Raw genomic sequence first — 72,089 nt, 5'->3', positions numbered from 1 at the left:
TTCTGTCGGGATCACACTCAGGTCATGAGCAGAGCTTTTGACTGCAGTACAGCAGCTTACCACTCTGCGCCACGGGGCAGAGTTACACCCTGCTAAACATATTGACTTCAGTGGATTTAGAGGGGTGCAACTCTGCTTAGGATTGCTCTGCATATGCTTTGGGTGTAGAAAGTCTGAGGGTCACTTAGAATGTTGAAGGAGACTCTATGACTGAGACCTCAGGGAGTCATTGGTACTCAGAGGCGACAATATTTAGGAATATGAACCAAGGCAGTACAAGGCAGCGTCGTATAATGTAGGTGGGGGAGAGAAGAAGGTGTCATGCTCTCATTCTTCTTCCCTGAAGTAGTCCTTTATTTTTATATATATATATATATATGATTGAGCCCAACTTTGTGCCAAGACTGATCCAAACAATGTCCTGCTCCACACATATAGACACAATGGCATGCAAAAAAGACTTGGTTTTCCTCCTCCAATGGTGAAGAGCTTGATATTGATTGGGTCAGTAATACTGATCAAGTGCCAGGAGAGGATTCATAGGAATGTTGGAGGAAACAGACAAAGCGTATAGTAGGCAAATTCAAACATCATCCTTGCGGTAGGTGAGGCTGAGGTAGGTAGGGCTGAGAGAGCTGTGACTAGCCCAAAGTCACCCAGCTGGATTCATATGTAGGAATGGGGAAACCAACCTGGTTCACCAGATTAGCATCCGCCGCTCTTGTGGAGGAGTGAGGAATCAAACCCGGTTCTCTAAATCAGAGTCCACTGCTCCAAACCACCACTCTTAACCACTACACCACGCTGCCTTCTACTAAGTGATACCCTTGGTCCATCAAGGTCAGTATTGTCTACTCAGACTGGGAGCAGCTCTCTGGGTTAAGGACTTGTACATCATCTACTGTCCAGACCTTTGAACTGGAGATGCCTGGGATTGAACCTGGGACCTTCTGCATGCAAAGCAGAGGCCGTTCCACTGAGCCACACTTGTGGTCAACACAGCAGTGCAAGTGATGTTCTAAAGCTTAGGGGAGAGAAAGCATTTTGGCGGCTCTTTAAAATTTGTGTCTGGATAACCCTTCGGTGATGTTTCACAGACTGCTCCCCACCAACAGCATCTGGCTCAGCCGATGCCTGTAAATTTCAAGATCCAAGCTCTTTCCTGGTCCACCCTAGAGGAGATAAAATGTTTCTCTGTATGCCAGGAGCAGCTGCCTCTAAAAGGAAGTGATTCCGTGGAAGCATTCTTCACACAGCCTTAGTCTTTTGCACAGTGGAAATCCAATCCTGCCTTTTGATCCAAAAGATAGAAAACAGTGAGCTACACATTAATCAAAAGCCATTCATACAATGTATATTTTAGTGCAATACTTTGAATGTCTGTCCCATAACAAAGACACCTTTAAAAGTGTCTTATTTGACATTCCATTTAGGTGGGAGCGAATAACTCGATTTCATTCTACATTTTTAACACGTTTATAATGCAGCCCAGTTTTAGATGTCCACCTGGGAGCTGATGAATTTCTGCACTTACATCTCTGCAGAAACAAGAAACATGAAATGCAGCTGTGTATTTGCAACTGCTTGGGGAGAAATCACACCTCTTGTAGCATAGAGAGTCTCCGAATGCACCAGAGCAGCAACCTACAACTTTTTCAGGCCCAGGTTTAATCACAAACACAAGACCCACTTTTAATTTTACATCACAGTCACTATTCTTCCCCCCCTCTTATTTTTCTCCTCCTATCTCTTTGGTGTGACAATAGGCTGAGCCATCTTAGGTTAGTTTGCGGACCACCGATTGAAGACCGATGCCATAGATGACATAGTTCCTGTATCCCTGAAGTTTTCAAACTTCATTTTGAGGAGCTCTGGCATTTTCAGAAGCCTATCTGAAAATCCTCAATGAGGAGGTTAGTAAGACCGAAGGACAGCTTTCCACCATTACTGATCACCCCCTGAAATCTGTAGCGGTAGAAGATACCATACACTTAAGGTCCAACTTGTGGCTGGTATAACATTTAGCTTGGCCATTTTAGAGTGCCCAATACTCTTAGTTCAATGGGAAGGCTGAAGGCAGGACAGAACAATGATCCTCATGTAGCACTGCCATCAGTCAATGAAGAAGTTGTGCTGCTGTGACTTCTTTGTGAGAGACCAGATAAATATTATTTATTTACTTAATTTATTATTTCAATTTAATAACCCGCTCTCCCCGGCCAAGACCAGGCTCGGTGCAGCTTACAAGGAATATAATATCCCATTTAATCAATAAAAACCATTAAAACAGCATTTAAAATAGCCCTGTAAAAAGTTATATACAACAAATATCCTAATTTATGGCACCTCTAGAGTATAAACATAAAATTACAACTAGGCGAGCAGATGGACTAAAGTCCCAGTTTGATATAAGGAAAGTATAACAGCAGTGAGGGTTAGGGAGGCCACCATTCATATACAGGGAACTGTAGTTGGCCTCAACCATAACATATCCCTCTTTCCTGTCTTGATGTGTATGTGTGGCTCCTCTACCAAAGAACAGAGGGAAGCAGCAGCAACACATTCCAGTTCTTCCTCCCTCCTTTGGCAGCAGGGTGCTCCTCCTCTTCCTCCTTTTGGAAGGAAACTGCAGGTACTGCCAGCTGGGATGCTGCTGCTGCCCAGGCATCAGGGCCTGAGAAAGCTGAGCGGGCAATCAGGGAGGTGAGTGGGTGGGCAGCTCTTCTTAGATGCCCTTACCACTCGCTCATCACCTGAAGGAGATGGAACGGCAGTGGCATCTGGGAGCTGTCTTGCCATTGCTCTCTCTCATCTGCTTGCTCCAGGCATTTGCAGGGAAGGGGCTGTGGCTCAGAGAGCATCTACTTTATATGCAGAGGATCCCAGGTTCAATCCCTGGCCCCTCCAGTTTCAATCCCTCTCGGCCATGGAAGACATTATTACTTCTGGCTTCCATTTCATAATAGACATTTATGCATGGAAGGTTTTGCATTGGATTTGCTGCTCTACAGATGTGCATTTTTCCCATCTGAATTCTCAAAACTCTACATGGGGGCTTATTTTTGAGTTTTAAGAATTTGGATGGGGAAAATGTGCATTTAGAGAGCAGCAAATCCAAGGCAAAACCTCCCATGCATAAATGGCCATGACTCTCAAGACCAAGATTGCTGTTGAGTGTTTGTTTGTATGTGAGAAACCTCAGGATATCTCAGCTGGACTGATATAAAAATAGCTTTCCACACCACACATGTGTTAGCCTATCACTTGGTTAATTATAAAACCTGTGAAGCACCAGAAGTGAAGCAGTGTGAACCATGGTGAGAATTCACTCAAATGAATGTTTAAAAATATAACTTCAAAGCATAAGGTATGCAAGACTCTCAGGAACCCCTTTTTCATTCCTCAACCTGAAACTTAAACTTACATATTTATTATCCTGCCTTAAGCAGGTTTGTTTCTTGAAACTAGCGTGATGGAGGGAGTTTTAATGGAAGGAAGGACTTGGAGTAGGGAGACCTCAGTCAGGGGTGTGTGTGTGAAGTGCTGTCAAGTTGCAGCTGACTTATGGCAACCCCTTGTGGGGTTTTCAAGGTGAGAGACTAAGAGGTAGTTTGCCAGTGCCTTCCTTTGCATAGCAACGCTGGTATTTCTTGGTGGTCTCCCATCCAAATACTAACTAGGGCTGACCCTGCTTAGCTTCTGAGATCTGATGAGATCAGGCTATACCATGCTGTCTTCCCTCCTACCTCAGTCATAAAATGTTGCCTCTCAGCCTAGCCAAACCCATGGGGTGTGTTGAAATGTGTGTGTGTGCGTGCTAAGTGCCGTCAAGTCACTTCCAACTCATGACGACCCTATGAATCAATGTTCTCCAAAACGTCCTATCTTTAACAGCCTTGCTCAGGTCCTGCAAATTGAGGGCTGTGGCTTCCTTTATAGAGTCAATCCATCTGTTGTTGGGTCTTCCTCTTTTACTGCTGCCTTCAACTTTTCCTAGCATGATTGTCTTTTCCAGTGACTCTTGTCTTCTCATAATGTGACCAAAATATGATAGCCTCAGTTTAGTCGTTTTAGCTTCTAGGGGCAGTTCAGGCTTGATTTGATCTATAACCCACTGATTTGTTTTTTTGGCAGTCCATGGTATCCATAACACTCTCCTCCAACACCACATTTCAAAGGAATCTACTTTCTATCAGCTTTCTTCATTATCCAGCTTTCACATCCATATATAGTAATAGGGAATATGATGGCATGAATTAACTTGATACCGCTATTATTATTATCATTATTATTATTATTGATTTCATTTCTACCCTGCCTTTCTCTGCAGTGGGGATCCAGAGTGGCTTATGTTGATCTCCTCTCCACTTCATCTTCACAACAGCTTTGTAAACCCTGTTAGGCTGGAATTGTGTGTGTTCGGTGACAGGACCCACCCCGGACTTGCAGGGGCCACTCAACTTGGCCGAGACAAGCCATACACAACTGGCAGCTGCTGCAGCCAGACCAAGATGTGCTGAGAACAGGCAAGGTAGGGCTTAGGGTTGCCAGCCTCCAGGTGGGACCTGGAGATCTCCTGGAATTACAACCAATCTCCATACTACAGAAATTAGTTCCAAGGGAGAAAATTGGAGGGTGGACTCCATGGCATTATACCCTGCTGAGGTCCCTCTCCAAATAACCGATAATCATTATTAGTAGGTGAGTTTAAATACAGTGGTATGTTCCCTACCACCCTGCTCACCCAAGTCTGAAGCCTCCCTCCAGCCCAAGGAGCTTTCCTCCAAGATAAGGGGCTCTTACTGCAGTGAAGGTAATTGAAGGAAAGGCTGGAGGAAGGTGTGAGCCAGTGTGGTATAGTGGTTAAGAGCAATGGCCTCTAATCTGGAGAACTGGGTTTGATTCCCCGCTCCTCCACATGAGCGGTGGACTCCTATCTGGAGAACCAGGTTTGATTCCCCACTTCTCCAAATGAAGCCTGCTGGATGACCTTGGGCTAGTCACAGTTCTCTCAGAACTCTCTCAGCCACACCTACCTCACAAGCTGCCTGTTGTAAGAGGGGAAGGGAAGGCCATTGTAAGCCAGTTTGAGACTCCTTAAGGTAGAGAAAAGCAGAGTATAAAAACCAACTCTTCTCCTCTTCTTCAGACTTTGTGGGGCAGGGTGACCGGATACTTGCCATTTTATTTTTTTGCTGGTCTTCACATTCTCACTATGTACTATTGCATTGAGTAGGAAGTCAATTGAGCATTCATGTTCAAAACAGCACCCCGATCTGACATTCCCTATCCTGGAGACTATGATTTTTAAATTCTGTTTTTGGGTTGGGGAAACAACTCCTGAGAGTAAACTGAATTCAGATCTGGGACATTTCACACATTAGATAATGGGCTGGATCCAAAGGTCATCCTTCACTGATGGAAGGCCTCTGATTCAGAAGCCCTGCCCCCTTAATCCCCAGTGATCTTAACTGCCACACATTGATTGGCAGGACATGCACATGTGTGCAAGTATTCCATTCACAAGTTCTATAGGCTCAGTTGGTTTGTGCACAGGGTGTTTATATACCACATCCCCAATTTTGTTGAACTTGTAGGGACCATCTGAAATTTGAGACCAGGCAGTGAGCCCCATAACAAATTGGCTGCCATGAGATGAGACCAATCACAAAACCGAGAGATTCCACAAAATATTAGGCGGTTCCAAGCCAAGCATCCTCTTTCATGATGTATGGCCCATGTTACAATCACCATCTCCTGCAGTGTGGACAGGTGGGAGGCACGTGGGAGATGTCGCTGCAGGTTGATGTGAACTGCAGCTGTTTCCAAATGGCTGTTCCTCACAGATGCAAAGGTGATACCTCCTGGGCTTTTTTGAAGCACCTCTGACTCCAGTGCAGAGGAGGATTGGCATTGGCTTTTTGCTTTTGGAAAAGAAGCTTTGGGGAAGAAGCATATGGTATGCTACAGGAAAACACACTGGCAAGTATCACTATGCCCTTGAGCACCATGCTGTGGATCACTGCTATCTATGTATAAATTATATGCGCATTACACTCTGCACACGCAGAGCAAATCAGCACATCGAGGTCAGAGAGGGGACAGTGGGCACAGTCCTGCTCCCTATTCCCCATGTATCAAATTCCCAGCATCTGAAAGGAGCTTCTGTAGTTACCGAACAGTAACCAACATTTTCATCTATTTTTTCTTTGTGTACTCTGGGGTTGAATCTGGGCACTGGAAAAACATACCAGGGATGAATGCATGCAAAGGACATCCGGATAATCTCTGCACACATTATGAAACAGGACACAGTGCAGCCATGCTCTTTGGTGGTTTAATGCTGGCAGCCACATCCGGCATCTTCTTTGCTCTTATAGTTCTCTCACTCCCCCCCCTTCCAGACAGAACCAAAATAGCTGAAATGTACCTGCCATAACAAGCCATTAAAGACCCACAGGGCCAAAACCACCAGGGCTGCTATCTCAGCATCAGGCTCACAAGTGGAACAAAGCAATTTTCTGGAAGCTTCATTCATAGTGAAGTGGAATATATATGCATTGTGCCTTTTCAGCTCTTTGCCGGAGGATGCTTTATTGTCAGGTGCTTTGGCAGGTTCTGTCCTGATTCTGTCATGCCGGCTAGTACACGTAGCCCTCGGCAGAAGTGTAGAAAGTTAATACCTCCATCTTGCAGTCTGATTCCAAGATAAATTAGAACATAAAGGTTAAGAGGCGAGGAACAGGCTGGGAGTTAAGTCACGAAACAATAAATTCCCATTCCCAGCTATTAGTGTGACTGCCCACGGGAATGCTCTACACCAGCGGTTCCCAAACTTTTCGGGCCACCGCCCACTTGGTTCCTCAAACTCAGCCCCAGCGCCCTCTACCCTATAAATAGCATTATTCAAAATAGGGGTTTCATCTGTCCCTCATCTCCGGAGGGTATTTATGTTAGCCCGTTTTAATGTTCTCCCTTCTGCTATTCTGTATGGGAGATATAAGAAAATTCCATACTCTGCCAGGGTGTGTAAATGTGCCCTGGGGGAGATTGAAAGTATTGACCATATGCTCTTGTATTGTCCATTTTATTGTGAAATTCGTGCGGTCCTTTTAGATCCCTTTCTCTCAAATCATGTAGATCAAGCTGATGATAGTAAGATCAAATTGTTGTTATCCTCCTGAGATTCTGAGACTATTGAATCTGTGGCTAAATTTTTTGATGAAATTGTTAAGAAGCGGAGGTTAAATAGTGTTTAGAGGGTTGGTTTTATTTGATCGACTGCTTGATGGTATGCCAATAAATGTATTGAAATTTGAAAATAGGGGTTTGCATGACTCACTAAATAAGATAATAACAAGAAAATTTCAAAACAGTAACAGTTAATTGCACATCTATTCAAAATCAAATTAAAACTTTGTAGTTGAAATTTATTCAACAGAACTGATGAACTTGATCCAGTGGTACCAGCTCTTCCAAGTCTGGGGAAAAAATCGGATAGTTTCCACCAAATTTGCCAGCATGGTGCCATAGCTTGATCTATTGTAAATTAGTGAACAACAGAGTTGAAGGGCCCCACCTCTAGTGCCCCCTGCTGCCCCCTTGCCTCTTAGTGCCCCCTAGGTAATCTCACCGCCCCCCAGGGGGTAACACTGCCCACTTTGGGAACCAGTGCTCTACACCGTATCCCTGCTGTCCACGAAGACCTGCAATGACATCTCCCACATGCTTCCCATCTGCCCACACTGCAGGAGATGGTGATTGTAACATGCACCATACTGTGTGGAAGACAGGGGCTATTCCTTGAGTTGACAACAACATTAAGGCAGCTTCTTCTAAAAGAATCTGCTCTCTCCCATGTTGCACACAAGCTGAGAATGCAGGCTGTTCAAGGTCTACATGCATAGGGCCATGGCATATTCAGCTATCCACCACACTGTGGAAGCCACCAAAGCCTTGAGGTGACCAGTAGAAAAGAGCAAGAGTCCAGTAGCACCTTGAAAACTAACAATGTTTCTGGTAGGGTATGAGCTCATACTATGCCAGAAATCTTGCTAGTCTTCAAGGTGCTACTGGCTCTTTTCTACTGCTATTGGCAGACTAACACGGCTACCCATCATGATCTACCTTTAGGTTACCATTATGTTCAGCGAAAAATTTGCTGAAACATTGGCTCAGTTCATACACTGCATGAAACTATAGTTTAATTAAACTAATTATGGTTAGTGTGACTGTCTGAATGCAGGCAATTTGCACTCAGACAATCACACTAACCAGAGCTAGGATCTGTCAAACCAGGAGCTGAAGTTGGTTTATTAAACAGAGCTAGACTTAACTAGAGTTGTGTATGATGTCTGAATGCAGGCTTAATACTGGTTTAACTGGGCTTGTTCTGTGGTGACAGGATCCCCTAAGCTACAATGAAAAGGAAATGAGCCCAATTTTTTTTGAGGCAAATCAGAATCTGAGTGATTTCTAGAAAATAAAGCAATTAGTATGGTTCTACCTGTGAAGTAGATGTTAGAGTTATCTACTGTTAGCATACCTTCACATCTGGAAAAAAATCAATATCTCATATTTCTTATTTGCAGCTGTATTGCTCAAATAGAATAGGTATTTTTCACAGCCCAATTATAAAACTGCCAACCAGGTTATGCAAATATATGTGACATTTATGGTTACTCGGAAGTATGCTGATACACAACAAGCTCATTTAGATGGTACATTATAATGGGGCCTGGAGGACAGAGAAAGAAAGCTGGGGGTGGTGGAAGTAGAAGTCCTCTCCCCCACCTAGCCTGTTTATGAATTATTAATATCTGTTCCTAGACCACTGTGAAAGGACAGTGCCCTATAAGCATCAAGAAAAGGGGAGATGGGATGCACCCTCCCTGCGAGCTTCTTGCGGGTTCCCACTTGTAGTTATTTAATTATCAGTTCAATTAATATAAATAAATACTGAACATTTTCAGAATGAGTAGTACAGGGTGAATCAGATTGTTTTGTATCCCTCAAAAATGGGTCCATTAGTTATCACCCTTGATGGTAATGAAATCTTTTCTGCAGACAAAGGAACAGACAAATGTTCGCTCATTGATAGACTACAAACCATCCAAAGCTGATAGGGTGAGGGATAAAAACTTATTCAATTAGTCTACTGAGTACTGTGCATTTAAAGGAGAATAACAAAGAGATCTATTTATCTTGACTGTGGCTTGCCAGAGGAAAAGGTACTTTCTTCTCCCGCTGTAGTCTTTTAATCAAGCTTATCTTTAGGCAACATGTTCCAATAAAACCTTACATCACAGTTCACGATAGATCTGGTTTTTATATAAGTGCCTTCCTTCATAAAATTCTGATAATTGTTGGATTAAAAAATATGTGTCTGGGAATTCAAACACCTTATCTTGTGGAATATTTATTTTCCTTCCTTCATAACATGTTTGTGAGGAGGAGGAAGAGGAAGAAGAGTTGGTTTTTATAAGCCAACTTTCTCGGCCACTTAAGGAAGAATCAAACTGGCTTACAATCACCTTCCCTTCCCCTTCCTACAACAGACACCCTGTGAGGTAGGTGGGGCTGAGAGAGTTCAAAGAGCTGTGACTAGCCTAAGGTCACCCAGCTGGCTTCGTGTATAGGAGTGGGGAAACAAATACAGTTAACCAGATTAGTATCCGCCGCTCACGTGGAGAAGTGGGGAATCAAACCTGGTTCTCCAAATCAGAGTCCACCGCTCCAAACCACTGCTTTTAACCACTACACCATGCTGGCTTTGTTCTGTGTTGCCCAGATGGAATTGCAGTAAAATGTCCACAAGTACCCAATGACGTCATGTCAAAGCAGTAGGGGTCATGGGCCCAGCCTAGTAATGGCACCTTATTGTGCCTTCAAATTAAATGAGGCAGTTAGGACAATTGAGGCCATTGTGCCATTCTCTCCATTCTTTCAATGATCCTCTCACCCACCCTACCTACTCCCATATCTACTGCAATAAAATGAGAATACTGTTGGCCCCAGCCTATATGATGGGGCCTTCCTGGGGGTGGTGGTAGAGAAACAGGTTTTGATTATTTACAGGTATAGACATTACCTCTAGGTCTGATCATGCTGCTCAGTGGAGACCAGAATTAAGATCAATTCTAAGTAGGGCTATTATTTGTTTGCTTTAAAAATGTATATGCCGGCTTGGTGGTGTGGTTAAGAATGATGGTTTGGAGTGGTGGACTCTAATCTGGAGAATCGGGTTTGATTCTCTACTCCTCCACATGAGCAGCGGATCCTAATGTGATGAACCGGGATTGGTTTCCCCACTCCCACACATGAAGCCAGCTGAGTGACCTTGAGCTAGTCACAGCTCTCTCAGAGCTCTCTCAGCCCGATCTACCTCACATGTTGTGGGGAAGGGAAGGTGATTGTAAGCTGGTTTGAGTCTCCCTTAAGCAGTAGAGAAATTCGGCATATAAAAACTAACCCTTCATTTTCTTCTTATCTCCAGAGACCTGCTCAAGGCTGCTCACAAAGAAAAACACACACCAATATCAACAAAACAGTATTTAAAAAGCCATTAAACAACATCAAGTAGCCTAAAATGATAACCATAAAATGGTCCTCATACCATAAAGACAGCTTTAAAAGTGGAACATTTCAGTTAAAATCCTGTTTAAAGGGAAATGTTTCTTTCCTAGCACCTAACAGACAGCTGTGTAAGTGCCAGGCAAATAGGTGCCAGGTGACTAGTTGCTATTCAGTTATTTTAATTGTTACTACGGTAATTCTTTTCTATTATTCAACGATTCTTTTGTTTGGTATTGATTTAATTGGGTTGTGAGCTACCTCAGGCAACTTTGTTCTGGAGAGATGGCATAGAAATGTGTTAAATCAATAAAATAGTCCAGATATTGTCATTGATAAATAACCTTGCTCTCCCTATATCTGAGAATTAGTGACTTTTGGACCTCATGAATTTGAGGACGGACCATAGCTGAATTTATATTTACAAGGCTCTATATTTAGTGGTTGATATCTCCATCTAAAGAATCTTAGGTAGTATGAGAGGAAAAGAGTTCTACCTGAAACCCTAGAGGATGTTCTATTAGGCACACCAGTCAATACTTGTTTCAATGGACCCATGGTATGACAGTATACAGCAGTTTGCATCGTTGCACAATTCAGCTCCTCAAGAAATTGATTCAATATATCATCTTTATATAATTTGTCTCATTTTACATCGGGGCTCAACCTGCCAACAAAAGTCTGTACAAAAACTATGAGTGAGCAACAGGACATGTATTGTGCTTTGTGCAAAGACAAGAAACTCAGCAGGGATGACATCATTTCTTTGTAGCTCAGTTACATCCTGAGATTATTTCACAGCTCTTGCAGAAGCAAACCTCTTTTGGAGGAGTTCTGAATTTAGTTCTTTGATTATTGCTCAACGCCCCTACTCAGTCACACCGTGCAATTACCAATTAAGGACTCATTAAAATTCTCATCCAGCTGAGAATAATGCAAGTGGAAATACCCCTCTGTCTTCACCATCAGTCAGGGTAATGAATCATGACACTGGGACCTAATTCGCCATCCTTACAGAGTCTAGCAAACTCCTCTGTGGATTTGCTTTGCAGATGTTAGCAAGCCTGCATTGATTGATGAGAGCAACTTATTTAGAGGCTGTGGGTACTGACTAAACAAACAGACATTAATTAAACAGTTTAGGGCATTTTTGTCAAAATATGACTTGAGCTATTTTCCAAGCGATAGTACTCTCTCTGAGACCATGTGGTGGGGTTTGGTTCACTGGGACCATTGTGTCTTGTCAAAGTGCATAGCTTTAATGTGCTTACACTACTTTTTGGGATCAGTTTTATGCTTGTTTAAAGTTCATGACTCATAAGCTAAAGGAAACCTGGAAACTATAGCAAAAAAGCTAGAGTGCTAATAAATGATTATCAGCACTTGATAATTTACATTTCCCAGTTTTATTTGAGAGAAGCCATGATAGCTAACATGATATTTGAACCAGTTTAAAATGCATAGCTATGTGGATATAGCCACAGACAGATCTATACTTTTTTTTTTTTGGTAACATCCAGTCTAATGAAGAGTTCTGGAGAACTCAGAGATTTGCACTGTTATGTGTCATTTGGTTGGTTCTAATAAAAGATATAATGTGAATTTTGTTGTAGGTTTTGTTTTTGGTTTTGGTTTTGGACCTGCATGGCTGTAGACTTTGGATTTTGTTTTCATAACTCTAAGCACAATGTTGGTTCTCAAAGCATCTTACAACTAAAACTAAAACACAATTAAAACAGTGAAAAATAATACTTAAAAAATGACAAAACCCTCTCAAATCCAAGTCTAAAAAACATTGCAAACTACAGTTCTACACATTCATACAAGCTGGTTTTATCTCCACCAGTATTTGAACCAGAAACCAATTTGCACTTGTATAGCTCCTGGAAAAAAATTCTATGCATGGTGTTTTAAAGGAGAGAAAATACTCTGAGACTACATTATTTACTCTGAAGCATCCAGAAGATCCATCAGCAGATAATGAATTATGAGATACATTGCCAAGATTGTTATTGTTCCCCAAACTGCTCCAGTCTCTTTGGGGGAAAAGACCAAATAAATGATTTCATTGCCGTGTGACCTTCTCATAGTCACTCATTAAAAAGTATTAAATAAGTCTGAGTATCACATTAAGACTTCAGCTATTGCCGTTTCACAGAAAGGGAGTCCAATAAAGCAGTCACTCCATGACACTTCAAGGAGTTAATGATTAGATTGATGGTCATCACTGACCACTGTGCACACAGAAGGACAAAATTAGTGGAGACTGGTACATGAAAGAAAATGACAGGCCTGACAAGGAATGGGACTGTTTGTTACCAAAGGTTTGCTTTCTAAGACAGGCGAAAAGTATGTGCCTTAAATGTCATATTATAGTGTAGCTGAAGTCTGTCATAAAACATGATCTGCAAATATCCCATCACCATCTGAATAACAATATAGTGTTACAAATTGATACACGCACATAAAATGAGAAGAAAGATACTGACCAATATATCTTCCAGCGACTCCAAGACTTTGCCATGTGTTATTCGGTTAGAACTTGAGCATTATTTTATTTTATGCTGTTTGATGTATATCCCCAAAGGCTCAAGATGGGTAATAATATAACAATAAGAACATAAGAGAGGCCATGCTGGATCAGACCAAGGTCCATCAAGTCCAGCAGTTTTTTCACACAGTGGCCAACCAGGTGTCTCTAGGAAGCCCACAAACAAGACAACTGCAGCAGCATTGTCCTGCCTGTGTTCCACAGCACCTAATATAATAGGCATGCTCCTCTGATCAACCCCCGAATTACACTGATAAAATCCCATATTTCCCTATTACAATACCACCAAAACTCAGTTCAGATTAGAGATGCTTGAATACTCATGGGTGTGGCTCACATTCTGTTTGCTATGTGTAAGCTGGTCAAGAACAGCAGTTTAACCTTATTCGGTGGTTCATGCATTTGGACAGGACAGGGTAATGGGGACCATTTCACACATGAGCATTCTCACACAGCCCAACGGCAATCCTCATTTCCCCCTTCACACACCTGTTATTGCTGCATGCTGCTTGGCAGCCAACCATTTCATTCAAGACCAGTCACCATATCGGCCTTGACTTCAATGGCTTTACAGACAGCAATCCCAAGCAAATACTGTGTTTTTTTTAACAAGTTTGACTATTTGGTGTTTGTCTGAGTCCCTGTCTTCAAGATTTTTTTCACACATGTACATATTTACGTAGCCTTATGGCAGTAGTAGTCTCCCCCCTCCACACACACACACATCATTCAACTAATGGATCTGACCAAGGACTGAATCTCCTCCGTGGCAGCTTAACTGACCCAAATGAGTTAGCTAAAAGGGATGTAGTTAATTTATGAAAAAACACACAGCCAGCTGACAGGTCTCTCATACAGCTATCAAAATGATGGATAATGAAATATGATCTTTACTAACATTGCCTATGTGACAGGGAGAGATAAGGCATGGATGCTATTTCTAAGCAGAAGACTTACACTTCAGCTGAGACTCCCACTATTTTTAAACATAGGAGAAATGAATATTGTCCAATGCTCAGGTTTATGATGATGATACATTTTGCTATTTCAGTGTATATTAAAATAATACATTAGGCTCAGTATCCTTGTTTGCAGTCATCTGCCCTCCGCTTTCTCCCATTTATCTCCTTTGCTATATATTTTCCTGACTATTCTGGCAACATCTGTCGTTTCTCTACCCCCTTCCCTCACTAGCACTATTCCTACTACCTTGTACCTTTAATTCATCGCCTGACATTATTTAGTTTGTCACACCCTTGTGATTGGAGAAACCATTATTCTGGCTTAATTTATGCAAACAAACCTGTCTCTAATGATACTGCATTCTTGCCTCCTTTGTTTATCTGCATATGCACCTTTTATGCAGTGCATAAATTCTAAGGTGTGAACTCTCTAAGGCCTTGCTTGTTTTCATATTATTTGCTTATTCTACCATAGCGGGCCCTCTCTGGGATCAGTAAGTCATACTGCCATAGAAATAAGAATTATGTTAATTTATTGTTTCTTCCTTATTGTTTATCTTGTCTCACGTCCTTGCTTTCCTTCCCAAATTCTTTCTTGCCTTTCCTCTACCTTATTTCACACACCATATAGCTCAAGGGTAGTCCAGCAGTTTAAAGGTAGCATCAACAAGGTGTAGAATTGTAGCTGCCCTACTTCTTTACCTTATATTTGCTCCAGAGCTACACAGCCAAGAGATAAGTTTCAAAATTGGGGATGATCCATGGCTCAGTGGTAGAGTATCTGCTTGCCTTGGTGCACAGAAGATTCCAGGTTAAATCCCTGGCATCTCCAGTTTAAAATGTCAGATATTAGGTGAGATCAAAGACCTCAGAATGAGACCCTGGAGAGCTGCTGCCAGTCAGAGTAGACAATAATGAACTTAATAGACCAATGGCCTAATTAAGTATGAGGCAGTTTCACGTGTTCATTTGTCTACGACTTAATCCCTTAGTTAATAGATCCTTTAGTGCAGATATCTAACCAACATTAATCAATGTCAATTTCGTTAGTTGTTGAGAATGTAAAATTAGGGAGATATCTGCAGAAGCAAACTCCATTAGGTTAAATCCATTGACAGACTTCCACTGCATTGGATCCATCTCCCTCTGACAGAGAAAATGGTAATTATGCGTTTAGGAACACAGTGGACAAAGAAATAGAAGAAACACATAGGTATTTATTTATTACATTTATTTCCCACCTTTCCATCCAATCTGGGGTCAAAAGACGCCCCCCTCCCAGATTGTGGGCCTAAAAAATATTTTAACTTAAAAAATACCAAACCAAGATCAAACTATCTGTATCAAGATTCCTTGTCAAAGGATGCCAGTCAGTTCAAACTTGATTGATACATATTAGATGAATAAAGAATAGGCTGCATTTTCACTTATATTTGAAACACATATTCAATAGGAAGTGGAAGGAACAGCTACCAAGAACCTTTCCCCCTGAAAACTCAGAATTATGCAGTATACAACAATTGTGTACTGCCACCTTCCCACCAGGGGTCTGCAGATAGCAGTAAACGTATGGCCAGTCAAGTTTCCTGATACTCTGCTTTCCCCCATGATATATGTGGGGTATTCCAAACTATGCATAAGTTCAGCAGCCCAGGCAGAGAAAATTTGAAGCTTGGGCAAGAAATGCTAAATGCACTCTTTACTTAGTCTGCTTTTCAAACCCCTGTCATGTGCTAACATTTCTTGATGATGTCTTGAAATGAAGAGTCCAGAACAGCAATCATACTTGTGGCCGTGCTGAGCTGGAACTCAGCTTTGGCAGGTTGGCTATCTATTGGAGTACAGTCAGTATTAAGCCAGTCAAAGCGTAATGTCAGTGAATGCATGCATAGTCCTACACATTCAGTGTTGCTGATGCTGTGTCTATGAAGAAACATTCTCAGTTGATACTTCCATTATTGCATACAGAATATTTTCCATGAGAAACTCCTCTGACACACCAGAAGATGATCACTTTTACCTGGTAAACCTCATAGTCCATACTATTTAAGTTCCTAAGGAGGAAGATGACCTGGATAGCACAGGTCAGCCTGATTTCATCAGATCTTGAAAGCTAAGCAGGGTTAGCCCTGGTTAGTATTTGGATGAGAGACCTCCAAGGAATACTAGGGTTGCAACGCAGAGGCAGGCAATAGCCAAAAATTGTCTGTGACATGACAGCACTTTCTACCACCAAGCAAGAAGATACATCTTCTTCACAGAAGATAAATTAAAGCACGAGACTTCCAGCCGGAGCTGGGTGTGTGGGAGTGAGAAAGGTGAGCTCTGGTATGGAACTTTGTATTTTGGGGATTTTGGGCTGCATGAGATACATAACTGACTTTAACTTATCTTCAGTAGCAGGCATAAGCTTGCAGAAGTTAAAGGAAAGTGTTTGCTGCCGAAAACTAATTGCTCAACCTTTGCATTGTATTGAGCGAGTTGCCCTCCCCCACCCTCCCCCACCCTCTTTTGGACCAAAAGACAGAAGCTGAGCTTTCCCAAGCTACAAACTGACAAGAAGCTAACTACCCAGGGAGGACATTGATAAATCACCCGGTAGTTAGAGTCCTCTGTGCTGGGAAGAAGAGTAAGTGGGACTGCTCACACAGCAGCTTAAATAAGAAAAGTTTTAAATTGCAAAACAGCTCCCTTCTACATATATTGCTACTCTGGCTTACTTCTCTTAAAAACGTCCTTAAAAACATTTGTGACGGTAAAACAACTCGGTGAGAAAGGAAAAGCTAAAGACTTAAAGAGACAGTAGACTAATCTATTCCTATTAAGGTATAAGTTCAAGTTAAGAACAATAAGAAATAAAATGGGGAAGAAACGCTCACACATAGCACAAAAGACTAACAGTATCCCCCCAGAGAAACAAGCAAGAAAAAGCTCTGAAGAGATTATGGAGCGATGGATTAACAATCAAACATTACCATTCCCTTCTGATATCCTGGAATCTCCGAAAGTCACAGAAGGAAGGAATAGATTGAGTGTTTTAAACCCTGACACTCCTGCTCCATCCAATAATTTGAGTGACCTTAAAAATCAGAGCAATACACAAAAAGATAATGAGACCAGCTTTGAACTCTTTAACAGAACATCAGACAAATGTACCCAAACAGAAACAGAAACTAGAGAGAAAGTTGAAAATACAAGAGAGCAAGCCAAACAAACAGGAGAAATGGGAATAAAGGAAAAAGATGAAAAAGAGGAGTACCAGCTACTGGCAGAGCAATGCCACCTCATTGCAAAAACAACACAACCTTTTTTTGGCATCCTAAAAAATATGGAACATAAAATAGATTTGCTTATGGAAGACCATCAAAAGTTAAAAGGGAAAATTATTCAAGAAGCTTCAAAACCAAAGGAATACCATAAACCAAAAGAGAGGTTTCTATCAAAGGTTAAAACCTCCAGAGTCCTGCAACGTCAGCAAATTTCCCTAACAATCTTACCATTAAGAGGTTTCCTACCCAACTGGAGCTATAAAAGAATAATAATCAACCATTTAAGTACTATCCTAAATGTACCTATGAGAAACATTGACCTATTAGAAACACTCTACCTACCCAGCAACCAAGATAAGATACGACTGGTATTAAGCTTTAAATCTTAGAAGATTCCTACACTAATTGTCAGAAATAAATTTATTATGAAATAACTATGGAATCTGGGTTCAACGTGTTTTCAAAGATCAACAAGCAAGCCAACTACAATATGACTTAGGCAAGATGGATAAGATACAGACAAAGAAAACAAATCAAAGCAGTCAAACTACAATTACCAGCTCAACTGTGTCTCAGATGCAAGAAAATGAAAATGACCTTAATTCAACTACACTACTTCAATTTGAGGAAAATGTCACAGATTCCTTTGCAAGGCTACAAAAAAACAGAACAAGAGGATGTAATAATAAGATTAAACATGATACAAAACAAACTAAATGCAATATTGAATACAACAAATATGAGAGAAAAGAAGGTGGGGAAAAGGAGTGGCAAGACCAATTGGAAGATAAACAAATGGACTTAACAGATAAAATCTCAAATATTCCAATATCTCCAAAAATTAGTGTACAGCGTAACGCCTCTAACCTGTGTGTTAGTTTTGATTGCAACAACATCATAGAATTGACCCCCCTAAATCAACGCTTGTGACCTATCTTTTATGCAAAGGCTGCCAAAGAAAGCTTAAGTTTATCTCCTTAAATGTTAATGGACTTAACGAACCATGTAAAGGAAAGAACATATTTTATAAGTTAAGCAAGGAAAAAGCAAATATTATTCTTTTACAAGAAACACACATATTAGAAAAGCAACAACATTTAATGGTGAAACAGAATTTGGGGAAGTTATATTTTGCAGTTCTCTTATTCTTAGATGCTGAAAAAGCGTTCGATAGTGTTGAACACTGTTATTTGAAGGAAACAATAGCTAGCTTTGGTTTCGGGGGAAATTCTAGAAATGGATTAATATTCTATATAACAAGTGTCAAGCTAAAATAACAATTAACGGTGAAAGAACAGAACGTTTTGATATCATGCGGGGCGTTAGGCAAGGCTTCCCTTTGTCAGTTCTCCTATATGCTCTCTCTCTAGAACCCCTGGCAATCTCAATAACAGATAATAATAAAATCAAATAATTTAAATTAAGCCCTTATGCAGATGATATAGCGCTCTTCCTAACTGAAGCAGATAAATCTGAATTAGAGGTTAGAAAAAGTGATCGCAGAATTCAGTAATATATCTGGATACAAGTTAAATGCAAATCTGAAGCTCTTTTTTAAAATATTGATAACAAAAAGGAGAAACAATTATGGGCAGAAGATCTAAGAGAAGCTGATAATGTTAAATATTTAGGAATATGTTTAAGTAAAAATAGAACTAAATGTTTAAATTTAAACTGTGGAAAAATAGCGAAAGAACTGAAGGATTGTTTTCAGAAATGGCTCCCTTTGAATTTTTCTCTCTTAGGCCGAGTCAACCTAATTAAAATGATAATCTTGACAAAATTGAATTTTTATTTTTAATAACTTATTTGTAGACATACCGAAAAAAATGATTGAAGAATGGCAAAAGATCTGTAATAGATTCATCTGGCAAAATAAAAAGAATAGATTTAGAAACAATAACCTATATGAGATTAAAAGCAAAGGAGGGATAGGTATGCCAGATTTATTAACGTATTATCAGGTGGCTAGGATAAAGTGGTTAAAATCATGGGTAGTAAATGATGAAAAGGAACCATATATCATAAATGAGCAGGACTTTGTTAAATTCCCGCTAAATAGATGGCTTTGGGTTTAAAAAAGTTATAGGAAAAATTTCTACAACAAAGATAATAATTGCATTAATACCATTCTAAAGCAATGGGATGCGCTAAGAGAGAAACTAGCTCCAGATATTTCCCCAATGTCTTCCTTTTTATGGAATATCTTAGCTGAGAACCCAGAATTCCAATTACCACATAGAATAAAGATGGATAAACAGAATGAATGTAATTATTGGATTAGAAATAATAATTTAGAACCTTTATGTAAAATTATGGATAAAACATAAATTAATATTACATTTTTAGAATATTTACAAATAAAAAAATATTGGAATAACCTAAAAGAAAATGACATATCCTGTCAGAGGCTGCCTGACAACAGATTCAGACTCTGACGGAGACCAGATCCAGGGACAGAGTCCTCCTCCCCCACCCACACTGACAGAGAAAACAGCTGATGACGATGTATTGCCAAGACATACCTTAAAGTCACCAGCTACAGGGCAGCCTAAAGAAGACCAGACGCCGGCTGACCCAAGAACATCAAGGAAACTGCCCAGGGAGCCGGGAGACCATGAGGAACAGATGTCTCCTGGGACTCGTCGAAGGAAAATGGGCCGGGTCCTGGCAGAACAACGCCGGCGTTCAGCCAGGTTAGAACAACAAAGGAGGAACCGGGACAGTCATGAAGATAGTGAGTGAGTCTTTACAGAAGCTGCCTCCCCCAGACAGCTGCAAGTATTTAGGAGGGCTGAGTCAGCAGAAGCTGTGGAAGCAACGCGTGGCGAACCTGCGGCACTCCACTCTGGCTGACGCTGTATCGACTCGGACTGCTTTCTCGACCCTGAATTCTTCTGGACTCCCTGCCTGACCTTGGACCGGCCTGACCTTGACTCTGCCTTTTGCTCTGACGGATTGCCTTTCACCCTGACTGACCTTGGACTGTTACTGGACTGCGTTATTACTCCCATTCCCAATTAATACAGCTGCCAGCTGTAGAAGCCTCAGATTCAGAAACCCCAGCCTGTTGCCCTGCCTGCTGCAAGCCTCTTCAGAGCACCGTGCTGCTACAGGCGCACCCGGCCCTAGTGGGCCAGCACATATCCGAAATTAGAGATAAATCAGAGTTTGAGAAGCTGATGTTACAAGACAAAACTCCAACTTCAAAAATATATACAATTATACTTAAACATAAATTAAATCAAACAACGGGATATCGGGATAAATGGAACACTTACTTAGACAGAGCGTTAAGTGACCAAGAATGGGAACACATTTTCACAAAGGGATTAGATTTTACAGTCAGTATGCAAATGAGAGAAAATCTAATAAAGATGGTATATATGTGGTATATAACTCCACTTAGACTAAGTAAAATCCATAAATCAGAAAACGACAGCTGTTGGTACTGTGATAGAAAACAAGCAGATTTTATACACGTGGTGGAAATGTGACATATCAGAAGAACAGAGATACAATAAGATTGGATGCGATATGGTCACATACAATAAGTAAAATAGAAAATTTCATAAATAAGGGCGGGAAAGAGGACTGTGTTGTGCTCAGTCAGGACGTAATGATGAATATGAAGACAGAAATAAGCTATAGCATGGGAGACTTGATCTTATTTTATTATGTGTGTGTATAGATATATATTGTATTTTAAATTACGAAGACTGTCAGTAATTCTGCTTTTTTAAAGTTGTTGTTATTGTCATTGTTTTTTTTCTAATAAAATTAAAAAAGAAGATAAATTAAAGCACTAACTACCTGCTGCCCCATATTAGCATTCAAATTCTGCCTCTTGAGACAGCAGCCTTTCTGTTTCATTGTAGGATGACCCTAGCTTCCCAAGGAATCTTCTCAGCTTGGTGTGCTTCAGTCCTCTCTAAATATTTTTTTAATCTTTAGTTATCTATGTATCTATTTCTGAACATGGCCCCAGAGTGTGGATTTTAAAATCCAGGTATAGGGCCAGACACAGAAAGGAGATATGTTTCTACACATCTGGGGAAAGATTACCATAGGAGATCTCAGTGGCCATTTCGGATTGCCAAGGCACACGTCAGCACCTAGGTAACCCCAAATGGCTGCTGCAGTTTCGTTTTGAAATGCGATATGAGTTGGGAGATGGGCTAGAGGGCAATAGGGAAGATAAGAAAGTAGATGGGGGAGCAAGCAAATCCAAAGAGGAGGCTGTTCTTGTTGGGTTTTAGATAGCGAGATTCGTTAACATGTCAGACAGTCAAGGGTTAATTAGCCAAATGGTCAGGAAGAGCAGATCGCCATTCCATTCATGTCATATGGTCACGTAGGCAAAGTAATCTACATTTTACTGCCTTGGTATATCCTTTGGTTGAAAGAGAAACCGCTGCCCAGTTACTTGTAAGTTACCAACCTGCAAACATAGAAGAGTACATTCTCCCTGTGAGAATGGCTACTCGTGAGTAAGCGTAGTAACTGCTAGAGGAGTCTAGCAAGGCTAGGAAACTTAGCTATGTAGGAAGTTTATTGTTTAACCCATGTACCTTACCCTTGAGATTAGTTAGTAAAGAATTGATTTGATTAAGAAGACGACTCTGCGGTATTTTGTGTGTGACTAACCTTTATTTTCAATAAGCCAAAACCCAAGATCCATCACTCTGAATGGTAGCAGATTAATTGAGTTTCAGATTCTAACAGTTCTGCCCCCGAGAGATAAAACAGCCATTCATCTGTTTTCACGCTTGAGCCTATGCTGCTCTAGCATCCAATCTCTTTCCAGAGGGGGGGTTGAGGGCTTTTTGAGGGAGAGGGCAGACAGAAGGAGGGAATTGTCTGAGTAATTCCTGTTAATAAGGCAGAGTGTTTTAACTCTACCTCTGGGAGTTGAGAAACCTGTGTCTGGTGATGAGCAGAACTAGTAACTACAAGCTTTAGAGAGAATTCACTACATAACCTGTAAATCAATAAATCTTCTTTGTTGTTTTACTAACTACCCTACTTCAGTCAACTCTGTACTCTTTATGCTCAGTACAAAACTTACCTCACGGCAACTACCCAAAGCCTTTACACTTGCTACCCTAAGAACATCTTGTAACTGAGGGAAAAGCTTAGATCTCAAAATCAACCAGATCCCCCATATTCATAAGAGAGACCCTTGGTTTCAAGACGGGGCCTCTCACAAATACCATCATTCTCTGACAGGAATACAGGTGGAAAGCAAAACACCTAATGCTGTTTTTTTTAAAATCTAAGCAGGAAGAGAAGCCTTTGACAAAATAAATTTAATAAGTGAACTCATCTGTGGATATTGCTGGTGAGACTACTACCCCATCTTTACCCTGTGTGAATCACACCCATGAGGTATCGAGAAAATATGAGATAAAGTGCTGAGGCCGTTTGATTCATTTGAGTCAACAGCAACAATACCTTCGATGTAACATCTCAGGGTCCTCGCACCACCATGCCTTCTAACTCATTACAACTAGGAATAATGCCAGCATCACTAACTCACTCTAACAGTAGACATTTAAGACACTCCAAGGCACTTCTTAATGTTTATTAATATATGTGTAAGACTGGAGAGCTTCCACTTGAGAACTTCTTCATCCTTGGCAGGAATTTCAAGTCGCCAGTTACTGATGTACATGGAGTTGTCTTTAGCTCTTTTAAAAGAAACAGACACCTTTGTCCTGAATAAGAACTGTGACCTGAACTCTACCCTGGCAGTAAGTTTAGGATCATCTCTCATTTGAATGAATTATGGTGAGCATGTATTTGGGTTATGGTTCTGAGAACTCTTCTTCATAATAAAATCTAACCAGGTAGCTTTCTGTGCATGTTTACACTCGTTTTGAACATCTATGGCATTATATTTTAGAATTCTAGGCATTTTTAAATAACAGAAAAACAGATAGACATGTTCTGTTGTTCTGGAATGAAAAATTAACCCTTCCAAGAAAGGGGTAGGTGGCAGGGTATAGCCTGATCTCATCAGATAGTGGAAGCTAAGCAGGGTCAGTACTTGGAAGGGAGACTACCAGGGAAGAGGCAGGCAATGGCAAACCACTTCTGCTTCTCGCTTGCCTTGAAATCCTCTTGCTGGGATTGCCATAAGTCTGCCTCAACTTGACGACACTTTACACACACACAGAGGGCCCTCAGGACTAGCTTAAGAAGCAAATCAGGGGTCTGCAGCAGGAAAGGAAACGGCTGGAAAGTGTTGAGGGAGAAATCATCTTTGACTGAAGAAGAAATATTGTATTTGTGATTAAGAATTCTGTTTAATTGCTCTCTAGTCTAGACTATTGGCCCCCTTTGTAACAAAAGATAAAATAGCCCCCTTTGTTTGGGTGGATAGATATCCAAGAACAACATTGGCGGTGGCCAAGTATCTCTCCACCATATTTTCCTTAAAGAAATAAAGGCTCCCCATTTACTGCTCAAGACCTTTGGGTCATGGGAGCTTGAAAAGGAAAGGAAGGAAAACTTTTTCTAGAATAAAGATTTGGTATTCTTGGTCTTGCAATTGGGTTTTGAGCTCCCTTTGTTGGCAAAATATTTTTTTCCCTGTCAATGTCTTCTTTGGATAATCAAAAATTTAGTCTGAATGCAACCCATTGTGTCATACTATAATATAAAATAATCATGCTGCTGTCATTAACTTCATTCAGTGTAAATTATACCCCACCTTTCTCCTCAATGGGGACCCAAGGTGGCTCACATAATGCTCCTTTCTCCATTTTTATCACAACAACCCTGTGAGGTAGGTGAAGCCGAGAGTGTGTGACTGGCCCAAGTTTGCCCAATAAGTTTACACAGTAGAAGTGGGGATTTGAACCTGCCTCTCCCAAATCCTAGTCTGACACTAACCAACTACACCACACTGGCTCTCTTAACCTTCTTAACATAACCTTCAGCTAGTTATTGAAAATCAAGTTGTTTATAAGAATCTACGAAATCAGATGCTAGGATATTGTCGAAGGCTTTCACGGTCAGAGTTCATTGGTTCTTGTAGGTTATCCGGGCTGTGTAACCGTGGTCTTGTATCATTTTTGCAGGACAATGATTCAGCTCAACCCAACCCCTTTCTGACTATATATTACTCTTCCTACACACTTGACACTGAGAGACACTGTCCTTCAGTGTTACTCCTCTGAAGATGCCTGCCACAACTGCTGGTGAAACGTCAGGAAAGAAAATACCAAGACCACGGTTACACAGCCCGGATAACCTACAAGAACCAACAGATGCTAGGAGTTTGGCGGTGAAATCACTTGGTCTGTACAAATGTTGCAAGAATGCCCAGAGAAAACACACAATGCACATGTTATGACCTATGGACCAAAAATGGCCATTACACATTTTATGATCCATAAAACAAATGGTTTTGTAACTGACAAAGTTGACATATGTGAATTTGTAATAATGCGGGATATATCTGCCTGTAAGAATATTAACTTCACCTTCCTATGAAGTCTTGTGAATGAACTTCACCTTCCTATGAAATCTTATGAAAGAACGAACAAGGGGCTGCCTGGCTTGCAGTGGCAGCAGCTGTCAACCCTTCATGAGGGCTTCCAGATTGTGGTGGTAGTACTTCTTGTCCACTTTGCATGGAGCCACCTCAGGCTCAGGGTAACCCCACCAGGGAGGCAGCCCCCAGTATCAGCCCACTGAGCCTTAGTGGCCAATCCACCTAGATTGTAACCAGCAAGTGCACAGACTTCTCTAATGCTCTCCATGGCTATGCCAAAGACTTACTTTCCTTTTTCACATTCAGTTTTATAGAGAATAACTTACAATTCTGTCCTTCCTGCCACCTTAAATTTTACATTAGAGCTGCGAAATAATGTCTTGTCTTCATCTTGAGATTTTATTGTCTTTATAACATGGGGCATAAAAATGTGAATTAAAATATAGCCTTTGATAAAATACCAATGAAGTTTAAAACCCTGCTACTTAAAAAACCAGATTCTTTTAGTGTTTCTACTATTTCATCTAGCAATATAAACCTACATACTTTTTCAGCTTCTGAAGGAAGTAGGGAGGGTGCCTGATACTTGTATTGCCTCATGCCTATGAGGACAAATAATGTTAATGAAGGCCTGGAGAAGTCTGTGGGGGAAGATGATCCTGGCTCTGGCAGAAGAGGCCAGGTGGAGGTGGAGCAGAGGCAGTGACCACACAACCTCCTACCTGAGGTCAAGGGACCTTTTCAAGAGCCTTACAGGCAAACTAAGGGGCCTTTTACTTCAAGGCCCACCTTGAAGTAAAGGTAGAAACACCTCATGCCCGGACCATCAGCTTGTCAGACCAAATTGGTCACAGTTCTTAAATCTTTGGATGCCTTGTTGGTTTCTCTCAATGAATGCTGTTAGAAGCAATTGTATTATGTTGGTACTGGAAAGTGTTGTCAAGTCACGGCTGATTTATGACCACCCTGTAGGGTTTTCAAGGCAAGAGGCGTTTAGAGGTGGTTTGCCATTGCCTGCCTCTGCACCCTGGAATTCTTTAGTGGTCTCCCATCCAAGTCCTAACCAGGGCCCACCCTGCTTAGCTGATGAGATTGGCTAGCCTTAAAAAGACTTAGTGATAGGATACTTGTCACAGATACTTCATTTTGCTTAGAAATTAGGGGGGGGGGCATCGGCAAAGCTTTGACCAGTGTTGATAATCTATTCCATGACATATAAACTACATGGCCAGTGTGATGTAGTGGTTAAGAGCGGTGGTTTGGAGCAGTAGACTCTGATCTGGAGAACCGGGTTTGATTCCCCACTCCTCCATATGAGCAGCAGACTATAATCTGATGAACTGGATTTGTTTCCCCACTCCTACGCATGAAGCCAGCTAGGTGACCATGGGCTAATCACAGCTCTTGCAGCCCCAACTACCTCACAGGTTGTCTGTTGTGGGGCGGGGAATGGAAGGTGATTGTAAGCCAGTTTGATTCTTCCTTAAGTGGTAGAGAAAGTCAGCATATAAAAACCAACTCTTCTTCTTCTTCTACCTTAGGCTAGAGGGAGCTCCTCCAGACTAACAAGGCTTCCTCCAACTCTTGCATTGGAGGAAGAGCCACTTAAACTGGGGTAAGATTCCTTAGACTGAATGAAGGAGTGCAGTGATAAAAGATCACTCCCCTCTGGAGAGGGGCTGTGGCTCAGTGGTAGAGCATCTGCTTGGCATACAGACAGTCCCAGGTTCAATCCCTGGCATCTCCAGTTAAAGGGACCAGGCAAGTAGGTGATGGGAAAGACCACTGCCTAAAACCCTGGGGAGCTGCCGCCGGTCTGAGTAGTCAATACTGACTGATGGACCAAGGGGCTGATTCAGTATAAGGCAGGTTCATGTGTTCATGTGAGATGGATCATTGTAAGGAAATGCAAACAAGCCAATACACCAAATTATCATAAACTACTAATTTTGCGATTTAATCTGGAATATACCGAAGAGCAGGCTTATAACAGTGGTAAAGATCTTGTTTCCCCCTGCCCATTAAAATGTGAAATGGCACCTCTGAAAGGTCTGCCCCCGTCTGTTGCTTCTGCAGGAGACAAAGAACGGACGTGTTACATTTATGTCAAAAACGCTCGCCCAACTTCTAACATGTGCTGCTGCATTGTGAATCAGCCCGGAATCATCTGAGAAATGAAGGACGGTTCTCTATTAGCTCTCCTGCCCTCACTTTTCTGTATATAATCAAGTGTCAAGAGGCAAATTGAAGCCCACCAAAGGTGACATTATCAATGCAGTTATAGCGGCTATAATTTATTCCCACCCTGCTCTGCATAACTTTGAAACTCCAAATCAATTGCCTGCTCCTCAAGGCAGCCTCCGCTTTGACATCAACATACATTTGGAGCTTCTTTATTTCACAGAGCAAAGCCCCATCTTGGAAACCTTGACAGGTAAGTAATTTCAGCCAAGGGGCTGGTGTTAGAATTGAATTGGACGCACTGATCCTGGAAATGTCCTTTGAAATCTGCATTTCAAGGTTAGTGCACAGCTGCGCAAGGGGAACGACGCAGAGGCCACACAACGCAGCTTCTCTGCAGTACAGGATCATCCATCTTGCCTACAAATTACACAAAGATAGATGAATGGGCCACCCCTGCACTGCGCTGGGATGGGTGTTAACAGCACTATAGGTTAGATGCATTATGCTCCCATTCTTCATTTTCTCCCACTGGTCTTTGGTTTTAGCACACAGGCAGATCACTCTTTTCCCCATTAGAGGCTGCACAATATTTCACAGAGACCAAATATTGACACTTCCAAGCACGGCATTTGTTTTCCTAAGAGCTGCATTATTATACAGACCTACTCAACCTAGCCCTTTACCCTGCAACTTTTTCTTCAGATAGTCTAGCCTCTCTCATAAAAGCATCAGTAGGATTCTTATTCCTCTTTCCTTTGAGCACTTGAACATTTCCTTTAAGGGCTATTTTTAAAGTACACCAGGAATGCATAAAGTAGCCTCTTCCCTGTAGAAAGATCATACTACAGTAAATTTGGTACTCTTTTAGATACCAGAAGACTCTTTGTTATTGTTGCTGTAAGGTACTAACTTCTTCTGGTTTAAGCACACCTACCTGACCACAGCTAGGACCTCTGAATAGCTCACAATAGCATCCTTGCATGGTATTTCTCTTGACCAGTTGTCTGAGATGGGTATTGGGGGCACCACACTCTGAAGGTCCCATTCTGACAGGTCAGTTCCAGTTGCAGCCAATCTCAGGGAGGCTGTAGAAACCCTAAACTGGTGCCTGGAGGCAGTTTTGGAGTGGATGTGGGCTAATAAATTGAAGCTTAATCCCAACAAGATGGAAAAGCTACTGGTGAGAGGAAAGTCTGACTTGGTACTTAAGATGTCACCTGTTCTGGATAGGGTTGCTATAGTCTGGGGATATTCTTGGACCCTGGACTACTACTAGATAAGCAGGTGGCAGCTGTGGTCTAAAGTGCCTTTTACCAACTTTGATTGGTTAGCCAGCTGCGGCCTTTCCTGGGCTAGAAAATGGTGGCCACTGTGGTGGATGCTCTGGTTATATCTAGATTGAATTACTGCAATGCACTCTACATGGGGCTGCCCTTCAAAAGTGTTGGGAAACTTCAATGGGTGAAGAATTCTTTAACCAGGACATTGACTGGAGTGGGTCATAAAGACCATATCCTTCTAGTCTTGGCTCACCTACACTGGCTTCCAATTTCTTGGGACAATTTATGGTGCTGATGTTGACCTTTAAAATCCTAAATGGTTTGATACCAGCATATCTGAAGCACTGCCTACTCCTGTAAGAGCCTGCATGACTGCTACAATCGCCTTCCAAGGCCCTGCTTCTGAGATTAGGCAGGGAGCAACCAGAGAAAGGGCCTTCTTGGTCATGGCACTGAAACACTGGAACTCAATCCCCAGAGACACTTGCCTGTCCCCTTCTGTTGCCATCTTTCATCAGTGCATGAACACTTTTTTGTTTCATTTGTGATCGCTCCTTCCTTCCCTGTTTTTAATTGTTGTTTTTATGTATTTTTTATTGTATTGTATTTTACTTTGGTTTTGTTTGAATGATGTGTTTTAGTGGTTTTTAAGATGTGCTTTTATTATGAACGTTTTAAGGGTCTTGGTGGTCCTTAGAGGAGACAAAAGAATGTGATTGTATAGAAACCAGACAAGCACTATAGGCATAAGTCAGCTGTGACTTGATGGCAACCCCTTAGGGTTTTCAAAGCAAGAGATGTTGGGAGGTGTTTTGTCATTGCCTGTTTCTGGGTCATGACCTTGGTATTCCTTGGAGGTCTCCCACCCAAATACTAGCCAGGGTCAGGGCTGAGAGTGGGTGACTGGCTCAAGGTCACCAAGCAAGCTTCCATGGTGTGAGTGGGAATCTGAACCTGAGTTTCCCAGGTTCTAGTCCAACACCTTAACCACTTCACAATACTGCCTCTTTGCAGGGACATACACCTTCTGAAATGTGACCTGTGTTGATTTTACAGCTCTATTTCTCTTATTGTTTATGTTTTTTCTCAAGTTGTTTGAAATATAGATATAATGAATGCACAATTCACCATTGGGTGCTCAAGGCAGATATTCTTAGTGGACTTATATAAGTAGAAAAACAGATGAAGGCCTATATTTGCTAATGGATAATAAAACCATTTGCTAGCCCACCATCTATGCATTTAACATAATTTAATTGACATTCACAGCCTGAAATTAGACATGGAGTTATGCTTATATGTTTAATAAAAAAAATACATTATATTGCCCTAAATCTTCTGGGTAAGTGGTATGCAAAGTATTATTTAACTAATTAAAGAAGTATATTAAATCAAAGAGCTTCAGGAGCCCTGATGCCCACTGATAATTGAGCTTTCAGGGCTGCAAAGACAAGCGGAGCATCACTGCCCCCTTTCAGCACCATAGACAGAGATTCAAATACTTTTCCCATTTAAAAACATCAGCCCTTTTGTTTTTATTTCCTTACCACTAACCAAAACTGCAACACATTATGCAGTCTTTCAAGCTCTCTAAAGCTAGTTATCTGGTGGTTGCTAAAAGGGGCATGTGCATGAGAGAAACAGATCTTTTATGTATGAAAGAGACCCTATTTTGCATTTCCTCCCTGTTTCTGCTATTAAAAGGCAGGCCTGCAGGGTTCCAACTAAAAATGTTATTCAGCACCCTTTCAACTTTTGAAATGAACCATGCATCACTCATTCTCAGGGATTTAGTAAATCATCTTCTTCTTTTTGGCTGCCTGTTTGAGAATGCTGATCAGGGATGGGAAGGGTCACACACCTGCTGTCAATTGCTGCCTATGTCACCAGGCTTCGGTAATTAACTTTAACAGCATATTTAACTTTTTTTTTTTGCTTTGAACATCTATGCTCAAAGAGAGGTTCTATAGATCTCAAAAAAAAAATTCCCCGTACTTCAAACATTACTTGTTTCAGTTAAGATAGGATCACTTGCAGCCTGCTTTAAAAAAAAAAAAAAAGTTTCACTTTACAGAGACTCTTTCAGGAAAGCAAATGAAATGACGTTTGGAGAAAAAAAACTCTTAGTACAGTAGCATAAATATGTGTTGGATCAGAATATTCCAGGCAGTCTGCTGACATTCTCTGTGAGAGGAGACAAACCGAAACGCTTGACTCATTAGGTGTGCGAGGAACATGAAATAAAAGGCCCAGAATAGAGCACAGGAGAACAGCTGCAGCTGAGGAAAGGAATCAAATGATTCCCCCATGAATGCTTATATGCTGTTCCTTCCCGGTACTGGACCCATCTCAGGGAAGTTTCAAATGCTAAAGAGTAGCTGAAAGCATTATTGTGGCTGACTATTGTACTGGTGAAATGTTGCAGCTCATCCAACTGGGTGACTTCAATCTCTGTGAGGTTTTTGGATCTCTCAAAGGGCCACCATTGGGCACAAATGACCCATCTCCTCCACAGTGAGAAAGTTCTAAACTTGCCCACTGTTTACTGTGCGTAGGACTCAACCTGAAATCTCCAGAGAGGGACCAATATGGCAAATGACTCCCCTTGCTATCTTCTAAGGTAAGGTTGTTTTCTTGTTGTTAATAAAACAGTAACGGGGATAAGAAATAAGAGCACTAGATAAACAGCAGAGCACCTTGCCGTAATTACCAGACGATAACCACAAAACTTCCCCGCAGTGCTTGCCTGAAAGAAGCAAGTTGGTAGATAAGAATTCAATTAAAGGATGAGTTCAGCGCTGGGGTGTAAAGAAGTGGTGACAAGATGGACTTTGTTGGCTCAATTTCCTGGGAATATAGATAAGAAAATATCCTTGGCCTTTTGCTAGGACTAACATTCAAAGGTTTTTTGGGGTTTTTTTGTTAACAGCAAACAGATTCGCCATTTACTGGATCATTGCCTGGTTCAGTGTGCAGATTTTAAAACACAGCCCTTATGACAGTCCCATCCCACATGAGTGGGAGCCTGTTTGGTGGAAAAAGTGAATCCCCTCCCCCCTTTCTCATGAATGGAGAAGTTGGTTTGATCCAACCCATGGCTCTCCTTTACTTCATTTTATCCTCACAACCACCTTGTGAGGTAGGTTAGGCTGAGAGGGTATGAATGGCCCAAGGTCGCTGAGCAAGTTTCATGGCAAAAAGGGCCTTGAACCTCGGTAGCCCAGGCCAACACTCTTAACAACTGCACCACAGTGCCTTTCTGGAAGTGTTTTCCATGTACAGGTTTCCACATACAGGCACAAGATTCTATTGAAAGATGCATAAATTCCTTGCATTAAGATAAGCCAGACTTATCTTTAGCAGCCTGTTTTTTTCAAAGAAGAGCTAGCGTGGTGTAGTGGTTAAGAGTGGTGTACTCTAATCTGGAGAACTGGGTTTGATTCCCCACTCCTCCACATAAGCGGTGGACTCTAATCTGGTAAACTGGGTTGTTTTCCCCACTCCACTCCTACACATGAAGCCAGCTGAGTGACCTTGAGCTAGTCACAGTTCTCTCTGAACTCTCTCAGGCCCACCTACTTCTCAAGGTGTTGTGAGGAGAGGAAGGGAAGGAGACTGTAAGCCAGTCTGATTCTCCTTAAAAGTTGACATGTAAAAACCAACTCTTCTTCCTTCTCCTCCTTACTCCTTAGTCCAAAGAACCATGAATTCTCTCCCTCCTCTCCCCGAGCATGACTCACCTCCTTTCCCCTCCGCTGCTGATAATCTGCTTGGCAAATGAAGTGCTAATGCTCTTGTGGCCGTATGGATTGATCACATACTTATAAATATTTGAAAAATGATGGGGACAGCTGTTTCAAATCAAAATTGTTTTGCTAGTTTAGCGAAAGCCTGGTTCCAGTGCAAAAAGAGCACCTGTATGCAAATGAGCATTTAGGCATAACTCGATTATAACTTTCTACGTATCTTCAAAGCGGCTGTTAAGTAGTAAACTACGGATAGAGTAACAGCCTTATCATTACCAGACAGCAAATAAATCAGGTGGTAATTGTGAGAACATACAGAAAAGTGTGAAATCAGTGGAGTAATCAAAGAAGATCTTATAGAAGAATATAAATCACAACTGAATAAAAAATGGATAAGTGTTTCTGTCTTTGCCTTTCCACACAGGCAGACTCTCTGTTTGACTGGGGTTTTCAAAAATCTGCCAGTTAATTCATTGAGGGGTAAGGCATTATGTCTGGCCAAGAAGAAAAGTCTTTGAAAAGTTGGAATGTTTAAAAATTCGAGATAATCTGGGAGCACTGGGAAAGATGGGGTGCTCTGTCTCCAGAAGGAGGGTGTGCATTGCCTTCTGGCATCACCACATAGTTCAAGATGGTCCCTTTAGCGAAAGCAAAACCCCAAAAAAGCATTTCATTACAAAAGAGGGGTGGGGAGGAAGAGATGTGAGTTTTCACATGGGCAGATGCCTCACAACATTATAAATTATTGCTGCAAAACTGATGCAGATACCCACGGTTGAATTTTAGATGACACAGTACTGCTTTGATAAGCAATGCTACTTTATGTCTCTGCAAGTGAACCTTGTCCATTTGGTGTGTAAATCTGATTAGCCACTGCTTCTCTGTCACTAAGCATTATCTAATAGATTGATGCTCATCGTGAAATGGATGCTGTAATTAAAATGACACCGCCATGTTTGATTGCTGGTTTCTGATAGGCAGTCCTCATCATGCTTGACCTGATTTATCTCCCCTTTGATTGCATTACCAAGTTTGACCTGCCTTCAGCTTGCAATAATGTTCAAGTTCTTCCATGATGTGGATTCGGGGATGTGTAGATAAACATACTTCAGTCCAGACCTCAGCAGAACTTTGCTCTTTCCAGTAGAAACTGGAATTCCCCAACTCGTTTTTCTAACAGTTCTTCTGTGGGTATGATCCTGCAAAAACATGACCCAGAGAAATGGACAGAAGGGTAGAAAGCAGTCGTTTAGATGTTGCTGATCTGGACATTCAGGTAGATTTCCCATTTGATGATTGCCTTAGGGCTTTACGGGTTAATAACCAGCCATTTTGGATCATGCTTGTAAATCAAGAGATAGCCCATGTAGCTTTTTCAAAACCACATTCCTGAAAGCTTACAACTTGTACCAACTGCAGCTTCTAAACAGTCTTCAAAGGTTGAGAAAAATGGAGCACATTGCAGTAGTTTAATCTGCATGAGATCAGCGCATGGATAGCCAGAGGCAAATCCTGCATATGCAGAAAAAGGTTACACTTGCAAACATAATGAAATTGAGCAAAGTCTCTGCCTGTGTGCACCAATCTGCTTGCAGTCACATCCATGTTAACTCTTCAGTCCGATTGGCAATGTAATCAACCAACAGTACCTCAATCTCATCTGAACTGAACTTCGCACTGTTGGCCCTCATCCAGCCCACCCCTACCTCCACATGGTTTAAAGTATCTTCTGTCTCACCAGAGCCATCTGAAAAGAAGAACTAGAGCTGGGTATCATCAGCTTACCAGTAGTCTTTTCATGGTTTGGATAATTTGCTCCTTGTTGACTAGTCTGGCTAGCACTGGCTCTTTGCAATTTTCAGGCAGAGAGGATCTTTTCCACCAGTGGGACTCAGACAGAGATGCCATGGATTGAGCCTGGGACTTTTTGCACACAAATTATGCATTTTCACCACTGAACTGTGACTCCTTTTCCAGCTATCTTTTACACTTGTGTTTTCCTTTCCATTAACAGAGATATTAACGGAAAAAGTGTATACCATTGTGAAAACAAAATAGTGAGTAGGACCAGTGTGGTAATGCTTTCCATCAGTGTCAAAGTATTCTTTTCCAACTTAGAATAAAATGCTCTGAAATCTTTCCATCTTGAGGTTTTTGTTTTTTTAAAACAATATAAGAAATCGTTTGGAGTGTCTTGTCTTTGAAAGACATGTTAGCAACTCTGTTCATGTGGGCAAATCCTTGGCAACTGTCTGTTCCTGTGCATTCTCCGTGGTGGCTCCCATGCTGTAGAACAGCCTGCTGGAGGAAGCCGACCCCCCCCCAGCTTCTATCATTCCACAGAATGTACAAAACAGAGCTGCTCAGGTGGGTTTTTAGAAGGGGATTAGAACTGTAATTCAGTGGAATGCAGAGGAGGTCACTTTGTAGTCTTGCTGGGGTTAAAGTAGTAGAAAAGGGCAAGAGTCCAGTAGCACCTTAAAGACTAACAAAAATATTTTCTGGTAGGGTATAAGCTCAAGAGTTAAAGTGTAGATGACTGGGGAAGGCAAACCACCCTGTAAACATAGTCTGCCTAGTAAACGTCAGCATGTGACTTTACCCTATGGGTCAGTAATAACCCAGTGCTTGCAAAGGGGACTGCCCTTTTTACCTTTTGTAATCTATTGCAATGCTTTTTGTATGTATCACATTCCTTTTACTGCATTGTCTTCTACCTTCGTTACCCATTTTCTGTATTATTGCATGTCACACATGAACACAGGAAGCTGCCTTTATACTGAATCAGACCCTTGGTCCATCAAAGTCAGTATTGTCTACTAAGACCTGCAGTGCTTCTCCAGGGTCTCAGGCAGGGGTCTTTCACATCACCTGCTTGCCTAATCCCTTTAGCTGGAGATGCCAGGGATTGAACCTGGGACCTTCTGCATGCCAAACAGAGGCTCTACCACTGAGCCACGGCCCCTCCCCAAACACATGAAGCTGCCTGATACTGAATCAGACCCTTGGACCATCCAGCAGCGGCTCTCCAGGGTCTCAGGCAGGGGTCTTTCACATCACCTGCTTGCCTAGTCCCTTTAACTGGAGATGCCGGGGATTGAACCTGGGACCTTCTGCATGCCAAGCAGAGGCTCCACCACTGAGCCACAACCTCTCCCCATACCTTAAACAGTTTTTGTTTGTCCAGTGTTGTAATCCTGGTCCTACTGTACTGATTATTTTGTATTCTGTAATCTGCCTTGAGAAAGGCAGGCTATAAATGAAGGAAATAAAATAAAATTTCAAGGGCCATTTTTCATAACAAATAAGCAAGCTGGAAGTCCAATTCTATTATACCTTCCGATTATTTTCCTCAGAACTGTGCAACTGTTGGGACTACAGGATGTTACCCAAAATGGATCCTACGTCAGGGCATGTGTATCTGATCATCCTTCTCCATGCAAGATGTGAACTTGAGCCCCAGAGGATCTTTTGTCTATTGACTGTGCAGCTTCAGGCTCTGGCTTACCAATCCTCAGGGGAGACAGAGTTTTGATCAACAGAAACAAAGATGCTGTAGCAAGGAATGTGGAGGGAGAGGCTATGGGAAGCAAGAGGACTGTAAAGCTAGCTGGCTGAGGAAATGGAGGGAAAGTGGAAAAGACAGAAAGGTAGAATGGGGGGGAATGAGAACAAACAATGCCTGTTTTGGATGAAAGGATCCTGTTTCATGTCAGCAGTGGAAGAAAATTCAGGGGCAGAACCAACTACAAAATATTGTGGCTTTGGGAGCCCTTTTTATGCACCTTCCACCAACCTTCAAGGAAGTGGGAGAGTCAAGGAGGTCTCAGCTCCCATGTGGGGTAGGTAAAGGCTACAGCTCCTTTTTAATTTTTTATCATCAATAACACTCTTATACAATGGTGTCCCCCATAGAAGACCCTTCCTCTTCTTCTTCAAACCTTCCCAGAACCATCAACTTTAATTATTTTAACCTAACTTTGATTTTTATTCAGAGCTGATATTGTATCGAAATAAAATTTGATTGATTGATACAATGATGTTCATTACAAAATTACATCATCTGGATGTTCCATAGCAGGGGTCTGCAAACTGTGGCTCCCGAGCTGCATGCGGCTCTTTGGCCCGTTGAGTGCGGCTCTCCGAACTTGGTTCGGAGTCCCTGCTCTCGCGCTCGCTCGCGCCAGCAGCCAGGCTGCAGAGCCGGCGCACCTGAGAGAGAGAGAGCGTGAGAGAGAGCAGGTGAGCGGGCGCGCTGTCTCTCCCCCCCCCCCCCGCCGTGGAGAATGGCCAGGTCCCCCTTTCCCTTTCCCTCAATGGTTGGGAGGCTAAAGCCTCCCCTCCCCTCTAGCCACCGATTGCTGGGCAGGCAGCTCGGCGGTTCCTGCCCCCCCCCCGCCCGCCTATCAGCTATTGGGCGGGGCGGGCTTCCTTTGGTAGACCTGGCCTCTGGCTGAGTCCCATTGGGAGGCCATGTCTACCCACTGGCTTTCTTGGCGGTAGACCTGGACTCCGAGGAGGGGAAAAAGTCCCCCTTCAGAGGCCAGGTCTACCAATTGGCTTCCATGGGCCTCTGGAGGTAAGGTCTACTGCTAAGAAAGCCAATGGGTAGACCTGGCCTCTCAATGGGACTCAGACGGAGGCCAGGTCTACCAACAGGCTTTTATGGCGGTAGACCAGGCCTCCAGATGAGGATTCCAGATGGGGAGGGGGAAATGGCAGGGACTTACAATTTAATTTTTATCAATAAATAAGATCACTATTAAGTATGATATCAAGTTTTATTCAGTGTACCTATAGTTTAATTAAGACTTAAAACTTTAATTAAAGTTTATTAAGTTGTTAAACAGTGTACCTACCTATATAGTTTAAGTTTAAGAAATTTGGCTCTCAAAAGAAATCTCAATCGTTTTACTGTTGATATTTGTCTCTTTTGACTAATGAGTTTGCCGACCCCTGGTCCATAGAAATGGAGTAAACAACCCACGGCAACTGCAGATTAAATGGCTACTGTGAAACCAGCCTGTGACCACCCCTAGGTCAACCAATGAGCTTCACAGTGAAGATTTGAACCTGGGTCTCCTCCCTCTTAGTCTGCCACTTCAGCCACTTAATTTTTTTTTAAAGGTAAAGGTAGTCCCCTGTGCAAGCACCGGGTAATTCCTGACCCATGGTGTGTTGTCACATCCCGACATTTACTAGGCAGACTTTGTTTATGGGGTGGTTTGCCATTGCCTTCCCCAGTCATCTACACTTTACCCCCAGCAAGCTTTTTTACCGACCTCGGAAGGATGAAAGGCTGAGTCAACCTTGAGCCGGCTACCTGAAAGTGACTTCTGTCGGGATCAAACTCAGGTCGTGAGCAGAGCTTTTGACTGCAGTACTGCAGCTTAACACTGTGCCAGGGGGCTCATACTTAATTAAAAGGCTATTACAAAATCTGCCCGTAAACATTGTTTGTGCTGGTTTCACTATGCAGTTCAGCATCTTGAAGCTTAATACCTTTCTTCTCCCGCAAACAAAACCTGAACTTTTTGCAAAACAGCTCTATAAAATCTCAGCTGAGAAAAACTAGGTTTTAAAAAATGCACAATTCTCTACTGAGTGGTTAATTATAAAATAAACATTTCCCCACATAACACAGGGGCAGCGTGCTGAGCTTATAAATATTGTAAATGCTACAACATCACATTTAATCCAATACACAATCAGAAAAAAAAATTAAATTAAGGACGCTGAAGACAAAGAAGTCCAACATGTTCTGGCTTGTTTTCTCTCTGATATTACACAGACTTGAAATTGGTTCACACTATCGTGGAAAACAGGCCTGTGCAAATGAAAATGCAACAGGTTTCCCTCAGCAGCCCATCTTCTCAAATTTAGGGAGGACCAAAAAGATAGCAGAGTAAGGTCACAATAAGACTGCCAAACATTTCATTGGTCAAAAAAAAGAAAAAGAAAAAGAAAAGCTTACTTTTAGGAACCAACCTATGTACAAAAAAGTATTAACTGAATTATATGCTTTTGCATTACAGTTGTGATTGGAATGTATTTATTTTATTTTATTTTATTTATACCCCGCCCTTTCCCAAACAAGTCGGGCTCAGAGCAGCTTCCACCTGACGATACACACAGATGTAATATATAACAGGGGTTAAAACATAGAATTAAAACCACTAATAACCACTAATTAAGTTAAAAGACGGCATTCTAATGTCATACCTGCTATACAATACTGATTTTTCTGAATGGTGAGCTGGTTTGTAAATGGCTGCAGACAGAGGACCACAGTGACCCAAAATTTGCAGGTCCTCCAAGGAGCTGAGACAGGAATGGGGGGGGGGACAGAAAAAAGGGAACCAACAAATGAAAAAGGAAACAAAGAAAAGGAAGAGGGAGGGAGGGAGGGAGCGAGGGAGGGGGGAAAGGGCATGAAGGACAAAGGGAGGGGAAGGGAGGGGAGGGAGACCAGCTGATCTACTAAAACCATCACTGCCTCAACCATAGGCCTGGTGGAATATCTCCATCTTACAAGCCCTGCGGAACTGGACTATGTAACATATGTTTTGGTATGAAAGCAAATTCCCAGGCTTAGAACTTTTTCCTGATAAGCAGTTGATCAAATATATAGTCACAGCTCATATGATGTGGCTGAAGCAAATTATCTTCCCTCAGTAAGGTGCTTTTGTTTAGGGAACAGTTACTCTCCCTGTGCTCAGACAACAACCTAACAGAGTCAGTGCATTTTGAAGTGTTATCAAGAATGTAGTTGTGCAGCTATCTGGGGCACCTATTGGATAGTTCTCATGACATCAATGATTATCTGAGATGTAACACCTCTATTACTCACAAAATTTGCATCACATGTTCACCCTTACACCAGTACGCAGTTTATAAGAGGGGATCCTTACAAGAACCCAAACTGACCAATAACAAGGCAATCTGAAACCTGGCTGAAAATTCTGCCATGGGGCTAGACTTGATTTTAATTTACTTGCTTTCACCTTTATTGCCATTCCTTTCTTGGCCAGCTAAACACATCTTCAAGTACTTGAAGGGCTGTCATATAGAGGAGGGTGCAGAGTTGTTTTCTGTTGCTCCAGAAGGTCGGACCAGAACCAACGGGTTGAAATTAAATCAAAAGTTTCTGTCTAGACATTAGGAAGAATTTTCTAACAGAGCGGTTCCTCAGTGGAACAGGCTTCCTCGGGAGGTAGTAAGCTCTCCTTCCCTGGAGGTTTTTAAGAAGAGGTTAGATGGCCATCTGTCAGCAATGCTGATTCTATGACCTTAAGCAGATGATGAGAGGGAGGGCATCTTGGCCATCTTCTGGGCATGGAGTAGGGGTCACTGGAGGTGTGTGTGTGGGGAGGTAGATGTGAATTTCCTGCATTGTGCAGGGGGTTGGACTAGATGACCCTGGTGGTCCCTTCCAATTCTGATTCCCCTTCTTGTATGCCCTGTGCCTAGGGGATGACAGAGATGGGGAAGTGCCATGGCTCAACTACATAACATATATTTTGTTTGGAGCAAGTTAAGTTCCTACCATTTCCAATTTAACAGTCTCATATAGTAAAAGTTGGTAACATCCTTGCTGTGCCTGAGACCCTGGAAACTTGTTACCAAAGAAGGCAAGAATTAGTCAGATGGATTGACAGAGTATAAGATAGCTTCAAATATGCATATGGAATGGGTATGATGCGATTAGGTTGGCTTTTATGATACTCTTCCACTAAGCCTTCCTTTGACAGAGAAGACTTCCTACAATGGAGAAATGCTTCCAGTTATGAAGAAAAACCTTTATTTGTTGAAGGAAGACTTGGTGGAATGGTTTTCAAGTCAACCCTTGGTGGAATGGTTTTTTGAGTCTTTGAACTGGAACTTCCAGGATTGTCCCATAAGAATGACCAGAACTTCACAGAGATGAACTCTTACATACCCATGTGAATTAGAAACTCACTCATATTATTCATTGCTAAGGGGGCTGTCTGTAGACATGTTTAAATCAGCTACAATAAGGAATACGGTACTCTGTAAAGCCCAGAGTAATATATTCAGCATTTTAGTCCAGCATTTCCCCAGCCATTATGTGACCTGTAGTTTAAATGTGCTTTTTAAAATATAAGTTGGTGGCAAGAGGGCTGGTTATGCTCAACAGAAAACTAGCTGAACCTTATAAAGGGTGGGTGCTTTTGGAGAGTTGGGGAGACAAATGGAACAAAAAGTGAGCCAGAACTGTGCCTAAGTGGAGAATTGCTTGTGTTTAAAAAGGGCAGAATAACCTTCTAAAGGTTGTTCTGCTACTATTGTTTCAGAGCTTTCCAACTTTACTGCTTAACCATTGCTCTAAAAGGGGACAAAAGTGAGGGCTATGCTTTTTGGTTCAGCAAAACACTTACTTTGCACTGACATAGAAATAATACCAGGTTTCTAAATCTGATTGGCTACATAGTGACATGACACTGTCACTCTCATGCTGCCCAATTAGCTGGCAGCACTGTCCTAAGAGGAACTAGTCTTTAAAAATGGTAGACTAAAGAATAACAGTAAGCAAGAGTGTGGGACATTATGCTCCCAACCACTACTTTCACTCCCCACAGCAAACAGACAAGCATTCAGGTTAGCCCTGCTTCAAAGTTATTTAAATTGTAGGCGATATGCAAATTAAGTCATGGTATAGCCAGCATTATGTAGCGGTTAAGGTGTTGGACTGGGATCCGAGGAACCCAGGTTTGAATCCCCACTCTGTCATGGAAACTTCCTGGGTGACCATGTGCTGGTCACACACTCTCAGCCTTGGTCCTGGCAAGTATTTGGATGGGAGACCTCCAAGGAATACCAAGGGCATGATGCAGAGGCAGGCAATGGCAAACCACCTCCGAACGTTTCTTGTCTTAAAAACTCTATGGGGTCACCCTAAGTCAGCTGTGACTTGATGGCAAAAATAGAAATATGTAGAAAAATAACTCTTTGGTTGTTAGGAATTGATTATAAAATTGCTGTAAAGAACTATCCAATCATGTTTTATCCTTAGGAAGGTTAAATTTTAAAGGGGAAAATACCCTGAATTGTTTTAGCACCAACAACATTTCTATCAGGACAGCCATAAGGACAAACTGATCTGCAAACTGCCAAGCCTCAAAATTCCTCTATGACCTCAGTTGATCGGAAGCTAGGAATGTAAAGCCCAGAAGTCCCCAAAGCCTTGATGTCGATCTACATTTCCAAGAGGAAAATTCAAAGTGCTGGACTTTTAGCAATACAGACATTTATAAAATCATGCACTGCACAACACACAATCTAGCAAGGGATAGAAACGTGAAAGGCTTCATTTATCTTTGAGTATAATCTGATAGAACCTGGAACCAGAACTACCGCTAGCTTCATTCATAGCCTGCCTTTCTCACAAGGACTCAAGGCAGATTGTAATAATATTTGCAATCATAAGCAAATTATAAATGATAACATTTGAATCTAAGCACAAAGAATCCTAGCAAAGCAGAATGATGCAGTGGGACTGGGAGTGAAGACTGGTGGCAACATTCTTGAAAAGGATTTAGCAAGATGCAGCAACAGGACACAGATTGCATAGACAAAGATGAGGCATAAAGGGGTGGCCAAAAGATGCAACTGATGGGGTGCAAGTGGCTACTCCTTGTATTGAATTAATTCAACTCAGATTCCCGTGAACAATCCTTAAAGTGCCTAGGTGCACCCCTTCTATGGACCTCAGATTAGAAACTGGTTTTTATGTCACTTATAAATTTGGCCTAGCTAGCGGCCTTCAGATCTAGAATCAGATTTTTGTTAATCAGCGATCAGAACAATTTTCTTGATAGCCTAATGACTTATCCATCTACTCCAACTTGGCCTAATCCAATAGACATGAAATTGACCTCTTGTGGTCTTTCCCCTCTTTTTTCAAAATCCTTGGGGCTAAGTAAAGCTAATTTAGCAATCCAAGATTGTGTGCAGGATATTGAGTTTCAAGACACATTGGCTAAAGCCTGAAGTGTTTCCCCCTACTATTCAACTTAGCTCCAGTGATCCCATGGCAATATGCATGTTATCAGTACTAACTTCCAAGATCTCATCGTGTGTTTACACTGGCTAGATTTAACATGCTACCAACTGCATTCTTGACAGGAAGATACAATTACATTCCATCTAACCATAGACTCTGTCCTTGCTCTGCCAACTTGATTGAAACATTGGTTCACATGTTTTTCCACTGTAGATGTTATGTTCAGAATCTTAAAATCTTACTGGCAGGGGGCTGACTAGAGAACTACTGAGGGGGTGTCTCTCTCACGTGGACAAGCTGCATCAGCTGTTCTTCTGCTCATCTCGCTTTGGTGGTGCACTGACCATCTGTACAGTTTGTTTTAGCTCTTCTTGTGAGCCATAGGAGAGAAAAATCCAAGATACAACTATCAATTAATCTGAAGACCAGACAACTGTTGACAAAAATCCTTTTTTACTTCAGGTTATCATATGCCCGACCAAAAAACATCACTTGTAACAAGTCAGTAATGGCACGGTTTTCATTTCTGGAGGATCATGAAGACAGGCCTGAACAATGAACCTCATATTCAAATCTCAGCCCAGTGACAAAGTGGCCTTTGGGGTCCTTGGGCCCCTCCTCCGTCATAAAGGAATAATGCCAACTTCTAATATTATTTCCAAGCTAACATTTCAATGATGTAGGCTGGTAGTTTACAGTGCATCCCTTTGGGGCAGTTCAATCTTTCTTCCATCAGTTTCAGGCTTCCCTTTGATAAGGTACCATTGAAATGAAAACCAATGTCCCTTCTGAGCCGACGCTTCGTGTAGCATGAAAGTAGTCCATTCAGTTCACAAGGACCAAGAAAGGAAATAATGGCTCTGAATGAGCAGGCACCTTGAACAAAATTCAGTAAAACTTAAATTAGTCTGCCTTTTCCCGAGTATTAATGGTGAAACGTGACTAGACTTTTAAAATGAAATCCACACCAACAAAATGGTAATTAAGCGATAGTGTGCTGTGTAACCACTGCTCAGCAGACTGTGCAGCTTCCAGCAAGGCTTATCTTGAGCTCCTTTATTAAGGAGAGAAACATGTTCAGACTTCATCCTCTTTGCCTCAATCACTCCCCCTCCTCTGAAAGAGCCTTGTTTTCCTTGCAGATACCCTCATTCTCAGCCCAAACACTGCCCTTTCCTCCTTTACAGCTATGCTTCAAAGATCACCAAGCAAGATAGCCCCAAGTTCTTTACTATGAAGACATTTATAAGCCCCAAGTACTTTACTATGAAGACATTTATAATTAATATTTAGCACACTATTAAAGATTTCTACATGAACACAGCTGAAGCTGCCTTAGTCTGCATCAGACCATAGATCAATTAATGGGAAGGGCTGTGGCTCACTGGTGTAGTTGTTAAAAGCCAGTGTGGTGTAGTGGTTAAGAGTGGTGGATTCTAATCTGAAAAACCAAGTTGGTTTTCCCACTCCTCCACATGAAGCCTGCTGGGTGACCTTGGACTAGTTCTCTCTGAACCTTGGACTAGTTCTCTCTGAACTCTCTCAGTCCTCCTCACCTCACAAGACGTTTCTTGTGAAGAGGGGAAGGGAAGGTGATTGTAAGCCACTTTAAAACTCCTTAAAGGTAGAGAAAAGCGAGGTATAAAAACCAACTCTTCTTCTTGGCACACAGAAAGTCACAGGTTCAATTCCTGGCAAGATCAGGTGGTAGGTGATTTGAAAGACCTCTGCTTGAGATGCTGAAGAGCTGTCACCAGTCCAGGTAGACAGTACTGACCTTGAGGGACCTGGGGCCTGATTCAATGTAAGGCGGCTTCCTCTGTTCATGTGCTCTGTACTCCCCACACACACCTCTTGGAGTAAGAAGGTCAGTATTGCCTACTTAGACTGTAGCAGTTCTCCAGGGTCTCAGGCTGAGGCTTTTGACACCGCCTACCACCTGATCCTTTCTGCTACAAATGCTGTGGATTCAGCCTGGGACCTTTCTGCATGCCGAGTTGATGGACTACCATTGAGCCACAGCTGCTAACCAAACTTGCAATTCTGTTCTCAACTTACACTCCTGCCACCCCTGCTGTATTCCACATAAGCTCACAGAACCTACAGGACGCCAGTCAAAGAGCAAGGTGTGGGGATAGCTTGGTCTTTAACAGCACTCCATAGCCATTCCCATATCATTTGACCTTTGCCCCTCCCAATTGTCCAACACCCACTACCTTCACTGAAAAAGTCTCACTACCACCCCGTGTTTGAAATCTCCTTCTCAAACTGTTTTCATTTTAGAAGAGCAGTGTATTTAGAGGACCATTAGCAGGGAAACAAACCTGACCCATCAGTTAAGAGCAACTACACAGACTGCTGCATCTCTGCATCATCTGAAATAAGCTGGATGGGTTCTAGGGACAGGATTTTCCCGTTATGGCAACTAGATGATCAAATGCCCACCCCAGTTTACTTGGCACCAAGAGGGAGCCAGCATGGTGTAGTGGTTAAGAGCAGTGGTTTGGAGCGATGGTATCTGATCTGGAGAACTGGGTTTGACTCCCCACTCCACATGAATAGCGGAGGCTAATCTGGTGAACTGGATTTCTTTCCCCACTCCTACACATGAAGCCTGCTGGGTGACCTTGGGCTAGTCACAGCTCTTAAACCTCTCTCAGCCCCACCTACCTCACAGGGCATCTGTTGTGGGGAAGGGAAGGTGATTGTAACCAGTTTGATTCTTCCTTAAGTGGGAGAGAAAGTTGGCATATAAAAACCAACTCCTTTTCTTCTTTGGCACCAGGCAAAGAGATTTATTTTTCCTTTCCTCATCCTACTGTACTTCCCTCCCCCCATTTAGATTTTATGGACTTCTTTCAGGAGGTTTATTGTTTATCCTAATGCAGGTTACAGCCAGACTTTATTTTTATGATGTATGTGTTGGAAACCACTTCAAGAATATGGTATAAATGTGGTATAAACAGCCAGAGCATCCAGAAATGCTTTTCCCTCCAAGTGTCTGCACACATTATGGTTTGGAACCTAAGCTTGGCTTCTGCTTGCGTGGCTTTTTGCCAGTTCCCTGAGGCATAGAAATGCCTGCCCAGCCAAATTAAAGTCTGTCAGGCAGAGAAATTTTGTTCTCTGCCCATTTTTACGTCTGCCCATTTACTATGACTGTTCCAACCTGCCCCATTCAGAATTTGCTGCTCACAAAGACACGCAGAGCCACTAACACGTTTTTAACGATGGAGATGTTTATTAAAAGTGCTTTTAGTTTTAAGTGCTTTTAGTTTAGATTAAAACTACAGTACTGAGTCCTTGCAATGAGGTATGGGCTATACGCTAAAAACAGCAACTAAAAATAAGTTTCGGCAACATTATCGACACATGACCTGCAGTGCCCAACTAACACTGGGACGATCAACTCTATTGATCAGAGGCAAGTGCTTCTGTTTCTGTGCGGTTCACTGCAGAGGAAGGACCGCTGGCGGTTCCAGGAGGGATACTTGCATGTACCTGCCATGGAGGGAAGTTGCAGATTACAGAGTTAGGGATCTTCCTTTTGATAAGAGCTTCAGCAATTGTGAAACATGAGAACTCAGTGGCCTGGAATTCTACCCTGGAATAAGCATTTGGACACTCATTCAGGGCTATTTAGCAATTCCAAGACTACACAAGAGCAAGATGTGGAGTTCAGCAGCCCAAGAATGCTCCCCTTCATTTAAAAAGGTGTCCAGTCCTTGTAATGGCATATTTTTAATTGAAACACACCCAAAGCAAGCATAGTGATAGTATATATGTAAAGCTGCCTTACACTAAGTCAAGAACACCGGTTAATCTTTTTCACTATTATCTACTCAGTTTGGCAGAAGCTCAGCAGGGTTTTAGGCAGAGGAAGATCTCCTCTTACCACTTGCTCCCTGAGATCCTTTAAATTGAAATACCAGGGGTCAACCTGCAGCACACAACGATGCCCTGGATAATTACATGTGAGGCAATCCTACATAAGCTTGCCAAAACTGGGAGGGGGGTAAAGAGTCCAATTCTGAGCAGGGTTTCACATTGACATAGGGGGACTTTGCTGTTCTACATCCTTGTCCTTCAAGAAGGAGAAAGGACCTTTAGCAAAATACCTGCCTTATTTGGATGTTTTTCACACACACCACATAATTCAGGTTTCTTGGATGTCTAGCCTGCTACAAAAGCCACCTTAAAAAAAAAAAGCTCCATACAACGTGGCCCACACATCAACTTAGGGCTGCCAAAAGCCTGGAGGGGGAAAAAGTCCTGCCCTCTTAGAAGAGGGGTAATGTGTGAAAATGGTCACCTACGGTAAGGGTTAGGGTTAACTCTAACCCATAACAACACTTGGTACAGAACATTGCATTGAGCCTCTTAAGAAGTCAGGGCGTTTTTTTTCCTCCAGGTTGTCGGCAGCCCTCGTGTCAGCTGAATTTCCATACAGGTAGACTCAACCGGAGAGTCTGACTACTGCAGCTTTATGGCCCTGCCCCCAGCTTTGCACCCAGTGATCACAATTTCAGGTGCTTTCCACAAAAGAACATCCTTGTGTGGTTTCCCCATGGCTGGTGTGACGGCTGATAAATTGCAGCAGCAATGGGACTTCCACATGACAGGTTTTCTGTATTTTCCCTGCCCCAGTCTCCCAGTAGTGCCCCCCCCCCCCGGGGACACCAGAGCTTTTTACATTTTTTTTTACAAAAATTGGTACCCAGAATATTGTTATACTAATGAAACATTATCCCAAATGTGTGTACCTGGTTCTCTGAATTCCCTGCTTTCGTTTACAAAGTTAGTTTCTAGCTCCTTCTGTTTCGGAGATGTGCCTTTCTGTTTATATCTCTGCAATGGAAAGGGCCAGAGACTTTTAAAATTAAAGCTGAGATTTCAGAGAGCCTGGTACACATGTTGGTGTGCACATATCAGTACACATGTATATTGGTATCTAGTACCAATTGTTTTTAAAGAGCCCGCCCCCCGAGGCAGGGGAGGAAATGACTGCTGCAGGAACAGAGTTAGGGAAAAAGGCTGCCACCTGGGTGAGAAAAATCTGAATTTCCATGCCCACACTGTAGCCACCCAGGCTCTACTGTGATCTTTTCCAAAACTTCAGAGCAAAGCAGGTCTGAGAAAGACTGAAGAAAAGCCAGGAAAACCCCAGGAGGTGCATGAATGTACCATGATGCTGTAGGAAAGCAGGAATAAACCCACTTCCCAAAAGCACTGAACACCCAGGGCAGATAAGCCAGAGGGCAGAAATGGTCTTAGTGTCTGTTGCAACACAGAGCCCAGGAGGGCACAGAACACAAGGAGAAGAAACTTACTTTGTCATCTTGTACTTTTCTCTTATCGCTTGCTGTGGCCGATAAGGAGCATCAAGGCACGCTTTGTGCAGATCACTCAGACAAGGCACTATCTCGCTTAGCGAGTATCCGGTGAAAGCAGCAAGAGTTTCTGGCTGATCAGAAGAACAGAGTAGTTACAGCCACAGCCGTTCATTCAGACAGATCTAATGCACCATGTATCCTGCTCATCCATTAAACCATGAGAGGCTTTGGCTGACCTCTGACGGTAGCCTGGTTTCAGCGACCCTTTTCCTTTCAGTATCTCTAGATGCAGAATTGGTAGTGTTAAAGAGAGGTGTTGAGAATTTCTTATTCCCATCAGGACATGGTTACCACCTTCCTGACCTGTAGGTTTATTGGATGTGTCACTTAATTTTTTTGTTTTTGTTTGAGTGAATACAGCTTCGGTATCAACAGAGGTCAAACTGAAGCAAACACTCATTAAGGTCAACTTAAAACTATATTGACAGAAGATTCCTTTTAACACAATAGGTGACCCCGTTAGAGAGTTTGTCTATTGACAACTCCTGAATGCTGAACAAAGGAGGGGTACTTTGAAGGCTAAGGTTATTTAACTGTAAATGGGCACTGAGCTTATCTTGAATAGCTAAACACAGAAGTCAGAATATTGTTGAAGGCTTTCACAGTCAGAGTTCATTGGTTCTTGTAGGTTATCCGGGCTGTGTGACTGTGGTCTTGGTAAAAATACCAAGACCACGGTCACACAGCCCGGATAACCTACAAGAACCAACAGAAGTCAGAATTTACCAATCACTATCTTTTGTGTGTGTGTGTGTGTGCACACGTATGGTTGGATTTTATTTTCTCAGAACAGCCCCTTGCTTGCAGTCCCCAGCAGAAGATACCAAACAAGATTTGGTTTCAGGCATAAATAAGCTGGCCGTAGAAAAGAGCATCAGGTAAGTGCTTGCAGAGTGCTCTGCCTTGCTGCTGGGGCAGGTTGATCCTCTGGAGGAAGAAGCAAGGTCTCGCCATCCCTCTGCCACAGAGGAATCCACCAGCAGCCTGTCATTGATCCTTGACAAATCTCCCATGGAGAAGGTAAGGAGACTGGAAGTCGTGTTGGCAATTTGAGTGTGCCATTCCTAAACTCATCCCCAACCCAAAAGTGATAGGCCACGTCTTCCTTTTAAAGAAGACAACCGAGAAGACAATGCCCAGCCCAAAACCAGCACCCACCTTGACTACGGAGTCAGCCAAGCACCAGCCCCACTTCCTGCCCAGCTCGCCCTCCGACGCCATCTTGGCCACCTCCACCCTCTCCTACCAATCACTACCTTTTGATCCCAGGTTTCAGTTTTCCTACACTGATGTCAGACACCACCCACACAACATTTCATGCATCTGAAAGAATGTGATCAAGCACATGAAAGTTCATGCCCTACTAATCTATAAAGTTTAAGGTCTCATTTTTTTTGGCTTCTGCTCTAACAGACCACTATGGACTGAACACACACGCTTGAAGCCGACTTAATACCAAGTCAGATCCTTGGCCTCTCAAGGTCAGTATTCTCTACTCTGACAATGGCTGTCCAGAGTCTCAGAGGTCTTTCACATCACCTACTAGAAGAAGAGTTGGTTTTTATATGCTGATTTTCTTACCTTTTTTTAAAAGGAGAATCAAACTAGCTTACAATCTCCTTTCCTTCCTCTCCCCACAATACCTTGCGCGTTGGTGGGGCTGAGAGAGTTCAGAGAACTGTGACTAGCCCGAGGTCACCCAGCTGGCTTCATGTGGAGGAGTGAGGGATCAAACCCGGTTCTCCAGATTAGAGTCCACCGCTCCGAACCACTACACTATGCTGGCTCTTTCTATATAACCCTTTTATCTGAAGATACTAGGAAATGCAAGGCAGATGCTCTACCACCTACCCATGCATGTACTCATATGAGGGATTCTCATATTTTTTGGAAACTAGGGCCATTTTGACTGTGTTGACTAACTTGGAAGTCTGTTGTTAAGCAAGCCAATAACACCACCTCCTCCCTTACATTCTGAATTGTTCTCAAAAGGCCTTACACCCAAGCTAAGGTAGTAAAGTGAACAATTTAGTATGCCAGAAGCAGACTTACCCAGAAATGCCTGTTCACGGTATAATTTGCTAGACAGTAAGCAGCTGCTGCCATTTGTGAGGGAAGATACTTCAGGAACGGATCAGCTTCAAGTAGGCTCAATTCTGCTACATACTAAGAGAAGACAGTCATATGCTTCTTTAACCACAAGGATAGCATTCTGCGGATAACTTTACTGAGGCAGAGAGATTCAAACAGCACAGCACTCACTATCTGTAAGCCTGCACTAGACTATGGCCAAGGGTGCTCAACCTTTCTGCTTAGACTTATTAAACATCCACTCAGTCAGCTAAATTGCTGTTTTGTAACAGAATATGATCTTCAATGAGTAACTTAGTCCAGTCCACTGCTCCCACAAGATAAAAAGAGTGTAGGTTGGATCCAGATTAATTTTTCTGCTAATGGAAAACCTAATTTCCACCAATTCCACCTTCCTGTTGCACATTCCCCATTTGCCCCTCTTGAGGGCCCCTGTCTCCCAAGGAGCAGCATTTTGGGCAAATCAGTGGGCCACTGGCCAGCTCCGTACGTGTTTGTGACTAGGCTGGCCAGATGAAGGTCCTGACATATGGGTTGAAGGCAGCAATTGGGGGGTTCCTCATAGTTCACCATGATAAAAGTAAGCATAAAATTATTGGCTTGGGTTCTGTTTTTGTATTTAAATGTTTTAACATTACTGCAATTTATTGGCTATGAATTGACTTATTGTTGCCTACTAGTTTGAGAATCTGATGGTATATAATTTAAATATAAATGGATAGATATATTTGTGGGACAGAATTATGTCATGTAGTCCTACTGTTCAATACCTTAGTTTTGCTAAAACACATGTAGACAGATATGACATGGTTCAAAAGACATCAGCCATTGGGGCATAAAGTTTGTTATATTTTTCAGAAAACTGAGCTTCTGAGTGATAGACCACACACTTTACTCCAGAGGATGCACCCACAACAGCCCAACCGCTAAGGTTGGTGCCAAATCATTTTTGTTTTCTTGAAGAACCTCTAGACATTTGGAGAAGGTTGCCTACCCTGGCGAAATTCTCAGTCTTGAGACAGACAACATGCCTCTGTAAATATTGAAGAAGAAACTGGTTGATGGTTGGTACTGTCAAGTCAAAAGCCAGAACTTTAAGAAGCAAGTGTTCCATTCTCAGTAACTGCTTTTTGGTGTAGGTATCATCTGTTATATATACAAATTCTTCTACCTCTGGTGGATAGATTTCTTCATATTTCCTGGGGGGAAGGGTAGAGAAAGCTTTAAGTCAGCACCTGCATTAAGCACCAGCAACGGGTAACATTATCCGGAGAGATTTAATGAATAGCTCCACTACAGAGCATATCCACCTGGCTTACTGGCTACCAGTATCCTTATATTACTTCCAGGAAGAACCTCTACTATAGTGCTGCAACAGGCTTAGATGACCAATGTATTTTATTCCTTTAGTACTAGACCCAAATTAAGTAAGACCAGATTGGAAAAGGGGAAATTCCCCCACAGTTTCCATTTCCTCCTTGACCCTCCCTAGAAGGACCAGCCAACCATACAGGAAAACCAATCATCCATCGAGGGCACCAGATTAGACAGAAGATAATTTTCTCTCTTTACTGTAATAGTAATATGTTACCTCTTACCAATGCGAGTATCAAATTTAGCACTTTAATTTTTCTCTACAGCTAATGTCAGGTGGAGACCAAAGTCATAGTTTGCCTGGGACACCAAAAACACTCACGACAGCCCTATTCACTAGTCATTTGCTTCGCTTCTCTCCATTCTGGTTACATGGTTTCCTCCCTCTTCCCTCAGCCAATATTTCTACCTTTTCCCTCTTTCCATTTTTCACAAAAGCTTTCTGTGGCATCTGTTCATATGTAGACAGTGCACGTTACTTGGAGGGAGGGGGTTGACCCCTATAAATAGTTTTAATATTTTTCTGCCAACCTGAACATTAGCCCAGTTTGAAGAAATGTATGCCTTGGATGACTCCCCCTGTAGATTTTTTAAATCCATTCATTGCTTTTATATACAACAGAACTGAGCAAGCCTTCAGTAACAAGTACATCATTAATACAGCTGTTCATCTTTAAAAAAAAAACCCCACCACCATTACTAAGCCTCAGAATGTCAGCAAGGCATTACACTCGATTCGATAAAATATTTCATACTCACCTGTAATTTTTACTTTACAGAAAAATGTTATTAATGTTTCAGATAGCAATTTTACAGCTGATAAAGCTATCATTACCTAAGCCTGAAAAATGTACAAACTCTTCCAAGGCCACTATGTGCCCAACTCAAAACAGTTTCCAAATTACCCAAAAGAAGTTGTGTTCAATCAGCAGGTCAGCCAGCTAAACATAAAGCTCTAGTGAGTATCATCAAGCCATGCAGAACAAGCAAAGTAATATTCTGTGCCCCATCAGCTTGCAAATCAATGCAGACACAGTTATTTCATAACATGATTGCTTTGGGGCAATCCTATGATGGGTCCCAACTTAACATATGCAGCCAGCAATTATACTGGAATCAAAAACCATCATGGGGAGGGGCTGTGGCTCAGTGGTAGAGCATCTGCTTGGCATGCAGAAGGTCCCAGGTTCAATCCCCGACATCTCCAGTTAAGGAGACCAGGCAAGTATGTGATATGAAAGACATCTACCTGAGATCCTGGAGAGCCGCTGCTGGTCTGAGTAGACAATATTGACTTTTATGGACCAAGGGTCTGATTCAGTATAAGGCAGCTTCCTGTGTTCAAGAAACAGGTTCACCTTATGTGGCCTAGTGTCCCAGGGGAGGGGAGCGGGGAGCCCAGGCTAGAAGCCTATTACCATAAGGTCTATTTATTACATTTTAAAAAATAAAATAGACCCTCCCCTTTATTTTGGCTTTTACATCTCACAAGGATGGACTTTAGGAGGCCCATGTTACCAAATGGCACCAGGCCCCCCAAAAGTGAAGCTTAGGACCAGATTGAAATTTCCTTTTCTTGGTTCATGAGCATTCAAAACAGATATCTGCACACCTCCCTTAAGTGGCCCAAAGCTGTCATCCTCCACCCAAGGTCTGATCTCTCAAGCACGGCTACTTACGCAGCTAGAAGAATTGTTGCTGTTCCTACAAGCTGAAGTTTTCCTCGAAGGACAGACATACAAGAGAGAAAGCGGTCCAAGTAGTTTACAGCAAGGTACAGAGTCTCTGTGTGAAGCTTGTATTCTTCCCCAACTTCTACCAGCCAATCCACCAAAATTGTGCGCATACAGACAGTGATATCTGGCTGCTTCCTCATGTAGCATGGCTTTGGCCTGTTCCGGACCTGCTTGGAAGATAATTTAGCCTCCAAATAAGTGAATGAACCAAACCTGACACTTTCTTTTATTGAACACTTGAACTCCCGGTATCACACAATACAAGCTTGGTGTTTGACTGGAGCTTTGCAGAACCTACAATCCTATTTAGAATGGCTTGTCTTGCACAAGGAGCAGTTGTGAATGGCTCAGCATCTTCATGAACAATGTAAAGAAACTGAATGTGTCAACTTATCTTGGGCACAGCCCTATTTAAATATATTCACTAACTGAGGGGAAAAATTGGTACACTTCTGAAATTTGCAGACATTCCAAAATAAGAAAGAATTGCAAAAATGATCTCAACATCAGGGTTGTTGTTTTTGCTGTCAAATTGCAGCTGACTTATGGTGACCCTGTAGGGTTTTCAAGGCAACAGAGGTTCAGAGGTTGTTTGCCATTGCCTGCCTCCGTGTCATGACCATGGTATTCCTTGGAGGTCTCCCATCCAAACACTTGCCAGGGTCGAGGCTGAGAGTGTGTTTCCATGCAGGTTTCCATGGCAGAGTGGCGACTGGAACCTTGATTTCCCAGATCCTAGCCTGACATTTTAACCACTATACCATGCTCGCACTCTTCAACATTAGCTATTACGTTAAAGCTAACAAAGGTCTATACTTTGGTAAGAACACACATACAAACCCAGTTACTACTGGAGGAATATCTGTCTAGCAAGTAGCAGTACTGATAAGGACCAAGGATCATAGTTGACAGGCACTGAATACAAATCAGGGACTTTGTTGCAGTGGTACAAACACTACACTGATGTTTTACAAGCAAGTCACATAAGGCCCTTGACACTCACTATGCTACTTATGGAATGACTTTGTGGAGGACTGTATTCAGTTTTGGTTACTGCATTTGACATGCAGGGAAGTTGGGAAGAAATCGAAGAGCAGGAACAGAAGTCTGGAAAACAGGGCACGAGAAAAAAGAGAGGAAATTCTTCAGGCTGAAGAAAGAACTATGAAAGGAGACTTGGTGAAAAGTTTTCAAATTCAGCTAGGGGCGCCTTAGAAGTTCTATACAGGGAACTGCGGAATTTCATATATGTATATATATTGTCACGGTATGTTCTTGAAACTAAGTTACAAATGGAACATAGGGACCAGTTCCTTATCTGCTGTATACATATGATGAAAGCAATAAAATGTAAGATGTACAATTAACTGAGCATTAAACCAGCTGCCTGGAGAATCTTCTACATCACTGAAGTCTGGCTAAACAAGCATTTGGTTAAACTAAGTGGCAGATTCAACCACAATGAAGAATTGTCTGGAGACCCTCTTAATTCTTAGTCCTGAACATCAGTGCTAACTACCTACCCCAGGCGCACTCTTCTTGCAAAAAGGCAGAAGTTAGGAGCTCTGCTGCTTTACCTTTTACGTTGTCACTGGAGGTCTGTTGCACAATATCAAAAGGAAAAAAATACCATTGATTCTTTTCTGGGGTGAAGCAAACAATGGATTTTCCCAGAGGGAACCCATTTGTGTTGCAGCCCATGTTCAATATTGGACTATAAACTTATCCCAGCTAAATTTTATTAGTAGCTTTGCTCAAATTTTTCATTCTGTTTTCAACAGAAGTGTTACTAATCTATTAAGGGAAAAGACCACAATTATCATTGGTTACTGAGTGTGCATACAAGGTGCAAACATCCACCACAAGACATAATAGTGAGTACATGTTTGTAGGACATGTGATGGCATACAGTGTGTATTGTGACCCATGCAGGCTTCTTCTGCCAAATTTTAATTATGTTTGACTTATGTTTCTTTGTAAGTATCACAAAACCAATCTAGGGCAACCAAGTACACCCCTCCCAAAGCAACACAAAAAATCATTTATCCTCTGTGTCTGAAAATTAATGTCACCCTCATGCAGAATATCCAGGACTCCACTGGGAGAAAGAAACAAAATCCTTTATCAAGTCTAACTTTAAAGGTTGCATGATGATAACTTGCCTGAGCCCTCATACAGAATGCATCTGTTTCTACTGTTCCTTTCAGAAGGCTCTGATAAAGACTAAGCAAGGTACAGAGCAATTGAAAAGAAAGGGAAGAGAGTGACTGGACACAACAAAGCAATAAGAATGTGAAGGCATCCCAAAAACAATTCTAATAAAAGAGACTAAAGTTTATAGCATAAGCTTGGATGAGTCAAAGCCCATTTCAGATGCACTGAGTCATCAGCCACACACAAAGACCAAAAGGTCAAGCAGTGTTAAGAGACAGCAGGTAGATCACCATCCCACACCCAAACACAACAACCAATCAGCATGCATATAACCCACTCTTGATAAAAGCCACTGGTGACAAATAGGTATAACAAGATCAATGGTGCAAATCAACACTCCAGATGGTCAACATTATGTATCACTCGGCTCTCCCAGTATGACCCTTCTAGCTAGGCAAATAAGAAAGCATATTAGGGGAAATTTACACCCACCAGGATGAGCCATGCAAAGTACAACTGGAGATCAGGGTGCCTTGTTAAACAAAACAAAAAGATTCTGCATAGCACTGAGCATATTATGTATACAAGTTGTTTACAGCTTTATCAGTCCAAAAGAAAAATCCAATAACACGATCCATGTAATGCCTTCGACAATATTTAGATCCATGTAATGTCTTTTATTAGGACCAACCCACTAACACAGTGTGCCAGCTTTCGAGTTCATCTGAACTCTTCATCATGCCAGATGTTAAAAATGTTTAGTAAAATGTTTAGTAAAAGAGGGAAAGCAGGTTTTTTCCAGGTCAAAATTTTAAGACTTTGTAATGTTAGCATAAGAGCCCCGTGGTGCAGAGTGGTAAGCTGCATTACTGCACTCAAAGCTCTGCTCATGAACTGATTTCAATCCCGACGGAAGTTGGTTTCAGGTAGCCGGCTCAAGGTTGACTCACCCTTCCATCCTTCCGAGGTTGGTAAAATGAATACCCAGCTTGCCTGGGGGTAAAAGGAAGATGAATGGGGAAGGCACTGGCAAACCACCCTGTGGACAAAGTCTGCCTAGTAAATGCCATGGTGTAACATCACCCTATTGGTCAGTAATGACCCGGTGCTTGCACAGGGGACTACCTTTACGTTTAATGCCAGCATATGCCTTCTGGCAGGCAAAGACTAATCAGGGGCCATAACTCCATAGCAACAAATTATCCCCGTGCCCCCAATTCCCCTCTTACCAGTGAGAATCCAAGTCTATACACTCTATGTACAGCCCTTACTCAGGGGTCAAACACCAGTCAACGTGCTAACAAGCTTGTTCAAAGTACCACTCACTTCAGCCTCTCTCAGATAGCAATGAATATCTTCAGCGTATTCTACAATGCCTACGACATCCACTTTGTGACGATGGTGATCTTCCTTTTGTGACTGCAGCGATGTATCAACCAGCATTGGAGACACTAAGTTACAATCATATTCAGGAAACACTAATTAAAGAAGGAATGTAAACAAACTATCCATTTCAATTTACTCTTTCATCATTAGGGGTCACTATTTCTACCAATAACGAACATCTCATACACCTATGACAAGTTAAAAACCTTAGCTGTATGAGGAGCCGTACCTGTACTCAAGTCCAACAGCAGGTGAAAGCTAGGTTTCAGTGTGGTGGTGTCAATTTCACACATACTTGGTTCCACCTCTTCTATAGCAGCACCGCTGGAGGTATTTTTCTGTTCTAGTTCATCTACGTAAACAGTGAAGCCCTGCTTCAAGGACATGCAAGTGGGCAACACATTCTTTCCAGGAACAGGAAAGACATTTTCAGATCCGGAGAAGCATCGCATGGTGGTAGTTCCCTGGGGGGTGGGGGGAGAATGGGAACATGGTTTCTAGTAAATGAAACAAACATCAGGAATTTGGGAACGCAGAAACAGTATCCTAGACTCCAAGCAGCAGCAGCAAATTTTAGGCACTGTTGTCCAGGATTTTTCCAGTCTTACCTTCAAAATCCATTAAAAATGTCTAATTTGTCCACAAGGCCCTGAGCAGATGGTAAGTAGTTTTTTAATTACTGGAGTGCAGAACTAGATACTCTCATGTGTAGAATTTAAAGCAAAAAGTTCTTCCAACTGTTACCTTGGAACCCATGGTTTCCTATTATGAAACAACTGTAAAAATAAAGGAAAAGGCTTAAGTTCTTTTCTAGATCAAGCAACTGTATGTCCAATTGAAATTTTTGCAGTATTCTAGCACACTTGTACTAAACTTGGGGATATGGGGAAAGGCAGACAATGGCAGATAGGCATGCTCATTCTGTGTGCCAGTTTATTATTTGCTACTAAGAGGACAGAAGATTTCATTCTTCAGCTTTTTAGTAGTTTAAGCATGCAGTGAGTGACTAACATAGGAAGATGTGGTTGCCTGCAATTTTAAGCAACTCCAATTTAAACCATGTATGCATGCTCTTGTTTCTAATGAAGAGAAATAGGAGAATAAGGGGGAGGTTTGGTTGGATCCAGCCCAACTGTTATCTGGGTGGATGGATTCCTGCCCATGGAGTTAGACTTTCTCATCTCTACACTGCTGCTGCAGCCTAAAATGCCCCCTGAAATGTTGCTCCTGGAGGACTTCCACCCATGAGGAACTTAGCTGGATCCAAGCCACATCCTTCAGGGAATAAAGGGGGGGGGGAGACTACCAATGCCATCTCTGAAGACCCTTCCTCAACTTTGACAACATCTTCTTTAACCTCATGCTAGAAAGGACCTTGTGGCATAACATTTTAAAAGTCCCATATTCAGTTCTTGCCCACAAAGAGATTGCCATTAACAAGGCTGTGAGATTCTGCTCAGGCTTTTATTAGAGCTACTGTCAGAACACTTAGTACTACCACAGATGGACCAATACAAAGAAGTTCCTTAAAACCATTACACTGGATAAATCTGTATCTAGGGTAGGACTGAAGTCGCTCCCTTCACTGGAAAAAGCTTACAGTTACCACCAGTATTTAATTACTACTTATTTTCTGTATATGATACACAGTGATGTCTCTGAAGCCTACAATTACCTGGTTTGGAATGGAATATAAATTTGTCCACCTGTTAATGCTCAGTTGCCTTACAAAGAGAATGCCCATCCCCGCCCCCTGAAAGCTATTCTCTTATTGGAATGTAAGATGAGAATCTAAGATAAGCTTCTGCATTCCCAGATAAGCATTCAAGCCAGGTTTTTCCATTTTACCTCCTTACTTTTGATGGATTCCTGTAAACTGTAATGACAAGCTCACCTGATCAATACCCACTTCACTTGCAGAATAATCTTCTCTCTCTCTTTGGGTCAATTATTTTGATTCATTCTTGCAAACGCAATGTGACTGATGTCTCCCATCCAGCTTCCAAACCCAAGCAACCTTGCTTGAGCTTTGAAAGGGAAGGGAAGAGGACAGATAGAATTTCCAAGTAGCTCTCTCAGCCATGGCTGGTGCGGGGAACTGTAATTCCCAGAGGTGCGTGCATACACACCAGCAAAGATCTCCTGGAAACAGATGAACTTTTCCCATCCTTAGAAGTGTCAGATATCAAGCTGAGCATTCTACCACCACTTCAAGACTATTGATACCTTACCCACAGCATCCAGGCTGCAGCTATGGGTGAAAACGCATGGTTGCTTTAGCCTCCTTTATTCCCTGTTTCAGCCAGGATTCAGCCAGGATCGAACGCATGCGTTTCGCCGAACATGTGTTCGATCCTGGCTGAATCCTGGCTGAAACAGGGAAGAAAGGAGGCTAAAGCGACCATGCGTTTTCGCCCTATGAATCAGCAAAAAACCCTGAAGCACCACCACTGTAACAGTTAACAAAACACATCAAGCTTGGGCATTATTGTTCAACAAAAGATGCTCAGCAATGTAAGCAACCTTTAAGAGGTCTGTTATAAACATTCTGGAATTCCTGGGGCAATTGGAGAGGCAATTTGTCAATCCCTTAAGAGTCCAAACAAAAAACATTGTTTTCTTTCAGGAAAGGTCTTGAGCAAAATCAAATCAATAATCGACTACACAATGAAATTAAACATTGAATAATTTTTACCACAAATAATATAAATCAAAACCCGTCATAAGAACACCTTAAGGAAACTATTATTGCCAAAAAAATCCAGCAACAGCTTATTATTAATTATTAATGGATCAACATCTGCCAGTAAAAAGACCACCCAAGGTTCAACTAAAAATTGACATTTGTTCAGAATAGGCGTAATCCAGAAATTCTGAAACAACACCCATTGATTACAGTATAAAATAAAATGATCTATGGTTTCAACTGCACCTGAAGCAGAACTGTAGGAACAATCTGCAAGTGGGAGTTTAACCAAAGCGCCCCTTCCGCTCTGCAGTACACAAGACAATAAAAGCACAGCAGAGATTTGCATTTCATTGTCACAAGTGGAAACTGGTTTCACTTTTAGGACTCAGCCTGTTTTTTGAGAGGGCTTTTTCTACAAGGTAACTTTTCTTGGCCCAATCCCTTTTAGGACATTACTGTGTTATTTGGTTAACAAACTCGATAACAGAATGTTAGCATTAATGAACATATGAAACTGTCATGGCCAGTAATGTCTCCTCAAATAGCAATTGCCCTCCAAAGTCTTAGGCTTCCCAGCCCTGCTACCAGGGATGAAGCCAGAGGCCTTCTACTTGCAAGATATGCATTCTGGGGCTACCACCCCTCCCCATAATACTCCCTGTTCAAACAGCTGGCCTTTCCCCCTAGATTTACCTGGCCACAAGATCTCAGATACTGCCCATTTTCAGTCAGCACCCCAAGAACAGCCCTCTGAGGGGGATTTTGATTGGCACGAGACTCCATAGCAAAAGGAAGAGCCTCCCGCCCCCAAGCTTGTGCTTTCTCATCCCCCTTGTTGCCACGACGCATTTCTTCAGGGTCAGCAGCTGATGGAGGGGGAAAAAAAAGAATAAACATTAAAATAATTTTGGGAGTTCTTCACGAATTTGCCCTTTTCAAAAGCAACAGATCTCCTGCCTCAGGATGCAAACTTGAAAAAGGTACAGCAAGCATCAGTGTGCAAGAGCAGCTTTAAAAAAATTCTATCACCAGTGGTTTAATAGATTTAATAAATCTATTAAATAGATTTTAATAGATCTATTTAAAAAGATCTATTAAAAAATCTTTCATCCAGCAAGATGCATTATTTAGTGTGTGGGTCAACAGCATCATGTATTTACGTAGTGTTTTCAGTGTTCAAAGCACTTCGTGTGCATCAACTTCAATAATCCTATAACAGTCCTGCAAGGTAGGCCAAAACTTTTAATCCTATATTGTTGATAGGGGGAATGAAGGGGAATGAAAGTAGCTCGCTTAAGGCTTCCCAGTGAATGTGTAGATCTGGGCCTTAAACTGCATCAGCAATTCCAACAGATCAATTCACAGTTCAGGATCAGTTCAGGGCAGGCAACATACTGGTCATGACATACTGTAAATATTAGAAGTAGAACCTCCTAAAGACCAGTCAAATTAAAGTGTTTAAGAAAATAGTGGATTCCACACACCACTTAGACAAGCATCTTTTCTGCAGAACTATTGCCATCCTACCACATCAACAAAATTGCCAAAGGAGCATCCAGTTGAAGAGGCTAATCCTAAAGCTTCATGGTTACCTTGCAGTAAACGCTGGAGACAGACACTTAACCTAGCTCCAAATAAAGATGCTTAGCATCAGGGTTCAAAATATCACCCAGAAAGTTATGCCTTGCTGAGCTCAATGGCTTTTGATGCAAAAGATGTAAGAACTTAAAATTTGCTCCCATGCAAACCCACTTAAATCACGAGAGATAATCTATAATAAGTGATCTAGAGGAGAAAAGAGAAACAAAGGCGGGAAGAGGCCTCCTTGAGCCACGAGAAAAAGCAGTATTTGTTTAATAAACAGGAACAAAGAAGAAGAATCCTGAAAACTAATGATTTGGCAGTGCTATCCTACACATACACCCTTCTAACCCCAGTGACTTTAATGGGCTTGAGAACAGGCAACTCTGTTTAGGACGGCGCTGATTTTGGGTCCTAACAAACTAGACTCCAGTTCACAACGTGTAGTTGCCATGAAGTCACAAGCCCCGATTTTGCCGGCCCCTTCGACTTCGCCATGGCAGGCCAACGCAAGCGCCTCCTCCAGCAATCTGAGTTCGAGGCAGCGCAAACTGCTCAGGATTGCGGGAAAGACAATCCCACAACCAGAAACCACAGGAGAGCTCCCAATGGTTAGGTCGGCAGGAGGCACCAGCATCCCCAGCGTGCTACTTGGTACTACTTGGGAGTGGTACTACTCCAAGGTGGTATTACTTGGGAGTGGTACTGCAACGGTACTACTTGGGAGTGGTACTCCTCTGGGGTGGGGGGCTGTGCCTTGCACCGGCTGAGTCCCCAGGAGGCATCTTCCACCAGAATAACCCCGCCTTCGTTCCTAAAAAGCTCCCCACTTAGGGTTGCCAACCTCCAGGTACTAAGCAACCAAAAATAACACCCCGGTACTCTTACCACAGGTTAGGAAATAAGCACAGGAATGGCTGAAATAAATGAAAGTGGCTCTATGATAAACAAAATCTATTGAAGTGCATAGGGTAACTAATAATCAAGGACAACACACACACACACAATATATATATATATATATATATATATATATATATATATATATATATATATATATATATATATATATATATATATATACACACACACACACACACACACACACAACTATATCTAAATAGTCCCAGAGGTACACATATCCAGAAGTTCAAAGTAAGTAGAACTGGAAAGAAGTCTTCATAGAAGAGTGATGAGGGAGACGATCGTTTCTTTTCTTCTTCAGCCCCGTTTTAATCGGAGTCATTCCATATGCCTATTTCCACGTCAAGCAGTTTAAACAGTCTTAAATCTCCCATAGGGACGACAGACGCAACTTATGCTTACTGACAATTATTAGGCTCCAATCCAGGAGACATCAAGTCAAAAACATAGCTGCACAGACGAATTCAGCCGTTCCCAAAGGGATACAAAGGTACTAAGCTGGAGATCGCCTGCTAGGACAACTGATCTCCAGCCGACAGAGACCGGCTCGCCAGGGGAAAATGTACGCGTGGGCCATCGGACTCTATGGCACTGAAGTCCCTCCCCTGGCCAAACCCCGCCGGCCGGCGGCAAAGAGGGACGCGGCAACCCTAGGCCCACTCCAAAGGCAAGCGACCCAACGCTGGCCCCGGGCTCCTGCAGAGCCTCGTCCTGCAGAGCCTCCCCAACAGCCCCATTCCCAAGAGCCGGGGAGTCTCGGCTACCTCCGCTCCCCCAGCCCGGACCGGCGAGGGGCTCCGCAAGGACTCCGAGCGGCCGCCGAGACCCCGGCCCAGCCTTTATAGCGCCGCGTCCAATCAGCGGCCGCCCCCGCAGCCCCTGCCCGGGCGTCCTAATTACTTTCAAGCCTCCCGCGACTGTTGAGCCTGGCCAGTTGGAGCCTGCGGGCGGCTCCCCGCATGCGGCTCCCGTGGCAACCGCTGCTGACCTGCTTGCGCTCCCGCACGGGCGGGGGGATCGCCATGGAGATCTTCCCCGTGCTTTGGTGCTGCTGCTGGTGGTGGTGGGGGGGGGGAAACCGTCTTCCGTGAGCCCGCCCTTCTCCCCGACTCCAGCTGAGCTGCTGGGGAGGTCAGTCCAGGGCGAGTTTTCCGGGGGCCTTGCCTAAATTCACTGGAAAAGACAGCCGTGCTAGGAAAAGCGGAGGGCAGCAGGAAAAGAGGCAGACCCAACCAGAGGTGGACGGGCTCCATCAAAAAGGGCAAGAGTCCAGTAGCACCTTAAAGACTAACAAAAATATTTTCTGGTAGGGGATGAGCTTTCGTGAGCCACCGCTCACTTCTTCTGAAGAAGTGAGCGGTGGCTCACGAAAGCTCATCCCCTGCCAGAAAATATTTTTGTTAGTCTTTAAGGTGCTACTGGACTCTTGCCCTTTTTGACTACTGCAAACAGACTAACACGGCTACCCACTGTGGACTCCATCAAGGAAGCCACGGCCTTCAATTTGCAGGATCTGAGCAGGGCTGTCAAAGATAGGACATTTTGGAGGACTTTCATTCATAGGGTCGCCGGGAGTCGGAAGCGACTTGACGGCACTTAACGCACACACACACACACTTGCCTAAATTACGCACGGGAGGGCTTGCCGCTCTCCAGATGCACATTTTTCCCCTTCCGAAGTCTCAAAACTCTGCATGGGGGCTTCTTTCTGAATTTGGATGGGGACATTTCCTGCATTGTGCAGGGGGCTGGACTAGATGGCCCTGGGGGTGCCTTCCGACTCTGATTCTATGAAAATGCGCATCTAGATATCCAAGGCAAAACCTCCCGTGCGTAATTAGTGCGCTTTCCCACCTCCGGACAAATTTCGCTTCGGTCCCCCTATAGGCCGGGCCATTCATTGATTCGCTCCAGCTGTTGCCTCCGCGTCCCGTGCGCCAACGAAGAGGAGAGACGCGCTGCCTGGGGTGTAAAGCTGCCCTGGCCAGCTGAGCCCCCCCCCCCCAATCAACAGCCCAGGCGTCCAACCCAGCCCCCAGCCCCCCGCCCCGCTCGGTTACACCCCCCCCCCGGGTTACACCGAACAAGGCTTCTTCCCCTTGTCTGTGATGATGAAAAGGCCGGCAGGTTCTTTAGCGGCTGCTGGGTTTGGAAAGCTCGCCTCTGCGCCCCTCTTGAGCAATAACAGGATGCTTTCATTCGGGGTTTTTTGGTTGGGAAATGTGCATCTAGAGAGCGGCAAATTCAAGGCAAAACCTCCCATGCGTAAGGCTTATGCTTAGGAGGTTTTGCCTTGGATTTGCAGCTCTCTAGATGCACATTTTCCCCATCCGAATGCTCAAAACTGCATGAAGGCTTATTTTTTAGTTTTGAGCATTCCCATGGGAGAAATGTGCATCTAAAGAGTGGCAAAAACAAGGCAAAACCTCCCATACGTAATTGTGTCCTATGAAAGTTGTGCCCTATGGATAGGGTTGCAAGGTCCCTTCGCCGCTGGTGGTAGGTTTTTGGAGTGGAGCCTGAGGAGGGTGGGGTTTGGGGAGGGGAGAGGCTTCAATGCCATAGAGTCTATTTGCCAAAGGGGCCATTTTCTCCAGGTGAACTGATCCCTATCGGTTTATTTGGTAAGATTTCTTTATATTATTTCTCTATGCATTGCTCACCTTATGCATTGCTCACCTATGCATTGCTCACTCTATGCATTGCTCACCAAAACCAAACATCTATAATGTTTGGTTTTGTTACACTCCAGAAGGGCCTACCTCAATGAAGTCCTGCTGATGTGGTTTCTGATACATTGAAGCTGTGGGTAAGCTAGTCTTGTCTATTTCATACCATTAACCTTAGAACTGTTATAATTGGTGATACTATGTGTTCTCATAACTCGGTGTTCAACTGTCAGGTTCTGTTCATTATTATTGTCCCCCTAGTAGCTACTATTATTATTAATTTTAGACGCTCACTGCACATGAATAGAATGAACTAATTTAAAGCTGTCCCTTTAAATTTCATCGGGTCAGTAAGCTGATGAAGATTTCGAAACGCGCCCTTGCTAGCCCGCCTTGGACCTGGTCATTGACTCCAGCTTTGACTACCTTCTTCGTGATCATTAGGATACACTCTGTATTGATACACTTTGTATTTATGCAATGAATTAAGTCCTAGTGGCTATTGTAAATGTATAATATTTTCTCAGGTTGTTATTTTTGGTTTTCAGCCTTGTGAGGTTTATTGTGTGAGCATAACACAATATCAGCCAATTTTTTATTATTTGGGTCTTAAGCCCTGCGAGGCAAATTGTGTGTATCTTAACACAATTTTTTGGTTTTGTTTTTGGTTACATAAAAAAACTCAGTCTCAACTGGAATTGTTTATTTATTTTTATAAATTGATTGTTATGAGCCACATGCTGCCGCCTTTCACAGTCTTCACTATTTTCAGCGTAGGTGTTCTCTTCTTCTAAGTTATCTGGAGGTTGGCAACCCTACCTATGGAAGTTCAGGAAAAGTCAATGGAAAGGAAGGTACCCTTGTTCTGAGGCTGGCTCAGCATGCACGGTTGGGAAGGGGGTGTTTTTGGTTTGGGGGACAGGTCATGGTATATGTTTATAAAATAACTTTATTTTAACAGGGAAAAGTGCCTTTGTAAAACATAATGGACAACTGAAAAACACAAATATATCTGCTTCGCATTACAAAAGAGCCCATTTAACGCGACCTTTGGTGTTTGCCATGAAGAATCTACCTCAAGGAACAATGCAAAACAACAGAGGCCCATTAGCTATGCATATGCTAATGGATATACAAACACGAACAAAGGAGTAGGCGAGTGGGGGGGAATGGAGCTTCTCCTTTTGCATCAGGACCGTGAAAAGATATTTTCAAAGTCACATTTTAAAAAAGAGTTTTGAGCGAGCATCAAAACTGACCATGCAAAAATGGCCAAAGATATACATAAGAAGTTGGTTTTTAATTTTAAAAGCCCTAGACGCTTGTGTTCCAAAATCTTTTGGGATCAGGAAAATTGTAGGTTAAACACTTCCTCCCTGCCTATGTTCTGCCGGGGAGGATGGGGGGAGAGATAAGGGACATAGCTTCATGATGATCTTGCATGTCAGCAGTTCATTTATTCTGGAGTAGGCCCATAGGATTAAATAGGGTTTTTACAATTAACTGGAATAATTGTAGTCTGCATCCAGCCATACATTCATAAGTGAAGCATTTTAAAAATATAAACACACACACATATATTTAACATATACATGGCCTATACTTTGGTATGTTAAGGACTTCTTTTCTTATGAATAACATATACTACCTAGGAATGTTAGAATGTTGCTGACAGAACGACTATTACCTCCAAGGGAAAACTCTACCTGCTTTTATTGATTTATACCCTACTTTTCTCCCCAATGAAGATCCAAAGCAGCTTACAACATTGTTCCTCCCTCCCACACTGAGAGAGTGTGACTGGCCCAAGGTCACCCTGTGAACATCCATGGCAGAGTCGGGATTCAAACTTGGGTTTCCCAGATCCTAGTCTGACCCTGTAACCACTACACTACGCTGGCTCTTTTATGCATACTAAGAAGCAGGAGCATTAGTCCTCTCTGCAAGCAATAGTAATAGGTTTGCCAGGTTCCTCTTCGCCACCGGCAGAGTTTTTTTTGGGCGGAGCCTGAGGAGGGCGGGGTTTGGGGAGGGACTTCAATGCCATAGAGTCCAATTGCCAAAGCGGCCATTTTCTCCAGGTGAACTGATCTCTGTCGGCTGGAGATCAGTTGTAACAGCGGGAGATCTTCCACTATTGCCTGGAGGTTGGCAACCCTAAATAGTAAGGATTTCAGAGAAGCATCGTTAAAGAAAAAAGTGTGACTCAATGCCCAATTTTTAATCTGAGAGTAGCAACGTTTTGCCATTGACCAGTTTGTTATAGCAAAAGATTTAAAAAGCAGATTGTGAAGCATCTAGTTATTTCCCTTCTCTGGTTTCCCTCTGCATGAGAGAAACTCCCTGCCTGGGACCTTCTAGGTTTGTTGTCATAGTTAATACTGCTGTGCTTGGCCCACTTTTCCAAGCAGTGAGGGGCTCCATTGGCTGCAGTGACCTGGGTTGGTTCCCTATGGAGAAGACAGCACTGTAGTTTCACAGCATTGTTGTTGTTAAAAATAAGCAAGTAGTGCACAGATGGAGGCCAAGAGGCATTCCTGCAAGGCAGCAGATCCCCAGAGAGAGACTGAGATCCTGTATCCCTAAGGTGACTTTCCCAGTGCACAGAAGGGTCTGTCTGTTTTTCTGACTTCCAGGTCCTAAATTATCCTCTTTTCACACACTCATACATACCTGTTCCCATCCCTTTTGCTAGGGGGGCGGGGACTCATCTCTTCCAAACCTTGATGGGTGCTTGCTCTGAGTCATTTCCCAACATGGAAGATCCATCAGAAAGATAGCTATCCTTATATTCAAAACGGATAGAAGGAAGTATTTCTTCACGCAACGCATAGTTAAATTGTGGAATTCCCTGCCCCAGGATGTGGTGATGGCTGCCAACTTGGAAGGTTTTAAGAGAGGAGTGGACATGTTCATGGAAGAGAGGGCTATTCATGGCTACTAGTCAAAATGGATACTAGTCAAGATGCATACCTATTCTTTCCAGGATTAAAGGAACATGCCTATGATATTAGATGCACTGGAACATAGGCAGGATAATGCTGCTACAGTTGTCTTTTGCAAGTTTATGTGGAAGGGTGTTCATAATGAGGCTTATGAATAGGGTCAGGGTGTACAGGCTGCATTTCGCTCCAGTTTGTCATATGGGGTTATTTGTTTTTTGGAGCGTCCACACTAAGTCATGCCTTCCCACTTAGCTGTGGTCGTACCCAAACCTGGTTTGGTATGATGTTTTTGGAATGATCATCATCAAAGCATGCTTGTATGCCATGTGGATAAGAAGGTGCACCTTTTTGCAGGTCCCACCCACACTTGCACTATTTTCTTTGCATCAGCCCTCCCTGGCTGCCTTTCCCCTTCCACTGGAAGGCTTTTTTGGCCCTTTAAAATATCAACAGGTGACATATTTCCATATCGTTAGGGTATTATAAGGATTTATCTGCTAGCTGTTCTGTATTCTCAGCTTGCATGCCTTTTTTTTAAAAAAAGTAAGGCTCTAGCCCTTTTTGCTGTGAAGATATGCCTTTCCCTTTTTATCTCCCCAACAAAAGGGGCTAGACACTTTCTTTTAATGAAAACAGGGAACTGAGAGGAGATTGTAAACATGTTATTAAAATGTTACAATGCTATAGTAATGTGTCAATTGATGATTTGTTGTTTTTTTTAAACTGAAAAAGCTCTCCAGTGGCTTGGTGGGGGAAAATGGGTGGCTGCAGGAGGCTGAGGCAAAGAAAGCATGGGGGAAATTTGCTCTGTTGCCATGGCAAATGCCTCTGCAGCGACCATGCAGTTTACACCTACCTCTTTACTGCTAATGCAGAGTGTTTCAGAGTACAGGTGTGCATGCAGAAGAAAGAGAAAGGTGCTAGAGAAAACAAAGAAAACAAGCACTGGGGGGCAGCACTAGGTATTCTTTCCCCCTCATAAGGACATGAAGGGTATAGCACTGAATAACTTTGCTATTCTGTCCTAGTATGCTAGAAAATAAAAAGGCTAAATATATATATTTAGACTTTTTATCTTCTAGCATACTAGGACTAGGGATACCTAAAAGGCAGAATAGCAAAGTTATTCAGTGCTATACCCTTCATGTCCTTTACTTAAGGAGTTATGTGCTTCAGCAAACCCTGATTCACGACTCCTGCTTTTCAGCACGCTTCTGGAAGACTCCCTCAGACTGGGGTTGCTAGCCTCTGTGAGTTCATGCACATTAAGGAAAACTTCAGTTAGTTTCAGTTTATTTGTTGTTGGGTTTGTTTGTTTTTTGCTGCAAGCCATATGTAAATCGGCGTCAGGGAATCAACACACAACACAGAAGTGCTCGGTTTTGCTGGACTGTGCCCCGTAGTATACTTATAAAGAACGCGGTGTACATAAAACGCCTTAGTGATTCAGGTCACTGCTTCGCACATCGTAGTCTCCATAGCAATCCTTCAGGTGTTCCTTAATAACTGAATTTCTGTGTTATTTTAGATGAAGTCGCTGATAATGATGTTGTACATTAAATGTAGATCAGACACGTTAGTACAGTTTTCTGGGCGCTGTTCCAAAATCTGGACAAAAACTCCTGACATTTATAGCCATCTTACACAGGAGTTTCTAACAATTGCTAAATAGCGTTAAGGTAGGAAAACTGGGTTTCAGCCTGGGCTTGAGAGGCATGTTGTATTCTACTGTGTTGGAGTGCAGATTCTCGTTTTGACCATTTTACTTCCTTTCCATGCCTCAGGGTAAAAACATCTCATTTTCCTTTAATAGACAAGGCCTATAAGCAGTTGGCTACTTCTATTGAAAGTTAATGATTTGGCAAGGTGGGCACGCTTGGTCTTCTCATCCCTGGGTCTGGGGTCAATGGGCAACGTGATGACATGCATGCAATGAGTTGGAATATATTAGCTCAATTCTGCTGGACAACTGAGAATGCATCTCATTTCGTTCTGTAAATTAGTTCTATTTATTAGAGGATTCAAAGAGACCTGTTTGATGACACATAATTACAGCGGCTGGCAAATATTTTTACTTGAGATCATTTATTTTTGCTATCGCTGCTATTATACTGCTGTTATATTATTCCTACGGCTCTCTATAATTATCGCCCGTAAGTTTAATATGGATGATCTCTGCTCTTTTATTTTGCTGAATGTTTATTGTGTATTATTTGTTTCCCTTGTCCTCTGGATTGCAAATTGCCTGGAGAAAATTTTGGTTGTGAATGTTGAGTAAAAAATGTTTTAACTAAGTGAGCCAGTATGGTGTGTCATACTGGAGTCTGGGAGACCCAGGTTCGAATCGCTGCTCTGCTATGGAAGCTCGCTGAGTGACCTTGGGCCAGTCACACACTCTCAGCCTAACCTAGAAGAAGAAGAGTTGGGTTTTATACCCCACTTTTCTCTACCTTTAAGGAGTCTCAAAGTGGCTTACAATCACCTTCCCTTCCTTTCCCCACAACAGACACCTTGTTGAGGTAGGTGGGGCTGAGAGAGTTTGGAGAGAGCTGTGACTAGCCCAAGGTCACCCAGCAGGCTTCATGGGTAGGAGTGGGGAAACCAACCTGGTTCACCAGATTAGAGTCTGCTGCTCATGTGGAGGAGTGGGGAATCAAATCCAGATCTCCAGATTAAGAGTCTACTGCTCCTAATCACTACGCCACACAGGATTGTTGTGAGTTTAAAGTAGAGGACAGAAGAATGAAGTAAGCTGCGTTGGGGTCACCATTGGGGAGAAGGGCAAGGTATACATAAAATAGACAAATAAGTAATACAAAAAATATTATTAGATGCTTTTGTGGTTGCTGAAATCATTGGATTTCATAGCCACATGTCTCCATTTCCTCTTGTACAGTATGATTCAATAAAATAAGGGTTTAAAGTACAGTTGTGGAACAGAGATGTTTCTTTGAATCGGGGCCTGAGTGTGTAGCATATGTTGCCCAAGTGCTTTGGACAGCTGGTGTTAATCTGTGCTCAGAGGCTGACAGTTGAGATCTCTCACAGAGGGATTCATGTTTCAACTTGAGAGCCCTGTGGAAATTGACTCCTGGGCTTCATTTCTCAGGTTACAAGTCGCCAGCCAGCATGTCTGTCTTGTTAAGCAGCATCTTGACATTTCAGTGCAATCACTATTTTTTTATAATCAACATAATCTCTTTGCTGGAAATTAGCTTGGCGGAAACAATTTCGACTGTGACTGTGAATATTATTGGGGGGGGTTAAGCTTTGTTGACGTACAGAGGGTGAATGGGTAAAGAGAAGGGCTGATAAAGTTCTAGATCCAAATGAGCACTTCAGCACATTTGTAATATTAAGCATATGAGTGTACAGTTAAATTAGAGTTCAATTAGATCAATCAAATGGTAACATTTATTCTCAGACTTTCTTGGATTGGGGCAAAGCATCTTTTAAGGACTTACAATTTTTTCTTGCAAACATAACACATATTTATGTATTTTTTTAAAAAAAAGATATGCTACCTTTATATCCTAATTAGTAATAATAATATTTAAGTGCTATTGTCATATCCAACTTACAGCATGGGGTTTTCAAGGCAAGAGATGTACAGAGGTGGTTTGCCATTGCCTGCCTTTGCGTAACAACCATGGACTTCTTGGTGGTCTCCCATCCAGGCCCACCCTGCTAAGCAGCTAAGTTCTCACAAACTCAGGCTAGTCTGAGCTATTCAGCCTGCTTTCTGTCCTAATACAGCACACAAAAATCAGTAACACCAAACCACGTTGAGCAGAATCATCCAAATAAAAGCAACAGTATTAAAGCCGGAACAACGCTTGAAAACTAAATGAATCAAAGACCTCAGGGCTAAAAGAATCGAACCATCAAAGCTCAGGTGGGCAGGACACATTTTGCTCATCACATAAAAGATTGCAAGACAGGCCATAGCGGGCATCCTTTGATATGGGGTGGGGCTTTGGTCTGGTGGAGCAGAATGGTATATAATGAAAAGGCCTCAAATCTCAGCAGATTAGAAGAGCTCAGGGAGCAGGTGAAGAAAAAAACATTCCATGCCTAAGACCCTGAAGAGCTGCTGCAAATAAAATGCTATGGCAGATGGACCAGTGTGCTGACTCCCTATAAGCCATGTCCGTAAGAAGGAATGCCATGAGCACAGAAAGGTCTTTGTCTGTAATAACCACCTGCTTCACCTCTCACTTATATAGTATACAAAGCACTACGGTTATTTATGCATGGTCAATTTTAATGCTCACTCACAGCTCTTTTTTAAAATGCAACTTTAAAAATGCCTATTCACGGTCCCAAAGCAAAAGGAGAAATTCTACCCCCACTCGCCTGCTCTTTTGTTCCTGTTTGCATAGCCATTAGCATGTGCATAGATAATGCACTGCTGTTGTTTTGCATAGTTCCTTTAGGGGATTCTTCGCGGCAGTGGTGGAGCAAACACAAAAGGTTGCATTAAAGGGGCTCTTAAGTAATGCGAAGCAGGTATGCACTGGCTTCGCAGTCACTTCCGGAATGGCAATTTAGCATGAAAAATTCAAAAAAATATGCGGGGCAATTCAGCCTGGAACGCGCTGCTAACTACCATGCAAAGATGGCCTACATTTATCTCAGTAATCTTTACAGTATCCCTGTAAAGCGTATCGCTGTTAACTGTCACCATGTGGGGAAGCTGAGGGTGAACAGTCATGGCCTAAAGCCACCGAGTAGGCTCATAGCTGAGGTAATGAACCCAGAATTTTCCTGTTTCCTAAGACACCTTAATGCAGGGGTCAGGACAGACAGGTGACCTTCAGACAGTGGGCGCTGACTTTGGAACTGGGCCCAATAGCTTTGCCTCTAAAAGTGGTATGATTTGCAGAAATGAACTGGTAATAATGTCCGTGCCCTGACCTGTACGGCCCAGGCTAGCCTGATCTCATCAGATCTCAGAAGCTAAGCAGGGTCAGCCATATTTAGTATTTGGATGGGACACCACCAAGGAATTCCAGGGTTGCTGTGCAGAGGAAGGCAATGGCATACCACCTCTGCTTC

At 42.6% G+C, this 72,089-nt stretch overlaps 2 protein-coding genes across 2 annotated transcripts; both read right to left on the bottom strand.

The window, feature by feature from the left end:
* Window positions 1–45,481: 45,481 nt before the first annotated feature.
* Window positions 45,482–62,441, bottom strand: CCNA1 (cyclin A1). The gene is made up of 9 exons (XM_056858162.1): window positions 62,318–62,441; window positions 59,606–59,778; window positions 56,453–56,687; window positions 56,164–56,288; window positions 52,627–52,850; window positions 50,568–50,772; window positions 49,535–49,648; window positions 47,420–47,553; window positions 45,482–45,590 (listed from the first exon to the last, which is right to left on the bottom strand). The coding sequence occupies exons 1-9, from the start codon at window positions 62,439–62,441 to the stop codon at window positions 45,539–45,541; spliced, it is 1,386 nt and encodes a 461-aa protein (XP_056714140.1). The 3' UTR covers window positions 45,482–45,538.
* On the bottom strand, window positions 48,442–48,713 carry LOC130485214 (MICOS complex subunit MIC10-like). The gene has a single exon (XM_056858345.1). The coding sequence runs from the start codon at window positions 48,701–48,703 to the stop codon at window positions 48,470–48,472; it is 234 nt and encodes a 77-aa protein (XP_056714323.1). The 5' UTR covers window positions 48,704–48,713; the 3' UTR covers window positions 48,442–48,469.
* Window positions 62,442–72,089: the final 9,648 nt, after the last annotated feature.

Source organism: Euleptes europaea, chromosome 12 (genome assembly GCF_029931775.1).
Source record: "Euleptes europaea isolate rEulEur1 chromosome 12, rEulEur1.hap1, whole genome shotgun sequence".
Classification (NCBI taxonomy): Eukaryota; Metazoa; Chordata; class Lepidosauria; order Squamata; family Sphaerodactylidae; genus Euleptes; species Euleptes europaea.
The sequence above is the reverse complement of the archived record's forward strand: the minus strand, read 5'-3'. Positions and strand labels throughout refer to the sequence as shown.

Coding starts and splice junctions, on each gene's coding strand:
- LOC130485214 (XM_056858345.1), bottom strand. CDS start 48,703: ATGGCGTCGGAGGGCGAGCTGGGCAGGAAGTGGGGCTGGTGCTTGGCT.
- CCNA1 (XM_056858162.1), bottom strand. CDS start 62,441: ATGGCGATCCCCCCGCCCGTGCGGGAGCGCAAGCAGGTCAGCAGCGGT. Junction 56,289..56,452: donor GCTGTTGGACTTGAGTACAG/GTACGGCTCCTC, acceptor ATTGTAACTTAG/TGTCTCCAATGCTGGTTGAT. Junction 45,591..47,419: donor GAAAAGTACAAGATGACAAA/GTAAGTTTCTTC, acceptor CCTCCATGGCAG/GTACATGCAAGTATCCCTCC.